The sequence below is a fragment of the Chaetodon trifascialis genome, chromosome 14, assembly GCF_039877785.1.
Source record: "Chaetodon trifascialis isolate fChaTrf1 chromosome 14, fChaTrf1.hap1, whole genome shotgun sequence".
NCBI lineage: Eukaryota > Metazoa > Chordata > Actinopteri > Chaetodontiformes > Chaetodontidae > Chaetodon > Chaetodon trifascialis.
In genome coordinates this window covers 10,297,343-10,368,521 of record NC_092069.1, presented here as the reverse complement: position 1 = coordinate 10,368,521, position 71,179 = coordinate 10,297,343, and the positions used below count along the sequence as shown (strand labels likewise).

The following is a 71,179-nucleotide window of genomic DNA, read 5'->3' as shown; positions in this document are numbered from 1 at the left end:
TGAGACTGCAAGGTATGAGGAGGGAATCAATTTAGACTCTTCTGACGTTCATTAAAAAGGAAATTAGATTCATAAGTTGCTTATTCTGCGTTCAAGGCTGTTTTTGAAATTAAACTCAGACACCTTGAGCTTTAGAAGACAGATTTCACTTCATTGATGACATTCGAAGGATCTGATGGCATACTTACAAGTGCTCGTCAGTGATCTGTTGTCAAAACCTCCCTTGTTCTGTTTCTATGTTGCCATGTTGCAATGGGTGAAAAATGGGGAGCTACTTAATACTCCCACTGTGATCAAACACTACGCTTTGAGTGGCAGGTTTGACTACAACAGCTCCAAACATTTGGTGGATTTCAGCTTTGGAGCTTAGACATCAAATTGAACAATATCTTGGATTACAACATGACAGTTGTATCATCTGCTGAGTGATTGCACTTAATCCACTTGCTTTGCTTTTATTCCCGCAGCAGTCTTTTACCCTCGTGGCCATATGTGACCAATTACAATAAATACTGTTTATTATTCTTAAGAGTGAGCACTCAAATTTGTTTGTCGCTATTGCAAAGCAGTTTTCATTATGTTTTATTTGCAATAAACAAGGTCGTCCCATGTCACTGTCCTCAGCTGCTACTAAAAAATAAAAGCTCCCACGGGTTTAGTGTGTGATAATATTCATTAAAACCACAACAATATGAACAATAACAATATGCTTTATTCCTGAAAGGCCTGCTAGCTGTGAGACGGCTATATATCTCACCATTGTGAAACAGTAATTGATTGTAATTGAATAGCATAAGACCTTGGAGGCACATGCCCCTGTTATTTACACAAAGAACCACCACCACCACCACCACAACATAGCTTATTTTCTATAGCAAGTTATAAATCCTCCTGCTAAAATATTTCTGGAGACCTTGAGAAACACTTTCCAGTAATGTGAAAACAATCTACACAGCAGTTACAGTGATGTCTGCTGGTATCCGCCACTACAATCATGACATTAATGAAATGCCTCATCATTTAAAGAAGGAAATGGAAAGCTGAAAGTCAGTAACTCATGAATCTTAAACATTTACATCTCGGTCCTGAATGATTAAAGGAACGTGGGGCACTCTGGGTGATTGTTGCTTGATTAACCGCACTTGAAGAGCAAATAGTATTGCCAGATTGTGTAGAAGAGAGATCCATGGAAGTGTAAAGCTTCCTGACATGAAAGCACTTGTTGATATAAAATGGTGCATCCAGACCATGTTTCCATACACACAAACTTCCAGGGAACTGAATTCTGGCATGAGAGAAAGTAATTTATTTTTAGTTGTGCGTTGTTTTTAACATCAGCAATATTGTAGAGCGAAGTAAAATCACATCCTTAGGCCTGTACCAACTGACATTTTGGCCACTTTGGGAAAGTGGGAACAAGCTGCAAATACAACTCTGGAATATCATGTTAGCCTTACTGAGCTAACATGTTAGCAAAAGTTAACCACACACACATTCAGCAGAAGATACAGGGCGACATTAGCATTCATTTGGAGTGTGTTTATGGTCACCTTGCTAATCTAAGTCCAATACACAGTCTCTCTTTATCTCTGTTTTGCTCTGACCATTTAAAATATGGCTTATTAGCAGCTAAGTGCTACACTGTGTTCATCAGCTAGGCTAGTTGCTAACATTTTCAGTTTGTTGCAGGGCAGGCAGCATACATAGGTTTAAAGCCTTTTTTGGCTGAAAACGGCTGCCTGCTGGAAACAATGTTGATGAGAGCGGTGAGCATTTGGTCCATTGTTAATATGACATTGATTATACCAACTTTAAAGATGCATGTTGATCCACAGATTTTTATCCATAGATTTAAAACATTAATTCTGGCTGTGATAGAAATAATCACTTTTGTTTAGATAATAGGTGCAACTGCAGCTATTATTCCATGAAACACCTAATTATCTTTAAATAGAGCTATGTACTAAATTTAGACCGTGAGGTTTGCCTTGGGATTTTAAAAGTATCCCAATTCAAACTTTTTATTGTGCCTGGTAAACTCCAGGGGTTGCGTAATTCTCTGAAAATGAGCTCAGCTTTTATGTGGGTGGGTGCTGCCTATATGAAGCAGTCAAAGGAGCAGCTGGACCTGCCGTGTCCAGAGGAACGGAAAATCTCTGTCGACAAGCCAAACCTCATGTATGGCCCCGGTCCCCTGGCTCCAGTGTGGAGCTGTCTTTGTCAGAGACCGAGCGTCAGCTTACATGCCCTCGATCCAAACCGCAATCCTGATGAATGAACATGCCAAAACTGATCCAAGACCAGGCTAAAAGAATCATTTCTTTCTATTCAGTAAATGCACACAACGTAAAGAATTTTGCTTTCATATCCGAGTGCCTGCAGGCCACATTAGAATCTGGACTGCTGCCCTTCTGCCCTTCAAGCATCTCCAACAGTTAAAATTGCTGGGTAGACAGGAACAAGGGAGGCATACATGGTGCAAATTTCAGGGTTTGTCTTCCCTCCATTGATGAAGGATCCACTAAAACCCTTTCCAGTGCCACAACTGAGAGCTGGATGGCCACAGATCTCTTTTGGTTTGATTGCTTGTATGGATAGACGTCCCATATAGAAGCCTGCAAAGAAGGAGTACACAGAGTATGGTTTTCCTTTTGCCCATCATTATAGAGTTTGGTAAATAGTGGGCGTTGAACAGAATGCCATAGCACTGGTGTTTGGTTACTGGTGTCATAACTCAACACTGAGAGGGTAGTGTGGCTGTATAATTGTTCCACGTGACTAGACAGTGACACACTGCCATGGGAAATGGTACACCACCAACATTACTCAGTGCATTGCTTTTTAAATTAAGTTTTGCTCATAGTTTGGGCAGATCATTAAATATGAATTTTTACCTATTTTTTACTCTCTGGGGGAAAACACACAAAAATAAAACTTCTCACTCTGAGTAGACTTCTGGAAAATGTTACAACTTCAAACATTTGATTGTTTAATTACATTTTAACAGGCTTGTTGCCCCTTTTATCAGCCTCAGCATTTGCTTAGCAGGAATTAATTAGACTATTTTCTTCTTGTTTACCACCCAAGAGGAGGGAACAGATTTGAAACGCACACACATCCATGCACAAAACACACACATCCATGCACAAAACACACACATCCATGCACAAACAGTTGTATTTCCATCACTTCTGTCGACATTACATAGATTTGCGATCTCTTCTTGGAGACTTACCCAAAGCATGACCACGACTTGCTTAACCCTAACCTTAACCCAAACTTAATACTAACAATAACCTAACCTAACATAGTCTTACCAACCTTAACCCAAGTCTTCACCCCAAAATTTAGTGATTTACTTTTTGGAGATGTGTTTTATCCCATTACAGAAGGTGAGTCCCAATAGCTGTGCAAACAGATTTATGTCCTCACAACATGAATAATACACATCCACACATGCTCACACACAGACACGTCACCAATTTCCATTTACGTTCAGTGCAACCTGATGACATGCTGGTCAGACCTCTGGCATGCCTCCTAGTCAAAGAGGTGAGCAATTAAGAGCCATTTAAGCTCATCACGTGACTATGTCAGGGCTTTATCCAAGCTTTAGTCACAATGAGCTTGTAGGTATGTTGGGAATCTGGAGTCAAGGATTCCACTCTCATCAGGGAGATTTAAAGAGGACTGCATACTGAGCTTTATATTTGAGTTTGAAAAGTATGAAAAGACACAGATGTCCTTTTAAGGAAAAAAGGATGACAAAATGGCCCAGAAACCTAGGACATTAAATTGGAATGTCCTCAGAAATATTAGTATAAATCACACACATTCATGAAAGCACACAAGTAGTAAATTAGGGGAAGTAAGGGGATATAAGGGAAGGCAAGACTGTGTGTGTATTCATGTACAAGCATCTGTAAATGTGGGTATGTACCACTTTCGGTACATGTGCCATATGTGTGAGTGTATCCTGTAACATCCAGATGCCCCAGATGTGTTTCAGGGGCACAGAGCTTCATGTGGCCTGTGGTTTTAGGCCTGCAAGGAAGAGAGAGACACACATCTTTACACAACACAGAGAGTGCCCAACAGCCCCCAGACAAGAGGATTAGGGAAATGGCTGATAGAAAACCCTGAATCACAGACAACAAATGATAAAAGGCTAATTATCCCAGAAGAGATTTGATATGTTCCATAGAAAACAATGAATGAGTGCAGCATGAGATCAAAAGATTGTGTGCGACTGGAGCTTTTTGCATATAAACACAGTCCAAAATTCTCCCCACCGGGGGTCCAAGTAATGATGAAAATGATTCATCCAAATTCCAGGTGATCACATCTGGAAGCAAGTCTGCTCCAGAACAACAGTCTTTCCGGATTAACCCGCAATCATCATTTAGGATCTAATGGTTTCACAATGCATAAAGAATCCATGAGCGTTTGTGTGAGCTTTGCGTCAGCAGTTAGTTATTAAGGAGGCATGCCCCGGTGTTTAAGTGATCGATCTTTTGGATAACCATCCCGACCCAGCTAGCAGACAGGGTCAGTGCCCAGTGGAAGAGAGTTTCATGAAAAACATCAGTGTCACGAGCAGAAAATGTTATTGTCTTTCACTGTCTGGATGCTGCTCTGTATAATTCTAAAGCATTCCTAAGTTTAACATGGACTGTAATGAAATTAACACTTAACATTGTCCATTGTTATCTCAAATGTGCCATTCACATGTATCACCTGACAAGAATTTAGTTGCATTTCATTGTAATTTTTATGAGGGAGGTTTAAAGCGGTGGTGCAACACAGCAGTTGGTACAGGAACCCTAAATGCACTTAATTTTATTGTGCGCAATAAAATGCACTCAAGTTAAATACAAATGAAACCAAATGACAGAACTGCCGCAAAAATGTTGGGAAGACTGAATCAGTTTCTGCTGAAGTGTTTACAGCCCAGCATTTCCAGGAATTCATGATATTAGCAGGGATAAATATGTTAAGACTTAAAGATGAAGAATGTAAAATAGCTGCTCACACTCATTAACTGATCACTGAATCACTGAATTTTCCAGTGAGTCATAACTTTAAAAACCATAACAAAACTATGGTTGCTCTTGCGTGATTGGAAAACATTATCAGTCATGTGATTACAGGGGGTCCAGACCAAAGTGTTGCTGCTCAGTCTCAGTCCTCGTCCCTTTCATCTCCAAAGACATTTTTAGCTCCATTTATGTGCATCTGCTTTTGAGAGGAAGTCTCGGCATCTCTGTGACCATGCCCCTTGTGTCTTCCACATGTGCCATCAGCTTGAAAATAATGTGGTATTCTTGCAACAAGGATGATTAATATTTAATCATCCCTCTTGCAGGTCTCACGAGAGGCAGATTTTCACAAAAGAACAGTCAGAATCGAAGCTACACCGGCCAAGGTATCATGACTTTTATGATATGGGTAAAGCTTCAAAAATGCTTGGACCTTACATTTCCCATAATGCAGCTTTTGATGAAAACATAGATTAGTTTTAGTCAACAAAATCTCTGTTAGCCTTTTTTTGGCAGTGAATTTTTTTTTTTTTGGTCATTTTATCATTTTGAGGCTACAGCTGTCACCATCTTTGTTGTGCGTAGTTACCATGGTGACAGGTGTATCTCTTGTGTCGACTGTCTGAGTTTAGCTTAAGAGGAGATCGCCTGGTGATATTTCTTCAGCGAACATCAAGAGGAGGATTTAGACGGTTGACGGGTGACATTTATCCTCTAACGTTCCTTCAGACAGCAGCACGAAAAATGACCCATCGTTACATCTACATCCACCTCACTTGATGAAGTCACATTAACCCTAACCCTTTTAATAAATATCACCGTGCTGCCTGCATGTTTTCATAGTTCGTTCCCTCTTATCTAAAGTCTTTTTCCAAGAACTGTGAACATAAAATTACTAACAGAGACATAACATTACTTTCACAATGTCTAGTGTTGGTGAAGCAGCTGAATTAAAACTTAATCCTAACCAGAACAAGAGATATTCTGGGTTATCTTGCCCAAGGACACTCTGGCATCAAACCACCTGCTCTACCTCCAACTCGCTGTTTTCAGGAGCTGTGATGATATCTGAGCATGGCCCTGAGCATCTTTTTCTCAGTGTCAGTCTGGGAGGAGGCGCTGCAGATGAACAGTGACACCTGCTGGCTAAGAAAAATGCTTCCCGCCCACCACCCTCAGACCCTCAATGAAAGTTTACCAGGTGATACAAACCACACTCATCGTGTGCTTGTGGAGATGAGCAGACTTCAGCTGTAACAAGAGGGTGTGCAGAAAGTTTAAAAACTAAAAGAGCTTTTCAAGTGCAGGGCGACAAACAGGTGGTAAACTACTGGGAGAGAAGTTTACACGTACAAAAATGCAAACAGAATTTGATGGAATGGCAACACAATAAGTGTCTTTTCATTTACAAACCAGGCCACAGGTTTTTTTCCTCCATGCCCACTAACTACTTGAATGAAGACACAGAATATACGTCACAGAGTGATGTCGGTACTCATACAAAAAAAATCATCCATGGTTAATTGAAATGAACCAGAGAGATAAAAATTTGATCGTTTTCAAAGTTGGTGTTGAGTCTATGATTCGTCCGCAGATTTGTCTCCTCATATATCCACCCACACGCTAACTCGCCTGGCCACCCGCTTGTCTCTGCTCATGACGTCATCCCTCACCACTCTGGATCCTATTACCACATCCCGAGCCTCTCCTCCTCCCCTGAGGAGTCTCCCCGTCTCTCTGCGCTCAGCTGACTGCCACCGTGGTGTTTACTTTGTCAACCGGCTACATCTCCCTCCAGGCAGTCACTTTGACCTATGCCCCCGTTAAAGGTTTAAGAAGCAAAGAATAACAAATAGAAGGCTTGTTAAGCGGTGCATTGGTATTAGTGTGACCCTACATATGGGACGCAGTCAGATGGAGTCACTGCTCTTTTTGGCGGGGTCCACTCTACAGATTGTGGCCCCTTTGGCCGTATAAATTTCTGCAGAGAGACTGAATGAGTTGCTAAGAACTTGCACTACTGCATTGACCCCAAGTGTGATACTGCAGATTCCATCTTCAGCTCCTGCTCTCCCTCCACCCTCGGCGTATACTCAACATCTGTGTGTTGAACTTACGAGATCCTCCATAAAATGCCTCTGAGCAGTTCCTCTGTCTGGCTTGACCAAAAGCTTCAGTAGTTTATTGACATCCTGCCTGAAGAGAGAATAAAGGGCCGAGCAGCTACAGTCTCTGCATGGAGGCAGGCAGACTGCAGACAGCCTCTGGTCACAGCTTACAAGTAATCCTCCACAGCTGAAATTATGGTGAACACGCATTCTCACTGAGTGATGCTGATTGCTTTTCTGTTTGCAAAACTGCAATAAATTGCTCTGACTTCAGAGTGTGGCTTTGTTGAACACTTTGTCTGACAAAGCACACAAGCTAAGAGTTCCAGGGCCTGAGATTCTTATCAGCTTTGGAGATATTGATAACTGGAAATTCATGGGCGGACAAGACATTACTCACACATGAAAACAAACCTGAAAGAAACATGGAAACCAAGGTGTTGGATCCAAGTTTCTTTTTCTCTTTTTTTAAGAAACCCTAAATCCAAATATGACGGCTAGAATGAAAAAGTCAGACTGCCTTTGTTTTTCTCCATCTGTTAAAACATCTCTGGCTCACGGGTGTCGACACTTTGCTGAATCCTAAACAGATGGTGAAAAAGTGCCTTATTTTAATCAGTAATGATAACATCCATCAAAGTTAGAGCAGAGTCGTCGGCCCAGCAGATACCTGATCAAAGTATTTGCCCAAATCAACGACCTTGTGAAGCTGTCCAACTGCTGCCATGTCATCCCCACATGGCTTCCATACTGTAATTAACATTGTGTAAATAAGCAACCAGCACTTTCTCCCACAATTTACATGACGTTGTGCCAAGCAGCTCTTTGTTTTTGTTTTGCATTGGTAATCCTGGAGGCCAGGAACACAGGAAAGAGGATCCCAAAGTGGACCGTGACAGTTTTCTCCTCCACAGCAGGTAAAGCCCAAACTTCCTGACGCACCACCAGATGGCCAGTACACCGCTGCCCACCACTGTGCAGCTAGCAGGCGATTTTTGCCCTCATTTTCATAAAGTCCAACATTTTCAGCTTTGAACCTCTGCCTTTGTTTCCACATTGCTGGTTAGACCTGCACCGCCTGGAATCCCACAATGCCTTGCTTTTCATTACACTGCCTGCAGACATGAATGTTACACACAAACTGGCATGATTAAACAATGGTAGTCTTTTCTTCAACCTGTGAGAAGTGGGGCAGTGGGTGAAGTGTCTGTGGGTCATGCATAACAGGCCAGCCTGGGACTTCTAGCACATTTTTTTTTACCAGCCTGCGGTGACCTGGTGCTTTAGGGCACAAAAGAAGACATTTATGAGCGTATAATGGCAGCCTCAGCTTTATTCCAGCAGGGCAGTTACACACAGCCTGGCCAGAGCCAAATGAGGTCATGTTTTTAAGTAACGATCAGACCCATTTCAGGTGACAACGGTTACCTGCTGGATGGTGATTATTTCCACACATGGAATCACGGGTGTGTGCACACTTCGCCTCACACCCCCATTACATCAACAGAGAGTTAAGCAGCAAGTTTTCAGTTTCATCAGCGCGATGAAGAATGCTGCAGCTGAGGAAAGAAACAGAAAAACCCAAAAGTTTAACATGATTAGAGGAGAAGTGCTGATGAGAGCAACACCAGGTAGCTCAACTCCACAGGTCAAAAGCACAAACTCCCAGACCGTGGTGATGTAATGTACATTTGAGTGTGTGTGTGTGTGTGTGTGTGTGTGTGTGTGTGTGTGTGTGCGCGTGTGTGTGTGTGCGTGTGTGTGTGTGAATCACCAAATGCAGCACCCACACTTCTGAACCTTCTCTCCAACAGTCCATAAAACGGCCCAGCCTGAGAGCCAGGCGTCCTCCCGCAACAAACGTGGGAAGAGGAAGTGCTGAATCGACACTCTTGTATTGTTTTAGTGGAGAAATGTGATGACCGGAGAGATTTGTCGTGCTCAACCGGAGTTTGAGGGCCTGTTTTTAATGAGCGGAAAATGAAGCCTGGGAGCTGAATTTGCATGAAAGGCTTGGAAACTAATCACGAAGCCCAGTGGGCGCTGGAAAAGACCAAATCCCTGTGCTGTCCATGTGCTCAAATTCCCATGATTAGCTCCTTTCAACACATGTATAAAGAGAGAAATGGTGACATGACTTCATGTGGTGGTGTTAATTCACTACTTTGCTTCGGAAAACACTTTGAGCAATTTTATAATCTATACTCTTGCTATCACCTTCCATTTAGGTTTGTTCGCCATGTGTTAAATTAAGCATGAGGTCACTCTTTAGGCAGACAGATTGTGTCAGAAGCAAAGACTGTTAATGGGGCAGTTCGAGCTGAACTGATGTCATGACTTTTTTTCCCTGCTGCTTTTTGCAAGAAACAGAAAATAAGAAAATGACATGCTGCTAATCTCATTATCACATTAGGATCATTAAGCCACATTTGGAGATAAGAAGCAGCTATTACTCAGAGCAACAGCAAATCCAAACCAGAAACTGTCTGACTCTGATATCAGAGCAACAGAATACCTTTGGCACAACTTTAAGGCGTGATGCATCTGCTGACTGGTCCAAATGGTGCCCGAATCATTTGAATGTGATGACAAGTCTGTAAATATGCACCATATCCACTTTTTTTTTACTGATTTATTTTATTTAGGATGCGTATTAACTTTAATGGGAAACAACACAGAGAATTTTTTAGCTTGTCTGGAGAGTGAAAGGTGGAAAATAAAGGGAAATTGCACAAGAAGGCTGGAAAATGCATCAAAGACAATGTTAACCTTCGCTGACATGCAGCACATGCAACATTTTATGTTGCTTTATATCTGCTGTCATTGAACGTAATTCAATATATCCTGTTGTGGAGAAGAATCTGGTTAGTTGACTGTAATACCACCTTACCAGTAAATATCTACATGCGGTACTGGACTGAAGGAGGTAGATCTTTAAAAGAGGATTTGGTTTAAGAGTCAGTTTGAAATGTAAAAATAGAGAATGTGTAGGAACACTGAACAGTCCTTTGCTGCAGCTTTACAGTTCTGAACCGCAGCAGTCGAGAGAAATGACTGTCTATTACACTACACATGTGAAAATTAAACCCAAAACATCAACACACTCAAATAATCATATAATAAGTTTAGTTGTGATACACATAACTAAAGACCAGTTAGACAGCATACTCCAGTAACTCTACAGAGCATCATCTATGTGGTAGCTACAGAATTAGCATGTTAGCATAGGTAACTGAAAGCAATCTGACCACCAGGTCCCGTTAGCATCTGCTCGGTTGCTTTTCCTGAGCAGTTTTCGGGAACAAATGGAAAGTTCAACATCTACAACACCATGACAAACTCCACGTGTGGATGAAGATTGTGTGCCATAATCAAAAGCTCCAGCTACTAAATGGACCTTGTGATCAGACTGTTTTCTCAAGTGCTGTTTCCAGTTTAACCATAGTTTCAAAACAATTTAACGAAGGTTAACTTTAAAATGATTACGATCGTTCATTAGAGTTTGCAGTTATCTTCTGGTTTAAATTTACTTGCTTTAGTTGTGTGCTCCAGAGAGCCGAATCAATGTCTGCATAGTGTGTTTATACAGGATGTTAAACAGGATGGAACAAGGAATGACCCCAGTGCGTAAAATGTGATCATAATGCTGGGAAATCACATTAGTTAGTGAACTATTCTGCATCATTTATCCTTTCAGTATATAGTTTGCTCCATCTATCTGTCCGCCCACCTATCACCCCATCAAAGTGACTCTGTGAGCACACTTCAGCTGTTTGTATCTCACATACACAAACACACACACACACACACACACACACACACACACACACACACACACACACACACACACACACACACACACACACACACTATGGTTAAAGCATCCTGTTTCTGTTTAGTCTGGCCTCAATGCTTAGAAAACTGTGACGACCACTCCAGAAGAGTGAATCGACACAACTCTGTTTTAAATATAGCTCGCATTTTTGTCCTATTAAAACTGTGATTCACATGCTTTTTATTTTGCCGATGATTTCATGCGGTGATTTTATTCCGCTGACTGGATGCTGAGAGCTTTGTCACCTTGCTTCTCAGAAGAGATGTTGATATGTCTGCAGTGAAAAAGAAACACATCATTCCACTCCATTCCTGGAAATGTTGGAAATGCACAGCGACACTTTTATACCAAGAGTAATGTTGTCTGGGCTCTTCTGAGGGAAAAGTTCTCCGTTTTACAATCTGCGGCATGATGACATTAAACGTGTCGTTACCTATTTGAAATCCAAAGCCTTATTATCACTGTGCTGTTGAGTGGCTTTGAGAGTAATTCTGATTTTATGGTTAAAGTTACTACTTCATCGAGCCCATCAAGGTTCATTCAGCAGTTACGCGCCCACTGCTATAAAGAAAAATGGTGACTTAATGTATTTTACCAGTACATATGTGGTGAAATATGTTAAAACGCATACAAATCTGAATAAAATATTGAGGTAAGGTTAGGCTGCGGTCAAGTCAAAACCACAGTGAAGGAGTACCAAAATATTTTTCTATGAAATTAAGTCATTTGTGCTCTGGAAGGGCCTGCTCTCTGTCTGCAGCAGGTATTTCAATCTGTCGTTCAAACCTCTACACAATAATGACATCAGCACCGACGTATGTCATAACTCTTGTGCACACTGACAGGGATGGCAGAAATTTAGGACGAGAGGAAGTCCTTTGACTTGGTATGCATCTGTTCAACAGCTCAGAGCCCGAGCTGAACGGATTAATGAGCGTGTTGCTGTGGTATCAGACAGGCAAGGACTTGTAACGGTCTCATGGGATTAAATGAGAGTCACAACAGGCGGATATTTATATAAAGGAATGAGAACTATATCATCAGTTAAAACCCTTCTTATGTTTGCTCTGCACCACTTTCTGTACATGCAAAGAAATCCATCATCCTTCAGACATGTGGACGTACGGAGAAGACTGATCTCAAAACCATCCCTCTTGGCAAGCCTTACTCCTTGAGAACAAGCCGTCTTATAGGATGAGATCTCATAGGACAGTAAATTTAAATATCCCCCCTTTCTGCTCTGCTTCTTTATTGTTTTTCTGTATTAGGGTGGCCCTAACCTCGGCCCTCTGGGGCCTCAGGGTCTATTGACTTTCATAACGCTTCAGTGCTCAAGTGGCATAATGATTTGGCCAGCACTGTTGCTCACCTGGGTGTTCCACCAGAACAGCAAGCGCTGATGTTAAGATTACTGCATATGCAGAAAAAGCGTGGCCCCTGAGAGCTGTGAATAACCCACGTTCTGTGGTGCAAAGCATATAGTGGGCTCTTATTGGGCCAGGCGTCTCTCTGTGGGTTTGTAAAAGCAAATGCAGGAAGTTTAAAAGTAATATGGTCCACTCTTAATGCTATTCTGGCACTGGACAAGCAATTATATCAAAGAGTAGTGAAGAATGATAATTTGACTGCTTTACAAGATGATATATGAAGAGTTTATTGCCCCTGACACTGATTAAGTCACAGCTAGTGAGGACAAATTGAAGTGAAACTGTTCCGATCAGTTTCTTTGCTCTGAAGAAGCCATGTTTCAATTTTACTGCTCGTCAGTGGGCGGAGAAGCTGACAGTCTGACTCACCAGAGACAAGACACAAATCACCCCTCCCCAAACACACATCCACACACATCCAGCCCCCTCCCAGCTGTATCCTCCACGACCAGCACACCGGCATGTGCGCCCTGTGGTTCGAAGTGGAAAAAATGGCTCTAAATCAGAGAACCACAAATCACAGACAGGCTATAGTTCAGTTCCAGCAATCGCTAGTAAGCACGTGCAGCCACACGTACGCATACACACCTCTCACACTCAGCTTTCTGGTTTATGTTCCCATCAATGCGTGCAGCTAGATTGGGAGAGAAAGACGGGAGAAATAGTTGAGGGAGTGAGGGTATCCAATTAAGCAATTACAAGCTTTGAGGCCCAGACTTTCCATGACTTTATCTCAGCAGCTTCTGGAGTTCACCATGGAGGCTCCGCAGCGTCTCCTGGAAAGAGGCCTCAGACAGGGAGATGGTGGTTTCTGATGCAGATGGATGTCCATTCCCCTGTTGCCCCAGGGTTTGGTGGTCTGTGCTTCCATCGTACATCAGAGAAAGTCTAGACAACATCAAAGCTCCTGCCATGCAGAGCAGAAACGGTGCTCGATCAATCTTCACTATCCTCTATCGTCTCTAACCTCACATTTCTCTCCCATACATCCCCAGCTGAACCTTTCTTTTTTCCGTTCTTTCTTTCCCTCTAGTTTTCTGTCAATGCAGCGATAATGTACTGTCTCTCTGTTAACTCTCGAAGAAATGTTGTCTGCTGAAGGTACCTGGGTGAACAAAGGGCAGGGCTTCAGGTTAGGGCTAGCTGGAATTCAGTCTGTCTGGGCAGGGTTATGTAAGACTTGGCATGACTGGCTCTCACAGCTCCTGCCACTGTGTGCAGGCTGCAGCCTGCATGGCATTGAGTTGAACCCAACTCTACTTCGTGCCAGACTCTGCAAAGAGGAAGACAATGTCTGCTGTTGCTCACCTCTGCTTGATGTTTTCTGCATATGCTGGCTCCCCCAGCATGGAAGGAGCGGCTGTAAAATCTATTTGGGTCAGAGCTATTACGTTTCAAGCCTTGTTCCCTCTCTCAGCAGTTTAGGGGCTTCAGAGCGCCTTCACTCCATCTATCTATATCCAGTGGATGTTTCTGCCTTATGTATGGTGCATAGCTTACAGGAAACAAGGAGGACAGTCCTCACAATGATCCAACACAGAAAAGAAAATGGAAACAGTTTTTTCTAACTTTGAAATATCCGAGGAGCTGAGCTAACCCAGCATGCGTGTTCTTTTTCAGTAACACTCTCCTGACATGTGTGTAGTTTCACACGTCCACGCTGCCTGTCAATGCTGAGCAGCTTGACTGGAGAAATCTGGGATGAAGCATGTTTTATAAGGGAACCTTTTAAGGATTGATGGGAGAGGCAAGCTTTAGGGGAACAGCTGTACATTTTGGGAAATATGCTCATTCATTTTCTTGCTCAGAGTTAGATTAAATTGTCGTATGATAAATATGAAGCTACTACCACCAGCCGGTTAGCTCAGCATAAGACTGGAAACAGCTAGCATGGCTCTGTTCAAAGTTACAAAAATATCCACCTGCCAGCACCTTTAAAGCTGACTGATTAACATGAGTGTCTTTGGTTAATGCACACAAAATCACAAGTGTAAAAACCTCAGCATGTAGTATTGAGGTTTTGTGCCAGACAGTTTCTTGGCTGAGAGTAGTAACTTCCTGAAATGTCTGCTAGTTGTTTGGCAGTCTCTCACAGTGTGGCACATACATTATGCTGCGATCATGTCAGATTGTTAAGGCCATAATTAAGAGCAGGGATTCGGAAGAACTTTCCCGACAGCCTCTGAGTTGTGATCCCCAGTTGGAGACATCTGACAATGATAATACAGATTGAGTTTATTTCAAAGGAGCTATGCACTGTTTGCACTTGATTTCACATGTTCACACACTGCTCCAAATGGGAAAAAAAAAAAAAAAAAGGAAAAGTAGCTGTCACTTCTATCTATCTATGTTAACAGGGGGAGGTTTTTCCCATTCTCTCAGCATTGCATGAATGCAGCAATAACACTCCACATAAATATCCAACTGTTGTTTAAATGTATGCAATATCTTCTTGGGCCATTAGTTATCCTTGTTTTGTTTTGTTTTTCAATTGTGAGGCTCAATTATAAGAAGTTGCATCATAAACATAACACAGCCCACCTCAACAAATGACATTTACATTTACAGCTAAGTATATAATGCGTCACATAACAAATCATCACTTATCGCAATTTGGCACGATACAAGAATGCTGTTATGGGTACCTTGTGCCCAAGCACTGGACTGTAAAGCTTTCCATCTCACTTATTCCAAAGGAAATATCCTTTCAATATGCTCTTGTGTGTGTGTTTATACAGTGTGCAGTGAATCAAATGTGTGAGCATGGGTGTGCTGGACTGGACGTGTTTCCAGGTACACAGGCAGCTACACAAAAGTGCTGGAGAAGATCCACAGCAGCAGACAACCAGCCTCATGTGGACCTCAGATGTTTGAAGTGAGCTCCTAGAAAAGGAAAATTCCACAGATTACAAACAATAATTCAACAGCAGCAGACACTGCAGCCACTTGCCAGTGGATGGTATAGTATGAACAGATCAGGCAGAGTCAATAAGGAACAAAAACAACATGGCTGACAGCTGTGTGAGTGAAGACTTCAGCAGACAGGTCGCTTCAGATGTGGAGGATGAGGGCACAAAGAGGTTACCGTTTAATCGTAAACCTGGGACCATCCATCCTGGGAACAGAGAGAGATAGATGGTCTTAATTTAAGAGCGGGGTCTCCCTGTCATCACAACAGTTTGAGAGTTTGAGCGCAGCATGAGACAGGCTAACAAGGATAGCCACAATGGCAATGATGGCGTTAAGGCCATGTCTTGATCTTTGCTAGCCTAAGCACTCCAAATCATCCCTTTATCTTAGTTTTATGCTTTGAAGGTGGCAACCGAAGACAAAACTGGTGATTGAATGATGACTCACTTACAGCGCGTCAGTTAAATTAACATGAGTCTACACAAATCCACATTCAAAGAAGATAATGTATCTGGTATGTCTCAATGTCTAAGAGGAGACAACATGTCAAGTTCAAATTCTGATAAATTGAGCAGGTTTCTTGTAGAGAGTGAAAAGAGGAGATCAATATCAATCTTATGTCTGTTTGTTAAATTTGAAAGCAATCAACTAGTTAGCTTAGCTTAGCATAAAGACAGGAAGTAAAGGGAAATGGTTCCATTGGCTCCGTCCAAAGGTAAAGAAATCCAAGTACCAGCACATCTAAAAGTCACTAATAAACACATTACTTTAACACAGAATCTCAGCTGGTTGCCTGGCAACCTCACAGTGACAACAGGACTGCAGGCGTCACTGCCCGTGGGCCAAGACTGGAAATTGCTGCATTCATGCAATGCTGAATAGAAATTGTCCAGATTGTAAAATGAAGGGTTTGGCCCCAATTTCAGCCTAATGATAAGCTAACCGTCTCCTGGCTTCAGCCTCATATTAGCAGACAGATATGAGAGGTGTATCAATCTTTGGATTAACTCAGGAAAAGAAACTGAATAAGTCTTTAAAGGACTAAACTAGTAGCCTTGCATGCTGTATCCCCCAGACCTGATGCAATGTAGACATTTCAAATCAATAGGACTTGTGCTCCTGTAACACAACTCAAGCATGTTTCAAGTGTTCACTAATTGAGTACAATTTCTTATTGCATAAATGGAAACCAATGGCTGCCTGAAATGGGAGGAAAATATATATGACACAACATGCATTAAAAAAAGCTCAATATTAATGTAAAGTCTAAGTCTAAGTCTATTTCTTATACTGTGCATCTGCATACTGTGTCTCCGGTGGTAACTGAACAGAGGCCTGTGGTGCAGCAGTACCGGCCAAAGAGAGGCTCAGAGCCTCTTGTTTTGGCTCTGCAGCTTACAGCCGTCCATTAGCCCCTGCTTGGTTTCCCTCCAGCCGTCACATATGTTGTCCTGACAGACATTCCTGTTCTGTCTGCCACGGCAAGAGCTCAGCTTGTCTCCAAACACCAGCAGATTGACAGGGGGGATTTACAGTTAAGTGTAAAAATCAGGAGCAAATTGGGTGTGTTTCCCTGAGGGGTTTGATGTGTCTGCAGACTCCACTTGGGTGGAGCGCTTGTTCACTCATTCGTACTGTACATGTACATACAGATGCTGTCTGGAGCTGATATAAAGGAACAGACGTAACATGGCAACTGAACACGTTGAAAGAGCAAAATAAGGACTGACTCAGATTTGGCCGTATCTTTATGACTCCATGGGTCTATGACTGTTTGCCATTGCACAGCTAGAGCTACATACAACATGCAGCCAGTGACAAAAAAAAAGTACAGTATTTAGTGTCCTCACATTGCCTTACCAGAGGAAAAACGGGAAATACATTATCATCAAAATAGCTATAGGACAATATATTTGGCATCTACGATCAGTCCGATTCTTCAACAGATCGAGTGTTTATGCTGCCAATAAATAAAATTTAATGGGACAGAAAAGCAGAGCTGAGTAAAAAGAATATGGAAAACATTACAAGCCCCATTAAGGCTGTAAAGAGAGAACTGGATGCACACTTTAGTTCACAGTGCCAAAGTCACATAATCTGTTTTCTAGAAATGTCCTCTTTTGCTGCTGTCACTGCTGGATGTCCACTCGACAAAAGGTGCAGTATGGCCTCACCGACAGGATCCAGGCTGTAAAGTTTACGATCCTGTGACTGTGAATGTGATTGTACAAGTTGAGTTTGTTTTGAGCAATGTGATCATCAAAGGTTACATCTTAACATGTACAAACATACCGGGGACCGTTCAAGGCAGCATGTCGTTTATGATCTGGATTTATGACCAAATATCACATGTCTGAACGCCACTGCTGAGTGAGTGGCACACATACAAATACATCCCTGCTCATTAATGGTAATGGAGTGGCAACATTTTGCACCTGAAAGAGTTTGCTTTGATTATCTGGCCTGTGTCTACACAGGGTGCCTCCCTATAAGTCTGTCACTCAATATATTGCAGTGGGCCTAAAGCGGCTTTCAGCTCAGTAGCAAAATGGAAATACTATGCCTCTGAGTTTTATACCATCTGCCCTCCTGCAAAACTCCTTAAACTGTGACAGGAAATATTTAGACAACAGGATCAGCTCTGTTGAAATCACAGGACAGATGGGACCTGACAGAGCTGTGGACAGAGAGGAAGAAAGAGAAACAGACCTTTGCCTGATGTATTGCCCGACTTCGTCTGCAAAAAATATGGTTGCTTTCTGAATAGCTGGATTCAATAGACATTATTGGAACTTTAAATCATTTTAAGCCTCTTGTGTTTGTGCTGCTCCTCACACAGGACATCCTTAAATGTTGCTTTCAACCTCCGTAGCCCAGCTTTCTGCTTGCAGTGTAACCTCTTTTAACTCCAACCTCAGTTAAAATCAGCCCTGATGACATCAATGGGGGTTATTGTTTCAGATTTTGGAAACTCCAGAGCTTCACAAGATGTGATACATCTGTTTTCGCAGGCTTAGTATTTGTCCCTATGAGTTAAATTGGTGGAACAAGTTTTCCACTGTGAGAATCAGTTGCACAGCTTGAAAGACAATCTTGTAATAAGTTTTTAAAATATGAAACGCGAGGTCATGAGAGGTCATGGGTCAGGCTCAAAAGACGAACACAAGCCTCAAAGGTGGAAGACACTATGTTTGTCCCAGTTCTGGACTAAATACTAGTTCTAATCAGGTTTTGAGTATATAATGTGTGACTTCTACAGATTGATCTTTGGGGGAAAAAATGAAAAATGAAGAAATAAAATGTAAGATATATAGCAGACGGACATTTCTTGCATCGATCGATGAAATCTAATTAACGATTTGCTGTGACGACAAGACAACAAAAGGTCATATTTCTTTCAGTGCACTTCATCTCAACTGTGACTCAAGCGCTACCAGCAGCACTCGGGTCCCCCATTTAAGTGTTCATTATCACTGAGCCATACGTCAGCGGAATAACAGAGCAGGAGCGTTTATTTTCTCAGCTCCTACCATTCATCAATCCTGGGATCCCTGCTACTGCACGAACCCTCACGTCACATGTGTTTAACTCAGCCTGTGTGTTTCCTTGCCCGCAGTAATCAAAGCAGTTGATCGCATAAATCCAGATGACTCAGTCTGTGTTTGGGTCCTAATCAGACTCCAGGAACTCCCACATAATAATCCTAATGTCAGTCAGATATGTCTGTGCAAACACACATGTGCTGGTTTCATACGTCTCCCACTGCCTGTCACACATAAACAATCCTTGATTTCCTCTCCTCTTTTTTGTCTGTCCAATTCTGTCTTATGTCTGCATGCAGTACAAATACACACAGTTGCACATACACATTCAGGAGCAGTGGGGTAGACCTATTTCCACCTGTTTCTGATTACTCTAATTGGGCAGTGAGATTGAGGAAATGTGTGACAGTTGAATCTGGGGTAGCAAAAAAAGACCCTGGTGAAAAATGAGTGGAAAACTAGGCGAGCACCTAAGAAAAGTCATACTCACACTTGGAGTCAGGGTTTGCTCTCTTTGTCTGTGTGCAAGACGTTTAAGTTTAGTCTGTCTGTCTTCTACTGTGAATCATTCATCCTCCATTCACTCTCTCACACACTGAGTCAGGCTGGATAAATGGAGCACAGTGGTGATGAGTCAAGAAACCATGTCGTGCCAGACAGGCTCAATCAATCACACTCCAGGAGATGGTGCTGGTGAAGCCTTTGCCAATGATGCCCATTCACCACAACGAAAGTGGAATCAAAGGGCCTGGAGAGGAGCTGAAGTGCTCATTCACTCGTCACACAAATGGAAACGTACACGGTGGCCTATGGAAGTAGCTGTGAATGTTGGAGAAAACCACAGACAGCAGCGTGGTATTCACACCTGATCTTGGACCGTCTGCTACGCTTCAGTCCTGCATGGCTGTATCCCTGAACTCACAAATCTCTTTCTACAAACATTTCATTTGGACTTTTTAGTCGAAAATTTGTTCATTTAGCAAAGACTGTGGAAAACAGAAACTCAGTGAATGGAGGGAAATCTTCTCAGTGATCTACGCAGGAAGCTGGGATGTTCACCACATTAGTTTAGTGCATTAGCAGGCTAATTTGCCATAAAGAGAAAGTACATCTGAAGCTGATGGAGATGTCATTATCTTTGCAAGTATGTAGTCTGACACTACAGTCAGAGGATCCTCACCATCCATCCATTTTCTATGCCGCTTATTTCTTTTGGGGTTGCGGGGGGGGCCGGAGCCTATCTCAACCATTCACACTCACACCAATTTAGAATCACCAATCAATGAGTATGCTTTTGGTCTGTACCCAGAGCATGCACGGGAAGAACATGCAAACTTCACACAGAAAGGCCTGACCCGGGAATCGAACCGGCGACCTTCTTGCTGTGAGGCACGCACACTACCTGCTGCGCCACCGTGCAGCCCCCTCTGGGCTGAATATCATTTCAATCTGGACCAATGAGGTGGCTGTCCATCTGACTGCCATCCCTCAAGCAATCCAGCTGGCATGCTGAATTTGTCTTTTCACTATTTTTTCAGTAACAGATAAATCTGACAGTTTTAGCAGATAGCCATGCAGAAACACCATAGGTGGAGGACATGTGCATTTGTCCCCTGCAAAAACACAAAAGCAGCAGGTATTTATTTACACAAACTGTGACTCAGACACAACAACGCGTCTGATAAAGTAATGTGCAACCTTAAAAGCCATGCTTGCCATCGGCCATAATGGAAAAAATAAGCAACTTCTCACGGGTGATGGAGGAGGCCGTGGGGAAAAGGAGGAGGATGTCCAATAATAGGACATTTTTTCTCAAAAAGTCATTTCCTGTACACAAAGACATTGTCCCCATAAACTAATGTAGGAAAGGCACAAATTGGCGCATAAACATTCACCAGAATTCAGGGAATTGAATATTTGATATTTGATTGAAAATCTAACGAGGGAGGACCCCCAGACTACCAACTGAAAGAGATGAAACAAAAACAATCGAGGAACATAATTTTCAGTATATGTCGGCGTGTGGTGACCTGGGAATGAGAGCGAGTCGATGATTCTGCTGTGTGGTATTCTGTCTCATTGGGCTTGTAGCAGCTCATGCTCGATGCAGACTTAAATACACGCAGCTGAATGACTGGAGCCACGCTTGGAGACAGTGACTCACTTAGGCGCACAACATTCACCTGCGCACAGACACAGACACTAATCACCCAAACATAATCTTTGGTGGTGACCACAAATGAACCTCCTCATGTTTGGCATCACCTCCACCTGAGTGGATCATACCATGGTGATAAGATCAGGCATGGCCTCTCTGCAGCAGGATGACTGCATGGACCTTCAGCACGCCATTGTTCCTCTATCCCCTCTGGATTTGTCTGTCTGGGCCGGCCTGTGCAGGGTCGCCTGGGGGTTGTGTAAATACACACTAACTCTGGGTGGGATGGGAGCTCAAAGGGATTTTCCATGACTCGCCTCGGTGAATGGAGCGTGCCTTGCCAAACGCATCATCCTCCTCCCAGTCGCAGTCGTCTAGGTAGAGCATCGCTGGGGAGTTGGGAGTTTTCCCTTCAATTCGTCTTCGCTGTTGCTGCAACCCCCAATTTCTGTCACGGCACCATCAGCATTGGGTTTCCATATGATGTGGTTGTTTGTTGTGATGGTGATTCTTTCCTTCTGATGTCATCCGGAGCAGGACCATAGGGAGCATTTCAGTACCTCTGTTTTTGGAGTGAATGTTTTACTGAAATGAAGCACCAAACCTGCCAGAAGCCCTACCTAACTAAATTATCTGACACTGAGTAACTGCGGTTGGAAATGCCAACTTTTAAGTCTTTTATTATGCAAGTTATCTTTGTAATATCATCATAGATCATATCATTGTCATAACTGAGGATTCAAAGCAACAAGGGTACTACGCTTAAACACATGCTGTCTGACTCCTTTTTGATGAGTGAGTTTGATAAAATCTATTCAACAGGAGGCAGATTTCTCTCAGTTACGCAACGCCCCCGCCTTTGAAGATTCATCGGCAAACCCCGGCCGTCACTGTGAACTGCTAAACTGAACAAAACACACAGACTCCGTCTTGCCTCCTGTCACAGCGAGGCCAACAACAATATTGCATGTTTCTCTAATAGCTCCCATCAGTAGATGAAACTCATAAATAACCATCTCCTTCACTTTGTTTACCCCGTCCGCATCTCCTTGGTGACAGGCGAGCTGCCAGCATTATTCCTCTAAGTGAATATTAATAAACGTCATCAGACTCAATGGAGCTGATTGATGAGTTTAGGGCTCAGTGTTGTTCTGGGCACAATATGACCCAACCACAAGCTCCAGAAACTTCTGCAGAAATGGAGAGGGATGACTTCTGCGAAAGCATCACTTTGGGAAACATTACATTTTGTCCTTTTTGATCTGCTGTTTCTCTTCACAACAAAAATGACAAAGTGGTGAAAGACAGGCTTTCTTTGACTCATCGTAATCCCTTAACGCTTTCACTGCCCTTGACCTAAAGTCTCTGTCATTTAAGGCCACTGCATTAGGAAGTTGTCTGACATAGTGAATGCATGACATCATGACCAGCATACGCCTTTGATTGATGTCTGTTTTTGTAGCCTGACCCACAACAAGGCCCCTGCTCAGTCAGGGTCATTTGTCATGACCTTTATGTGTGTGGTGTTATCCCACATGAATATAATCTATTTGCAGCAGAGCCGCAGCACAGCTTAATTAAACAACACTTTTATTTACAGCCAATAAAACACACAGGACGCAACTGACCATTTTTAATTATTCTGTACATCACAGAAACTCCACTACAATTCATTAAGTATTTAAAAAGTGGAAATAATCTCCGACATCACATCCTGGTTTCATAAGCTCTTGCTTTAGTTTAAGCAAAGTTATTATTCAATCACAGACATGCAAAGTGTGCAGGCCAAAAGTATTTCCTGTTTGTGATAGCATCGGTTATAAAGGCTTGAGAGCTTACCTAAGAGTTGCAAGTGTTGCTATTATGATACCAAGCCTGCCATCTAGTGTTCACAAGCTGGTTACTGCAGCTTTTCAGCTTTTTGGGAAACAAAGCACTCGCGAATTGCCAAGAGGCATTATAAACAGTGTACATTTTTATGGAATCTGTGTGGAATTGCTTTATTTATGCTTTGAGGTAACAGTGGCTGTGCAAATGCCAAATATTTTCCATCTATACATAATGTTTTGAGTGTGTGTTGTCCCCTTTTTCTGAAGTTGCTTAAACTCCTGGAAGCTCCTGGTCTGCAGGACCAGACAGAGCAATATGCTTATATAAGATTATGTCTTATACCAACAGCATGTGTGACTAGCAGAAGGGTGTCAGTGTGGTCACATATGGCCGAAATCTGCAGTATCACAACATGCCCACCATAACATCACTGTCAAGGTCCTAACTGTTGTTGCTGGAATTATGTAGCTTTGTTCATGTCACAGTACCTTTACTGATGGATGCGCTTAATTTTAAAGTAGGCCATAAGCCTAGAGAAGCGATTTTGGGAGACACTCTTGTAAGTTGTAACCGTTTATTAGATTCAAAATGTGTATAAATATGTCAGAGGTATGTATTTGTTCTGATGTTCTCAGCTTCATTCCATGTCTGTTTTTGCTTATGAACAAAAAAGCTTTATTGCCCCTTGAGGGAAATTGTTTTGCCAAATGAGCCTTATAAAATGCCTTAAACATAAAAACCAGACTTGCATTGCCATTAAAACACAAAACATCAAGACAGCATAAAAAAGGGGGCATAAGGCTGATCTCCAGAGAGGTCAAAGGTCAGGTTCAGATACAGAACAAACCATCTCATGCCGGTGGAGATTCAATAACCTGAGAGAAGCTTCAACAGGACAAATGTTTGCTGAACAGGCTTTATCACATTCAACTTTGGTAAAAACATCTGTAACCTTCCACTCACTGGTTTTCTTTATGCTTCTATGGATTATACGTGGAGACCAAACTTCCATATTGTTGCTACATCAAGTTAAATGAAATCATTGATTAGTAAAACGTAGTCATGTTCAGGTGAACGTGGTGCGAAATGTTTATGTGGTACAAAATGGAACATGGGGCTGAAATCTTAGAAATAACTCATATTTCATGATGCGTCAACAATCTCAAACCTTTTGTCTGCATTACTTCAGCTCAGTTTCATGACGTGGCAGAGGGGAAAGGCAGACTTGATCTCACTCCAAATGATCTTACAGGGCATCTTCCTCCTGGATGCCATATTTACACTCTAACTCAGCGAGGTCTGCTTCACACGAGTGGGATTGATATATAGCAACATGAGTAAGAACATATCGAGCCCAAAAGTCAGTCATTTGTTGAAGAGTACAGTAGGACTGGTGTTATTTTAGCTCAGACAGCTTCACACATCTGCATTTTCTGCCAAAACGGGGACAACAGGACACATGTGGAGAAATAAATCACTTGATTTGTTCAGTTTGCAACTGCACGAGCTCTTTATCCGACTTTCTATTGCAGTCATGTGGAATCGTGTGGAGAATGGCAGGTTTTATGGACCAAATAAGGAAAATGATTTTATTTGTTTTGTAGTCTATCAAACCAAAACAAATATGGCGAGTACACAAATGAAATTTGACAAAGAGGTTTCCAGAGACAAAGTCATTTCTCATTCACATTCTGTTCAGAAACATAACACATCGTAAACAGTAGAAGGCCTGTGCACTGAGCAAAAGAGCGGCATGCAAACAGGCCCGTAAACATTACAATCATTTGTCAAGAAATCATTAAAGTAGTGTAACATTTCATAAAAAAACATTTAAAATTGCATCCAGAGCGTATCAACTGGTTTAGGAATAGTCAGACTTCAATAAAAAAAGCAGTGACTCCGAGAAACAGGAATATCAAGCTGTAGGTGGTGCTGCTTACTGAGCGGGATGACAGCTGGGAGGACACCGTGAGTGTGATCCCTGGACGACAGCGATCGCAGCCCTCACCACAGAAGAAGCAGGAGTTCAGGTTGCGAAGAGCATCTGAGTTGTATCCTCTCACTGCTTTTCTCGCTGTGAGACAGGGAGAATGATCCTCAGTGCACGACCGGTCATTCAGTTCATCACAAGACGAAGCAGACTTTGATGGCATCGTTATAACAGCGCACTGGATTTCACTTTCAGGCTCGTGCTTTAAAAAACATTTCGCATACGTGCGTTTCGCACAAGGAAATTACAGCAACGTTAACTGACCGTTTCAAACTGTACTCACTAGGTTCATAGTAGTCAGAGACCTGCAGCACAGCATCCTGTACGTGGGCCACTTTGTAATCTCTGATGACTGGAAGTCCAATGCAAACCTCTGACTTGGTAAGCTGCAAGTGGGACCACATAAGTGAGTGATTGCATGCAGTAAAACACAATATACCTGACATTTTTCTATGAATTCAAGAAGCTAGAGGCGGGAGGAGAGAAGAGAAATGCAAACACATCTCCTTTAGCCTCCTCACAGAAGCTAATATTGTCTTACATACTGTAAAAGTGTCCACTGGATGATGTGTCTATCTACTATACTGTGCTGTACGTAATGGTAATAACTTATTTTCTCATTCATAACCATGACATTTATGAACTTTAAATGCTAGCAGTGAGCTAATTTACAACCACAGCTTAGATATCTACAGTGTTTTAGTCTCAGTTAGCAACAAGGACACCCATCCTCGTGTTTTTTTCCTCTGTTGCATCTTTTAAACTGTGGTTCTTTGCAGGTCCTTACAGTAGCTCCTATTGTGGACACAAAGGTCATGTTCTCATTCTTTTCTCAGGAAATGTGGCAATTTTAATGACCCGAGGAGGAGTCTGTATTCAGAAATGGCACGCAAATTGCATCATGATGGGTTTTGACCTCTACTTCTGATACTTTTGAGACTCAGCATAAACTGCTTTCATGCGATAAAGAAATAAAGATGATCTAAAATAAAAGTGTTTAGTAACCCCTCACCAGAATGATATTCTTGGCAGTGAGGCGAAGGCTTTGAAACACCCCTTAAATCATCATGTTGGGAAATAAAATTTATGGGGAAAAAAACCCATAAATGATCATTTGACTGAGTAAAAACAGGCTGAAAAACAGATTCTGTCTTCTGTATTTTCTGTATTCTAGTCTCTCGTGCCTGACCATGAAACGCTAACATGATGAAACACTTACTGAATCAAGGTAGAGGCTGACTTTCTCTGGCTGTACCTCCACCTTCCTGATAAGATCTGTTGGCGTGGCTCCAGGTGAGAGGCTGAAACCACTGAGCATGCCCACATCCAGTATAACCATGCCTGTATGAGGTATCACCTGATTGTCCTTTAATCTGGCCAGGACAAAAGCAGAGAGGTCATATGAACTGAGTCCCTTATTTTATAGAATGACACAGTATTTTACTCTAAAAATGACATTAGGTTGACACACAGGTCTGCCTGTGCTGCTGCTCTGTACCTGGTGCATATAGATAACAGCATGTGATTGTGGTCTTCATCCTCAGTGACATTCACATCCAATGAGAAGGCCTCCTCGTGCGTGGCGTGCTGGAGGTTCTGTGAAAATGCTTTTCTCTCCAAGTTGTAAAAGATATTCAGCTGGAAGGATTCATGCAGATGTTCGAAAATGTAAAAACTGGGATTTAAAGCTCAGCTTAAGAGCTAACGTTTACTTGTGCTGGATGTCTGTGACATGGATGATTAAGTGCAAATGCCTCAAGGTCACAAAAACAGTATCTGTTGGAGGCTTGAGAAAACGCTCGCCTCCAAGAAGCAAACACAAACAAAGGACTGAATCTCTGTATTTGTTTACATGTTTCAACATCAAAGCACTGACTCACAGAAGGTTAAAAACAGGATATGCAACAGACGGTGGTCTGGAGACGAAGACAACAGGTTACAATACTGAACACAGTGGAAAGATTAACCTTTCACCTCCTCTGAGTCATACTATCTGGACACACTGAACGTAGACAGGACCTCAAGCTGCAGTCCGGATGCTAATGATGGGTTTAGCTGCTTTGGTTTAGCTTTTACAATGCACCACATTTTGCCGGGTGAAGCCGTCGAGCACAGCTGCTGTGTTCAATTTATTCTGGTCATGCTCCAGTTGTTAAGCTATTCTTTATGTTGAGTTGAATATGTTGCAGGTATGAAAACATTCCTGCACTGTGTGGGAAAGTTTGGAGTTACATGGAGAAGTTTAGCAGAACGCAATAAATGCATGGCAGTACAGCACAAAGGAGAACAATAACACTGTATGACTGTACCTGAAATATTGCAAATCCTCTTCCCTCCATGTATATATGTAGGTCGACATCTTTGTCAGCATTGATCTAAGAAATAGAGAGTAAATGGAAAATAAAGAAAGTCCAGGACGACAGCAGCATCATCACACATAGCACAGAAAGTACAGCATCATCTTAAATATCTAATCAAATCATAAAGAAATTTGACAACGCGCTTCAGATTGGACCCACATCTCTTACCTCTTGGCTCTGATACATCCCATAGGTGGTTGAGTTGATGTGAAATATTGACTCAAACGAAGATGTCGGGTCAGATATTTTGAGCCTGAGGTCGATGGCGTTGGCACCACTGAAGGCAGCGTAGTAAGCCAGGGCCTGGAGGCCAATTATAGTGTCCTGAGGAAGAAGACAGAGAAGGAGAAAAGGTCAAAACACCTGCACCTGGAATACACGACGGCACATATCCTTTGGTGCAGACTCAGGGGATATTTTAATATATTTTAACACGAGGACACTACGGAAAAATCAGACAAAATCCCCAAAACCTCACAACTCCAGTCAGCCTCCACTCCATCAGTTGGTCAAAACTCAGTCAACACACTCATCAGCAGGCTAAACTTCACTCGTGAACGGCAGGTTTCATTTGTAAATGTCAGACGATGATGCAACATGAAGATGTTAAAATCTCTCAACTTGAATAAACAGGTCTTATTGTGCTTCCAGCTGCACAGTTCAATAGCACTTGTGTCACCTGTGTCGTCCCGAAGCCTCCCAGATGATTTCTCTGACTGCTTAACCATTTCATGAGCGTGATGCCCTCCACCAAGCTGCCACGCTGTCGAAGAGCCAGCAGCACGTAAGAGGTCATCTCGATCTGCGCCGAGCGTGGCTGCCAGCCGTGCGACTCCAGGCCTGCTGAAGAGCTCCACATCATGACTCCATCTTTAGAACAAAATGACAAACCATGTCATCAGTCATACAGATCTATCATGCAACACAGCTGACATTACACACTGAATTACCTCTGTAGTCTGCTCTCCTGCTGAGTTCAGTCAGGGCAGCGCCAGCCACAGGACTATTAGCCAGAGCTAAAGCATAGGCCGCCAGACACAGGCTGTAGTTACTGAGCCCACCACTGGACACTTTGTCCTCCAGGTACCTCTGGGTCAGGGACACATTACCTGAGTACATCTCCTTCACACAGAGGAAACAGACAGATCATTACAGTCAATGGACGTCTTTTACTCATATTCTTTATCCAGTGTAGAGCAGTTAAATATGATATACTCTGACTATGATTTCTCTCCTGGCTCACCGCGTAGCTGTCGTCCTCCAGCAGTGCCATTAGTACGTAGGCAGTGAGTGCCACTGGACCATTATCCAGTCCTCCCTGCATCTCTGTGTGGATCAACCTGCCCACCTCACTGAACTCCCCCTGTGGTCCCTGCTGTTTCAAGAGCCAAATCATGGCCCTGGTCAGGACACTCTGGTCTACCTGCATGTAGGGCTGAGCCTGGAGGAAGCACCTGAGCACGAAGGCCGTCAACCTGGGACCAGAGGAAGGAGAAGGAGCATTAGAGATGGAGAAACTAAAGCATTTTTTATCTGAACCAACATGAGGTGTCCTCTCATAAAAGATAGAAAGTACAGGACCTACCATGTGCTACCAGAGGAGCTGCTGCCAAGAAAAGCACTGAATGAACCATCAGGTCGTTGGAAGGACAGTTGTCTTCGATATCCTTAGAGCAGAAAATAGATCGCACCGCTCAAAAGATGGCCTGTTACATCTCAGGAGCAGGAAATAACCCTCGCCATAGATTCATCTGTATATATTCACTGTATGTGAGTGACTCTCATGTAAAGGCTGCTGACCTTCCTTCATGTAGCCCTGAGCTCTGCTCCGGATGTCCTTGCTGTCCTGGGCTGACTGGTCCAGGTACTGCAGAACATAAATACTCGGAGCAAAGTGGATCATGTTCTGCTCCCCACAGCCAAGAGGCATCTGAACCAGCGAATCCAAGTTACTGATGGACGGGGCCAAGATATCACCTGCGTCAAGCAATACAGGAAAGGAGGAAGGGTTTAACTGTTGCACCACATGTCCACTAACAGGGACACAAAGCGTCTGACTGACCTAGATGGTTTTGGTGAGTCTTATTTAGTTTCTGTTGAGTTTGGGTGTGCTTTACGATGGCTTATTAAACTGGTCATAGTTCAGTGAAAGACAGAGGCTTGGAGGAAGGTGGATGTTTGTATTTTTTTGTTTAACAAGATACAGAAAGAGTTTATGGAGACTATTTCCTTTGTTGACAGTTTGTGGGTTTATTTAGTAGATTAATAAATAAACATAGCGAACTCGCTGCTCACACATGTATCTCAGCTGAACGTGGGTGAATATATCACAGATTGTCGTGCTGACCTGCACGTAAAAGAAAATATCTTCAAAATGGCCACTTAAAAAGTCACAGCAGTGATTTTAATTACTGCATGGAAGGATGGAGGGGAAACTGTAAAACACCGATCACATCCAGGCTCCATCCAGCACGTTCGCTTGATGTGTAACAAAGCTCGCTACCACAAAAAGTGCAGAAACCACAAATTTGGTTCCGACTGAGGAAAATACTGATGCTTGCCTTTCTACCATGACAAATGGCCAACATCCCTCAACCTGAATGGAGCCAAGCCAAACAGCCTGACAGCTGTTCAGAATCTGTCCACCATAAACACTCCTGTTTGATGTCCAACGTTTCCATTTTTCAACATTCAGTACTAAATGTTTTCAGGACAGCGCTGAGCTCAGTGAGCATATACCCTGAGCTCATCACATGAACACAAAGGGAAAATGCGAGCACGTATTACACATGCCTAATTGACTAAAAGTAAACAAAGACAGCTCTCAGATGGAACTGCCACTGGCACAACAGGGAGGACAAATGGTAGACGTACCAACCAATGCCACATGGGCCCTCTGGCTGCCCGGTACCACATCTGGTGGAAAGGAGAAGGAGACGAATCTGGAATTGTTGTGTTTCATTGGTGCCAGCTCCAGGAACAGAGTCTCTGAGAAGGACTGCTCAACTCCCTCAGGCTTCGGAAACATGGAAGTTATTCACTGTTATCATAGGATTAACCATATGCCACGTAGCACCATGAATTTCACACTGCAACCTTAAGTCTAAATACACTTTATTACCAAGACATGCATGGACAGAAATAAAGGATTGGAGCCAGCAGCCGCTTCGCCACAACCCCGCTATCCTCAGCTTCACCAAGTTAGACTGAACGCTCTAAATTCAGAGTTATTTTCCAATGTTTCCATCATACCACACCTTCACAAGCACTCTCCAAACAAGGCTGTCTGAGGCCTCTGCAGATACAGCGTCCACGAATATTTCCACCATGCCCAGTGCCACAAGCCTTATAGGGAACAGCGCTGAAGCAGACGCATGACTCCCTAAGATCAGTTTTTGGGCATTTACCACAGAGACATCCCCGTTGTCTGCCAAAACAAACTCAAAGGCCTCACTCTGCGCTATCAGAAGGATGACCTGTGGAGAGAAACATATGGGAGCACAATCCTTGAAAACACAGGAAGTCACTGTCTGTGTGCCATAAATGACAGTGACAGGCTTTTATTATGGGAAGACACCAATCAATTGCCAGTGCGGGAGTTTCTTGTATCCAAAAAGAAAAGTAATACAGGTCAGGTAATTTACCAGACCGATATGATCCAGAATATTCCACAAACGCAACCCTTCATACCTCTATGTCGTGCTCTGAATGGTTGATGACGTTCACCTGCAGCACAATCTCCTCTCCTCTGATGAGGTGTGAGGGGAGAGAGGCATCCAGAGACAAGGAAAAATCTTTGGACACGCTCAGCTGTGAATGACAGGACATTAACTCATTCAAGCGTAGCTTTGGCTAACGTTGTTAGCAGCATACATCAAAGCAAGGGAACAGGGCTCCTACAAGGTCATAGCCTTAGTATGACTCTTCATATATTAATGTAAATGGGCTCTTTAGTTCTGTAAATTCCATTAGGCTAGATTTCTTTAAAATAGATGTGCAACATTTTCACACTGATATATAATGAGCACTTTTCTTATTTAGCCATGCTAGCAGTGCGGGTCCAGGGATGGGAGTATCAGCGTATGAAACATCTGGAGTAGCACAACATTTTCATGGTTCCCAGAGGATGAACCCTTATGACTTTGGCGATCTTCTGACTTTTCCTCGTGCCACCAAGAGGTTGAATCAGTTCCCCTGTCTTCTTTTCAGCACAGCAACAGAAGCGCAACATCCTCTTTGCAAAAAGAAACAAGATTTGCGAGAAAGACAAACCCCAAATTTGAGATCATGAGTATTTAGTTACTTTTTGTGGTGCAGGGGTGAAGCCCAAACCCAGATTGTCTGACATCACCAGTGCAACAGCTCTCAAAGACGTGAAGCCATCTGGCACTGTTATCTTCTCACTTGTCCATGTTTTATCACTGACAGAAATAACAAACAAAAGACTAACACTCAATTTATTACTCAGGCTTTGTCCTAAACGTGTGCATGCAATGAACTGTGCTCGTATGTTTGGTGATACTGGTCATTCACTGGAACCACTCACCCATTTCCACTCACCTAACATTAGCGTCTAACCACAGCAAAGATTCAGCAGCATCCAACCAGTGGCTCCAGTACCTCTCTACCATTGGGACATCATCTCCTGAAAACCCCAATGAAGAGAGAGATCAGAGGAAGCTCAGACTGTACAAATATCCGAGGAATGAGGATTTAATCCAGCGGTACTGAAATTGTGAGACCAATCCGATATGCTCAATGGCCACAAGAGGTACTCTAAATATAAAGCAGATGCTATGTTAAAGGTTATCTTTGCTATCATACCATTTTTAGGTCCATCAGGCTCATCTTTCTTATGTAGTCTGGCATTGGTCAGCATCTTAATATTACATTCCTGTGGTGTGAAAGACATTAAAAGATGATAACAATGTTAATTCTGTTACAGTAGCTGTGTTTTCAGATACAAACCAGCATCAAAGTCAGTGCTGAGAGGTCCACTTTCAGGTCAAGCATCATCAGTGTGACAGCCAGTGAAATATAGGTCAGGTCTTGGCAGGTGATGTAAGATGTAAACCAGTCCAAACTCTGCAAATGCTTGAGGAGGTCTCGCTTTTTAAAATGATCTATTCTACCGAACACAATGTACGCCGCCAGAGCTTTGGAGATGAGGAAAGGTCATCTTAAGACAGCCCACTGTGGAAAAGCTTTGTTCTCCATCTTGCATCCATTAATAAGCCTCAGGTCCTGCACCCAACACGCTAGAGTTACCAGCTCTAAGAAACAGCAGAGTCATCTCCTAACAAAAGCAGACAGATAGGTTACAGCCAGACTAACTGGTTTAGCTGTCACACACTGAATACCCATAGAATATCTGGAAAAGCAGTTTCCCGGAAGAATTAGCAGATTAGACTGGGAGGACTGGTGCTTTGAAATGACACTGTGGTGGACAAAAGAGAAATGACTTTCTGAAGGAGGTTCACAGAAGTTTCAGAGATGATAGTTTGCTCTTTTGTCTAAAGACGAACTTTTTAAGCTTTAGGCTAAAATAGAAGAGTTTTCATACCTGCTCCACTCTCAAGTCGAGGTCAGCATGTGGAGGGTCACCACGTGTCCCCATTACCATGATCCCTACCTGGGAGCTGGGTTCAAGAGCAGTCACTGTGAGCGACACCTCCTCACCTGGCTGGGCTCTGTTACTGCTCCAGTTTAGGGACACCTGAGGAAAGCAAACACACACCCAATCACAGGCACGTCCAGGAGAGTCAGGCACCAATGAGAATAATATGACCGAAAAAACAACAAAGTACATCATTGTGCCGGTTGATGGGGATGTGCGCTGTGTCACTGGTGACCTCTCCGTCAGAGTGGATGTAGTACACAGTGACACAGGCCTCAGGGGACCAGGACTGAGTTGGCGTCAGAGAAAAGGAGGAGGAAGTCTTTGTCCCAGCAGCTACCACCTGACCTCTAGAGCTCACCTGGAAGGACGACAGTAAAAGGAAAGGATTTGATGTTCAATTTAACCACAAACCTCTATGAGTAGTCTCTTTAATAAAGTAATAAGGTAGTGAGGTTCTCATAATGAGGTCATATTTTAGCATTGTGATACCTAAAGAAAACATCATCTCTGAACAATGGAAAACACTGCTGGCTGACTGGTGTGCTGATGTTGCTAATAAAAAAAAAGCAGGGGATCCATGAAAATTTTAGCTCTCCATGCGTCAAACAAAAATGAGAATCAGAGATAAGCGTAGATAAATCTGGGGAGGATCTGGGTAACGCAACACACATCTACAAATGCCAGGAAATGGCGTGAATTTGGTTGAAAGGCTTGAATCTGGTGTTTTATTATGCCTCACATTAAAAATAATCAAGTCCACACTCAATAGCTGTTTTGAAGGTTGTGAGGGCACATAAACGCTCATCACTCCCACATGTTCTGGCCATGTGAAAATGTGAACATGGATTGGGAAAGATGTTCTTAAGTTACGTGATTCCTAAAGGCAGCAGGATATTGTGTCTTGGGTTGATAACAGTAAGTCAAAACTGGTATAAAATGGATGGACAGAGTGACAGATATAAGGGATGTGATGGAAAACATGTTGTTCTGGAGGAATAAGGAGAACGATGACCTTCACTTTTCACTTTCACCCTGATGTAAACAGTCACGTCTTACTTTCTTTTTATCCAATAAACTGAGAAGGATTACAAATTGTACTTACGCGCCATCTTTTCTGTACACTAATTTAGTCGTTTTTACGTATAGCACTTACTGCTTGGGGTTTCTTTGTCGTAAAGCACTTTGAGCTGCAATTCTCACCTGAAAGGTGCTATATAAATCAAGTATTATTACTACAATTACAGCGCTCTATGAGGTTCTTCGTGTGGACATGCAACATGTTAATACTGCAGAAAAGAAAATGGCAAGTTATGTTACCTACAGATGGCATAACAGCATTTGATATATTTGACCAAACATACCACAAAGTGAAGATTAGCTGGTTGAAAGGTGCTGTCCACGTCTAGCTGGAGAGGCAATCCAACCTGGAAGTTAAAACTTTACTGTGACTGCTGTCTTGGTGGCATAAATGAATTAATTTTCCAATGTACCACAATGGTAAAAAACACACGTTTAGGGTTACCTGTGCAGGTAAGGTGTTGATTGGGGAGATCTGAATATATGAGCCACTAGGAGAGGAGTAGTTGTTGTAGACCTTCAGAGTCTCCTCAGTGGACTGGAACGTTGCCTGAATATAAACACAAGACACAGAAAAATGAGCCTGTGGGCTAAAATGATTGCTGGTGACACATGAACGATATCCTCAGTCTTTGTGTGTTCTTTGTGCGGATGTTTTTCACCTCGCACGGTCAAATCTGTGTCACAAACTGTAACACAAACTAAACATGTTTACTTAAGTTTACACGTCCTGGGATCATTTTCTTAATGGTGAACATGTGTCTCATCCCACAGTACTGAAACTACTCCTCTTACATACAGCGAAACTGCTTTTCCCAGAGGACCAACATTCCAGCTACTGTAAATCAAATCACTCACCCTTATAAAAAGCATCTCTACTTGATCCTGTAATTTAAACCGAACGTGGATGTTCCCGTCCTCAGGCACTGGAAGTGTCAGAGTTGTAGGCTCAGCAGTCGTTGTGGATGTTCTCTGAGTGACTTCAATCACAGCAGAGTACATTAGATCCACTGAGCTGAGGGGCTTTCTGTCATATCTAGAGATCCTTAGCTGTGGAATATAAACCGAGAAGTTAGTATCTTGTGGAAATAATGGCTTAAAATAGATGTCAAATCAACAGAATAACAGTAATATTTCGCTCACTTTTGAAGAGAAGTGTAAAGATGGCTTTAGTGCAGGTGGAAAATCATGGAACGCAAGCTGGAATGTGTTCTTCATAAGCTGGACCTCACTCGTCTGGTTCACTTTAACTCCTTGGGTGACAAGGGAGGGTGTAACGGTGATTGAACGGCGCAAGGCTGCAGCTGAGATGCAGACTATGCTTCAATCAACATTGCTTCCAAACATATCTCACCTGTGGAGCTATCAGTGACACTGGCAGCAACATGTAATCGGCCGTCACTGCTGAGTCCCGAAGTGTGAAGGGCTTGAAGCAGATCTTTGCTGAAGAAAAACCCAGTTGACCCATAGATCTGAAAAACAATGGCCAAATGTGAGCCAATTCCATTTAGCATGGAGAGTCTTCAACCATAAACACTGGCTAAAAGCACAGGGAGCTCACTTGTAGTGTCCACTCTTTCAAAAATGAGCTACAGGGACCATAAAACCTCACCTCTTTAGTTTGTGTGTGGATGACTGAAGAGGCCGCAGATGCAAGAGTGACTGAGACGTCGAGCGTTCCCTGTACAGGTTGTCCACTGGGGTAACTAGAGGGAAAAAAACAAAGTAATGCTTGCTTAACATGTGTGCAAATGTGATATCATTGCTTTGCATGAGCTAACTGAACTCACAGCGCTCTCACTGATCCTGACATGTCATCTCCAACAAGGATGTGTGAAGCCGTCTTGAACAGCACTTCAAAAGGAGGATGCTCTGCAACAGAAAGTCGGTAAAATTATGGGAATGACAGGTACTGTCTTCCTCGCTATGGGTTTGATTTCGAGCTCAGAGGGAACAAAGCGGCAGTGATGGATGGGGGTTGGCTGATGATCTAAAGGTCATCGCCCCAACAACTCGATAGCCAATTACATCTCATTAGCGAGACACATGGCGCCTCACATGGAGCTTCACACCCTTCAACTGATGCGGACTGATCTCAAATGAGGAATTTCTTTTTTTTAGCTGGTCGTCCTCCAGCTGAGCTCCACAGTAATACAGTTATTAAGTTTACCCACAGACTACAGCCATGCTAGCAGCTCTGTGAGGCTGCACTTACTTGAAGTCATGTTTACTGTGTTAGTTTAGTGTGTTAGCATGCTAATATTTGCAAATTACCACTAAACACAAAGCACTGCTGAGGGTGATGGTAATGCCATTAGTTTTGTAGGTATTTGCTCATAAACTGAAGTATTCAACACACACAATACTTTGAATCTATCATCTAGGGACCCTGAATATCTACCCAATACCAATCCACCAAATTTCATGGAAATCTGTCCAGTAGTTGAGATATTTCAGTAGAAATCTACGTTAGCCTCATGGTGGCTAGAGGAAAAGTGAGGGGATCCCCAGAGTTTCAGAAAACAATCATGCAGTGCGCCTTGGTATTTGTTGGTTATGACTTGCATTGATAACAAAGAAAAGTACAAGTAAATAATTGAAGTATATCTGGTCTCACTCCATCGATAGCTGTTGGGATTTTTCAGTTTTGACCAAAGTAGTGGACTGGCCAACTGACCAATCAACAGTGCCTTCCTTTAGGGCTGCTGACGTGAGAAATAGCATTTCAACGAACTGATTTATTACCGTTATGCTCCACAGTGAATGCTCTCTCATCAGTCACGCCCTGTAAGGAAAGAGGATGGGAGGTAAAATGTCAGTCACGTCAGTCTATTCATCAGCATGTTACCCAAAGGTGAAGATTTCAACCTCACATTCACTGCTGTTGTGATTGCCCACTGTCCAAGAAGAGCTGTCTGGGATAGACTGAATTCCCGCAACACAATCCCCAGATTCCCTGTGGACGTCCACCTGTCCACAACGTTCCCACTGGGATCCTGTGTGCGACAAAAGAACGTTAGTCAATCTTCCCACCATCGCACAATGCCCAGCTGAACATCTATTCAACTCCGCTGGCTTTGTTCAGATGACAGAGACCTACCTGTATAGAGATATCCACCCTGCCTTTGTATGGACGGTTATCCAACTGAACAGACACAATTCTGACTCTGACCGTATCACCTGGTGGGTAATGTGATTTGTCGGTTTGAATGAAGGTGGAGACATTTCTGGGGCTGAAGCTGAGGCTGGTGGTGCTGGTGAAAATGAGACTGTCCTCCCTGTAGCCGCTCACCGTCAAGTTTAAGAGGGTATTTTTCGTTAGAAATCCAAGAATCTGGAGCGATTGTAGAAGCATTTTCAGAAATGTGTACATGCGCTTTCAGGCTTAACAGGACATATTTTCTCATCTGTGAGGAAGAAAACTGAATTTTGAGAGAAGAAAAACAAAGAGAAGGAAATTCATACTCACAGGAGGGAGTGTGAGGACTCTGGTCAAACCTTAAGAAGCAGAATGATGCTTTAGCCCTCTAAAAGCCAAAAAGTAATTATGCAAATCAAGCCTAAACCTCTATGCAATTGCAGTGTCACCTCCTGGGAAGTCCTCTGTTTGGGTTACTTTGGTGCTGCCGTGTGCCACTTCTGCCCTCACCCAGCCAGGGAAGTCAGCAAGGACGGTGACAGCCAGCGGCGTGGGTGTCCCAGCATGCAACACCTCTGGACCCGACACCAGAAACAACACCCTGGCAGAATGAGGAGGAATGGCTTGTTACTGACTAGTAAACATGAATTTAGGTATTCAAGAAAATAACAAACCACGTCTCTTACCTGGACGAATCCTGAGTCGAGCCAGGTACAGCAGAACACACAACTCCCAAACACACAAGCAGGGTCCAGATCCCAGCCATGCTTCTGTCCCCGGCTTCGACACACGTTCAGCCAAAACACCAAACTGACAGCGGCCGCTTCGTGAAGCACAGGTGACCTGAACCTACGCTTTACAAAACCCCACCTCCTGTCCTCACACCAGCGTCCCATGAGGCCGCACTCACATGCTCATACACACTGGGATGCATACACATATTATCACACACGAATTCTTTGTCACACACAAAGGAGGAAGTAGAGTGGGCTCACACACTCTTTAACGCCTTTGCCCAGGGGGATGCGTCTCGTCTGTCTATTCAGGGTTTGACAATTCCCAGTGCTGTCCAAAGCACAGAGAGACGCTCTGGCGTTACTTCATCCATACTGAGAAGAAAATACGTCTTGAATGTCAGAAGGAGCACAACTCTGCATGCAATATGTGACACAAAACCACCCGGGAGTTTAATTCTTGGCATGTTATCTGAAAATAGAGGCTGCTATTTCAATCTGCAGTGTTTTCGGAAACATTTCAATACTTCATACCGCCTCCTTGAAAAACAAGTCCATATTATCGCAATGCAGCTATGTGGTAAACAGGTTTGACATTTTAATTAGCTTGTGACAACACATGGCAACAGAACCGCAGGGTGTCAGCGGGGCTTTGTCTTGGGAGAAAATGAAGATTACTTTGTTCAAACAGCCCCTATCCAAAATAGCCACCGCCACTCTATGTAGTTTGATTTAACTTGAAAAAGGGATGTCGCCATTGTTACAACTGTGTTTTGTACTTGACGCAAGCATGACAGAAAAATACATTTTACACAAAGAACAAAAAATAGCAGCATGGAGGAGACGAGCTGACATCATAGGAGCATATTTTAACCCCTAAGCAGTAATTTAAACTGTCACTGAGGGACATCCAGGCAAAATAAAAACCTGTATTAATGCTTCTTTACCAGCAGAGGGTAGTAGAGTCCAAGCTAACTTAGCACTTAAAACTTGCTTGTTCCTGTCTAATCGAGAACCTGGACTATATCAGAAGAGAAGGGAATACTTTACAGGCCTTGAAGCCCATAAATGGACACTAGTTTCCTTTGAAAGTCACTGCTATATCCAATATCCACACAACATCATTTGCTTCATATTAACATTTTATTTATTTGGTATGTTTTTTTTTCACACTAGTTACATATAGACATGTTTTACAATGGTCTACTTCCACAAAAAAAAGGATTATTTTTCCAACATTTGGCACGTATGACTTTGGCAACAGACTTGTCCAAACAGAGCCAGTTTGTTAGTTTCTCAGCACTGGTGCAATATGAGGATGCGTTCATGGGCCTGTGAGGATGCAGGTGTGACATGAGATGATGTTGCAACCAGACACGCAAGCCTGTGTCGACGTCACTCCTGCGAGGCACATCCCTGATCACCTAAACAGCACTGGCACACGTGTGATAACATGGAAGCACGTCTTAGATTTTGACCTTTGCCACACACTCGATGCGTTTTCGGTTTTTCAAAAACAGACATCTGAGCTTGACAAATCTTCTCACAGGTCTGCAGCCTTGATACTGAATGCCTACCGAGCCCTTCAAAGGCTTCAGCAGCTGTGTGACATCTGTACTGTACATTATTACATCTTTACACCAAAAAAGTGCTGACAAAAGTGCATATTTACAGAGTGCTAAAAGGGCCAGGAAAAAGTAGAACCTTTGCAGAGCATCACAGACGAGTTTAAAAGGCAAAACATGTTGGCAGATAAAACAATGTGCAGTTCAAGGCCTGCCTTCAGATCTGATGAAGGACATGATGTAATACAGTACTTTTGGCTTGTGAAGTACCAGTGTGGAGACATTTACAGCAACTCTACCTGTACAGACAGCTTCTTCAAAGGGATGCTATAAAAAGATCCAGATACTCTGATGGTCTATGGCGGTCATGGTGGCTTATGTTTTTGGAAAGCTTCATTTCCATGGAGAGCTATTTCTTTTTTACAAAGCTACTAACTTTTTGTATTAAACGGTGGTGTTCCCCTACTCCTCAGTTGGTTAGATTCTCACCTCTTTCTACTTTAAATTCTTCACATGACATACGGATGCATGTTAAATGTCATCTGATTAAACATATGAAAGACAACAAGGGAATGAAATACTGACTGTGAAGCCGATGGTAACAAACCAAACTGAATACTGCGCTGTGTCACTTCCACCTGGTATCACTCCTTCACCATTTCATGATAAAATATGTCTTTAGCATAAAGGCTAGACAGGAAAGATTTTTGTCCAGTGTTGTTTTGTTCATAACACATTCTCTTCATTCTTTGTACTGGATTGTATGCAGTAACAGTACTTATTACTCAGTAAATAAGTATGTGAAGTGCGCTAATAATCAACACACTCTATTTCTCGCCTGAACCAGCATCTGCAAAGTCACACTGAAAATACACGGAAAAGTTTTTGCCACCGTTACTGTTGATTCTAAGATATCCTGCATTTTAACGCAAGCAAAAACAAACATGTTGATGTCAAGAAGTTGTGAACTGCAGCTTTAAATGCCTTTTTTTTTTTTTTTTTTTCAGAAAACAGAAGATCATTGGTTTCTCCAGTTTCCAGACACCCAACAAAGGTATAGTAAAGTAGCCATCATTTCAACAACATATGTAGTTTCCTTTGAGGGCTCCTTAAGGATCCGCTATGGAGGGATTGTCTGTCAGTACCTCCAACAGTCACATCTCAAAGTGACGATAGATGCTCTCCATGTAGCTCAGGACCCTTTGCCAGTCAGGACCGCCTGCTCTCAGCATCTCATCTACCGTCTGTGGAGCGAAGATTTCACATAAGATTATAAGCTCAAAATCAACCTGGAATCTGTCATAGTCAGATCAGACTTTGCTATAAAATGATGTGTGTTTTCTATGAAAGACACCAAGGCTTACCAGAGTTTGTGCGATCCCGACAGTTTCTCCAGTTTTGAATGCCAGGCTGAGATTCTCTCTCTACAAAGACGAATACGAACCCGTAAGTTGAACACCATAAATCACTTGGTCCGATTCGTTTAACAGGCAACGGGCACAGTTTCTACCTTGTTCTCTGGAGTAAGAGTGCTGTAAGGGATGTGCGAGGGGAGGTAGGTATGGTAGACAGCACAAAAGGCGAGACCATCAGCCCAGCTGCTGCTGAAGTTGGTGATGTCGATATTCTGCACAGCGAGAAAAGACAGAAAAGATTACAGTGCCACGAGGGAACCAGTCGGTTAAGCTGCAAAAGTCGATTGAAACTCCAGCGGGAGAACTACTTGGAGCAGGCATTTTTCACAGAATGGCTGAATTCCATTTAGCTGTTTCAGTTTAAGGGTCCTGCTATTGTACAGTGTATGCTGGCTTACTGTCACGGCTTACTGGGACACCTGAATAGAGCACAGCCATTGAAAATTGCATTAGCAACGCCTGTGCTTTTTCTGCAGTGACAAGTCTGTGCTGTGAAAAAGGGTCTACTGAGGTATGTAATCCAAAAATCACAACTCATTCGAGAGATGCTCGAAAACCAGAAATCTGACTTCATAGTGAGAATATAAAGAGCAATGAGACACCTCTTTAAGTCAGGGGGAAAGTCTGGCAGCGAGAGCAGACAAAATAATCCTGATCACGCTTAAACACTTTTATGTGTACAGTATGTATATAATCCACAGTGCATGATACAAAATGAAGCTTACAAACAGGTAATCATGGAGGACAGTAATGAACTTTCACTGTTTAGGTTTTTCCAATCAGCTGACTAAAGACCAGCCCCTCATTCACATTAACCAATCAGAGTTTGGCACAACCTCTGTGAGCCAATCGTCTTGTTGCTGTGAAAATTTTGAAATCTGTTCCCTTTGTTGCAGCTGTCAGTTGTCATTTCATCCTCAGACAGCCTTTGTCATCATTCAGACGATGCCAAAAGATGTGAAGCAGAACCGTAACGACAGTCTGAATATTCCTGATGACACGAACAAATGTAAAGAAAACAATGCTAAAGAGGAAGCTGCTTTTAAATGTTAACTCAAGACAAATGCATCAGTAGATCTGTTGTAATGGAGATGCAAATCCCTGCCATGCTAGGCTGATGCACCGAACTCAAACTGAGCGAAGTCAAGCCAGCACGTGTATGGAAAAGGGCTATCAGTGTCCACATGACATGACACAGATCCAGATCACATCAATCCAGACCATCCGGCCAGGCTAGATGTTCTAAGTTCTTCACCACAATCAGTGCAGGGACTCCACTGGGGGAACATTCTCGCACAACTCTCTAATCACCAAACACTCATCCCTCACAATACTTCCTCTTGTGTACACTACATCAACTAAATTCATTATTCAATAACTCTTTCAGTCCTTCTTCCAATTAGTCCATCCTGACTGAACCACACAAACGCAAGTTGTCAAGTATTATCTTCAATACAACATTAGCTGTTGCTTGGGAAAATGCTATTCAATTACTTGTATTAAATTATGGTTTAGCCTTTTAAGACCAGTGTAAAATTCTATGAAATATCACATAGTGCAGCCTTAACAAAGACAACAAAACCTTATAGCCTTGCGTTCGGCTCTGACACCAGCGCAGCAGCGAGTTTCTCTTCGAGCCTCCGTGGCGCCGCAGCAGCAGGTTGAAACCATCCTGGGACCTGACAACAACAACATGCAAACTGCTGAGGGCTTCAGATCTTTTCATTTAAACACTGCAAGAATTGCTGTTATCAGCTGTGGTGTTACATAAAAAAAAATCTTGTCACACAGCTGAAACATTAATTAACCCATTGATTCAAGTAAGAGAGGTGTTTTGGCTCCAATCCCATCCAGCTTTATGAGGTTGCCAGATAAATGTACTCGGGTCAAAATGGGTAATTAGATTTACACAGGATGTACTGTAGCAATCGAGCTGGTCTCTTGGACACAATGCTTTGTCTTGTGTGTGTGTGTGTGTGTGTGTGTGTGTGTGTGTGTGTGTGTGTGTGTGTGTGTGTGTGTGTGTGTGTGTGTGTGTGTGTGTGTGTAGACTCACTTAATGGGAGGCAGCTCAGTGAGAGCAGAGTTGTACTTGTTTAGAGACTCCTCACGTTTTCCTGTAAAGAGAAGCAATCATACTTCATAACTCAACAGCATGCTGTCATTCTGAAGGCTCATGCTAACATGAACTACTGCATGTTTAAAGAAGCATTAACTGATTTTTGACCACTTGGGGACAGCAGAGCAAGCTGTAACATGGATGTTCACTGTATGAAGGAGTGCATTAGTTAGCAAACAACTCCCCGTGTATCGTATTCTGCAGGTGCAGAGAAACACTGGCATTCATTTGGACTCGAGTTTCCAGGATTCATTCGTCTTCAAGCTCTGTTTTGGTCTCCAACAAGGGTCAAAACAGTGAGTTGAAAGACACTAAAAGGCTCTGTAGACCTGAGGGGAACTGCAGACAGAGGCAAGATTACAGTATGGACAGTAGGGACATGTCCCAATCAATGACAAGGTACTGCTAAATAACCATCATCATTCAACTGATGATATTTTAAAACAGAAGGTATTTGCTCATTTCTGATCATTGCTCAGACAACTTACATACTGTAACTTTAACCAAGTTACATAAGCAAATACATACTGAATGAAGCCAACATGTTGCCAAGCGAAGCTATTTGTGTGTTAAGATTTGTGCATGTGTGCATGTGGAAGAAAAAAGAGGTAGTACACACAAACACAACTGCGCTTATTAACCATTTGATAAAACATGTCTCCACCAAATTTCCAACCAAACCTACGCCCTTGACTGCAGAGTTGGGTAACAACTACCTGTGAGCTGTGATTATGCATAACCATGTGAGTCATTGTTTATAAGAAAATGCTGATTAGTGCAGCTTTAAAGGCGCCCTGTGAAGTTTTCTTGCAAACAAACAAAGGCTAGGTTAACATTCAGTCTTTCTTACCTAAATGCATTGTGTGGATACTTGAGGTCTAACAAACATGTTGAATACATTTCCTCCCTCGTGCAACATTTGTAAGCCTGATTTCAATATTTTCAAACCCACATTGTCTTTGGTGGCACACTGGTAAATTTCCTGCCACGTAACCGCCCTCGATTATCTTGTGTGTCCTTGTGCACATGTGCAATACAAACAAAACGGGGATCCACTTGTAAGCGTAGCTGGTGGTCAAAAACTCCACAAGGGACCTTTAACATTTTTAGGATAAAAGTGGTAAAATGAAGAAACAGCCGTACCACAAACACAAGCATACTGTGACACATTGTACACAAGCATTTTGTACACACATACACACACCTGTGTCAGTGCTTGGCCTGCTGTCCTGCCAATCCAGAGTTCTTTGGCCTCTTAGTTGCCCCAAGTTCTTTAAAACAAAGACAGTTCATTCAGATTAAGTCAAAATCATTACGTGAACAGCAAACCATGGATTAAGTGCGTAAGCATTCCTGTGGCTAACAACCAAACCCTGACAAAGGACCTTCAACAAGATAACGTATCTCACCTTGTTTGTAGGGCCAAGTGTTAAGGCAGTATTGGACTGGGAAGTTCCATTCTGCATGGCGGGGGAGTCTGAGGAAGCAGGTAATCTGGACAGGCTCCTGCAACATTACAGCACACAGTGAGGAGAGCAGACCCGTTAAAGCAAACCATGCCTTTCATGCCATTTTTTCTGCAGCAGCTGTTTCACTTTGTAACAGCTATAGATGAAGTGCTTCAAGCTGTCCTCAAGTGGCCCTGTGAAGGCCTGTGGTTTGAGTGCAAGACAAAAAAGAAAAAAACAGAAACCACAATCACAGTCCTGACCAAATTTGGTGATTGGTATCCATTGGTGACTGCTACGTCACAGGCAAAAAATGTGAGAGACAAAAAAGAGGCTTTGTTGTGAAATATCTGACTGAACGCATGATTCGTTAATGTGCTGGAGAAATGCTATTTGTTTTCGTATATTCACCCAAAAAGCACAGGGTCGAACAGTTTATCTCACCTTGACCTCTCTGTGGTTACCGTCCGTCGCGTCTCGCCGGATCGCACCTCCTCTCCACTCCTGACCTCCTCATTGGTCACGTTTCTCAGGTAACGCTTGGTCACACCTTTGCAGCCTGTTCTGGCCTCCTCGCTTGCGACATTCTTCGTGAATTCATTGTGACTCCTGCTTTCCCTTGCTTCCCGCCCCGCCCTGTACACGCCCCTCTCCCTGCCCCTCTGGGTTCCTTCTTTGCCTTCGGGGCTGTTGTTTGGTTCTCCATGTGGCCTCTCTGGTTCCTGACATGGAGCCTGTGTGAAGGCAGCCAGTCTCTGCCTGCTCTCCTTTAACTCCCCTCTCAGGGTAACCAGTTGCATATCAGCCTCCTTCTGCCTCTGCTGGGCAGCAACCAACTCCCTTTCGACATCCTTGTGCGCCGTCCGGAGTGCAGTCAGCTCTTCTTCTGCCTCAGCTCTCAGGCGGTCTGCCACCGACACTGCCACCTGCAGGTCAGCCTGGAACTGCAGCCATTCTCCACGCTCCGTCTGAAGGGGAAACAGTAGTTGTTATGTGAAGAATATCAGCCTTGACACATCAACTCATACAGTCTTGCGGAAAGCTGGCTGGTGGGATTGCCATTCGTTTTGTGGGCATTTGGTCACAAACCGATGTGGGTGCGAGGTGAAAAATTAAAGAAGAAGAAGAAGAAATGTACTTTATCACACACAGGTTAGTTGCACACATGCTTCCGTGAAATTATTTTCTCCACCTTTAACCCATCCTTGGTCTGTCCTTCCCCCGCGGCAGACCAGGAGCGGTGGGCTGCCAGCTGCCAGCCGACAGCGGCGCCCGGGGACCCAACTCTGTATGTCACCATTGGTCAGGCAGTGATCTTCTTGCATGTTTTTAGTGAGGGTTATTTAAGGAGGATACCCTGGGTGAACACAAACTCCTGGGTGAATGTAAACTCCACACAGAAAGGCCCCCATTTTCCTCGAGCAGCAGGCACTGAAGGCATGGTGGAGGACACGCCACCAGCGCCCACAGCGGAATTCGAACCGGGGACCTTCTAGCTGTGAGGCAACAGTGTTACCACCTGTGCCACCGTGCTACCAAGGATCACCAACATTATTACAGTTCATCCTGAGCTGCTGGTGTAACTGACAAAATTTACTGTTACAAACCCTCTGAAAGACATTTCTTCCTATTCAAATTTACCTCCGGCTCCAGATCAATAATACAAGCAGCTTCAGTTTTCATCACTCTACAAACAGAAAAGTCACGCTGCTACACTTTGATAAACATTATTCTACTGCAAATCATTTTCTACAATAACTGAATGCAAAACATACAAAAGATTAAAACTGGCATTTTTGAACCCAAACCGGTATGACCGCCAAAAACACAATGAACCCTCAGCAGACAATGACTATAATCAAGTGAACAATCAAATATCCATTTGAGCTTCATTAGGAGGGTTGAACTGAACTGAGCAGCAAGCCTCAGCAAGCAGAGGGGAGTGGAGTCAACTCTAATGGGGCAGAACTGAATTGTGAGCCAAAAGGTTTTGCTCAAAGTGTTTTACTGATGTCAACATCGACTAAATGGGAATATGAGTTCAATTATATGAAAAAAAAGGCAGCAAACAAGTCTGGACACATACAGAAAAAACAGATTGAAGCAACATTTTGGGAGCATTGTGAAACTGCCTCCTGTGTCACTGATGACTCCGTTTCACATCTTTGAGGATGAGTGACGCAGAAAAAGTTTTCAGGTTTCATTCTTTAAGAGCGATGTCACCTCAGACATGCACAAACACTGCCCCACACGTCAAAAGACGCACTCGGAACCAATGCAGCGAGACGGTAAACGATACCAGATCATTAAAAAGAAAAAATGTTGAGCAACCAATATCATAAAAGGATAAAGGGAATGAGTAAGGAGGAAAAGGAGAGAGGTAGGACAATGAAAGTGGTTGAAATCAGGCACGAACTTAGAAACTGCCTGTGGAGCAATGAGGCAGAGAGATGTGAGGGAGCGCTAAGGGGCGGAGGGGCCTGGAAGCTTGGTAATTATAGAAGATGAAGAATGGATGAAGATGTGGAGGAGGAGTGGATATCTGAGCCAAGTCACCCCCTCTTATGACCAGTGACTCAAGACCACAGCTGGACCCGATTACACTGAATACACACACACACCCACCCACATATTCCCCTCTTCTCTCACACACGTACACCTCATTTATTCTTCTACCTCACCACCAAACCACACACATCTACACGTTCAGGGTAAGCTGCACACTCTGCCTGGCGACATGGGTCAAATGTATGATAGGACAGATCTCTGTTGGGAAAAGTTTAGACTGAGTAACACTGAAAAGCCGACTTGGGTCTGGTCTTCAGAGAGCCTTAGTTATCTGGACGTGGACACTCCAACTGGAGCGTGTCTGTATAAGGAAACAGGAAGGGGCACTCCTCAGTCACACTGAGATAAGGGTGTGCACTGTCAGTCTTAAGACACACACACGCATACACATGTTTGTACTCCCTCAAGAGTTGACCTAGTGCCCCACTGCAAGACCAGATGTGGTATCCAGCATTCATAGGCGCACACACAGCTACACTGTTGGTGCACATGTGAGTTCCTGACAATACGTGGAAGGCTCAAGCACACTTGGAAATTGTATCTGTGTGTGTATGTGTGTGTGTGTCCAACCACCCGTCCTTAGTTCACCTCCACACCCAGTCTTACTAATACATACTTGGGGAAACATCCCAGCTCCGTAATGGTTCTTCTCACCAGCTTTCCACAGCCTGTGGTGTGTTTTCAAAAAAGTGGCTGAATACACCGTTACACCTATTAAGGGACATTTCATTCCCTCTTCAGCAGTCAGACACACACAAAATGGCCAAATACCCCCCAGCTGGCACGTGAAAATGACTTGGTAGAGCTGACAAGTTGCATATCTAAAAGTCCTCAGGCATCAAAGGAAAGGGTCCCGAGTCACTGTCATTTACTCTGCACTGCAAATTCGACACAGCATGCACACAGTCCCCTCCTCCAACCCTCCCATACACAATAAATCTTCATTTTATTTTCATATTTTTTATGTGAACAGCCTCGGTGGCCTCCACATACAGGGCCTTTTTTGAGTCTGGCTTGGTGGAGCAGCCTCGCGAGGAGACAATAGAGCAGAAGGAACCTGGAGATCATTCCTGGAAATCTCCGGCAGCATTCACCTGGAACTGATTCCAAAGCAGTGCTTTGAGATCCACTAAATCTCTGGGAGAGAGGGAACACAAATCTGACCAGCCACCCCCACACACACACACACACACACACACACACACACACACACACACACACACACACACACACACACACACACACACACACACACACACTACCCAGCAATGAATGGAGTGTTTTCATTTTTGTTGGTTAAGACAATTGAACACTGGTGGTGCACATAAGCACAGACAGATGGTACACTGGATAACATGCTTTTTAGTTTACTGCACATTTGGTAATCATGAGTTTTCTTTTCAGAATTGACTTTAAGAAACAGATTATGACTGTGAATAAAGAGAGACAGAGAGGAGAATTTGCAAAGTCAAGGATGAAGACATCTGAAGAGGCGTGTAGGAAAGGCTTAGCTGACAGAATGTGCATGGAAGAATAATGGCTACTTAAAGTACATGGAGAAAAAGGTCAAAAAACAAGGAGGTTAGGGGCTAAAGAAAAAAGGATTAAGCAACTTGGGGTCAGATGAAAAGATGCATGAAAGTGAAAGAGCAGACCAGGAGGTGAGGAAGCGAGGAAAAGGAGGGGTGGGGAGAAGACAGAGAGGAAGGGAGGGATGGGAGAGAGAGGAGCATTGCAGCAAAAGCTGGAGGGTAATTGTTTTGAGTTCTTGTGCTCAGGGAGGAGCGGTCAGCCCTCTGATGGAGAAAGAATGAAGAAAAAGGAGAGAGGCACAGCGAGGGAAGAGGAAGGAGGTTTCCCTCTGAAGCTAAAAACCTACTGCACCAGCCAAGGCTTTCAATGCATCTGTATGCGTTTGTGAGCCTTCTGTCTCACGTGCAGCACACACACAGAAACACATGGCCAGTCAGTCACTGGCCACCCCACCACACCGCACAGCACAAAACAAAACAAGTTCTGTCTCCTGAACAGCCGAATGTGAACCCCCTCCTCTGCACTGCACTCCCCTTCCCCGGCTCTCCACAAAAAGGCTCCCAGGACAGCAGAGCAGACTGAGAGGGTTCATAAAGTCGAGCTTTGCTAGCTTATATCGCCCTATCGAGGGCCCATGTAAACACAGTGTTGGATTGCCCCTGACTTCTAATACACGGCTACCCCTCAGTGCTATACCACAGTCTCTCTGAGGTTTAGCTGGCCTGTGCAAGGCTTGTGCAAGACCTTAACGCTATATTTCCAGGTCCCTGGGAAAGTAGAGGAGAGAGGAAGGAAAGGCAGGAGGGAGCAGGGATTGAATATCAAGTAGAGAAAGAGCTGACACCAAGGAAGTGTGGAGTAGAAGAGCTGGGGTAGACTTGTTTGCAATGGAATGAAATACACTGAAAAATAATTCTGATTCTCACAGAAGGTAAAATAAAAGAATGATAGAAGCAAGGATAGCCACGGGGGGAAGAAAAGAGATGGGTCGAGGGAGGCGCACTGGAGGTCATACTCCAGCTGTTGTAATCTGTGGCAGATCTCAAGGAAGCTGGGAGCCTCTGGCTACAATCCTCATAAGGGAGGGTCAGGAATTGGAACCAACGACTGACAGGAAATTACCGCAGCATATCACCATCCTCATAAGAGCATGGAACGCCTGAGCAATAGGACTGAAGAACGCTTGGAGAATTTCTATTATTGTGTGTCGTTTATTCAACTTTGGGTTTGGAGCCTAATAATGGGTCGGTCCAAAACAGCTGGTGGGTCCCTTCTGGACAAGCATCCTTTGCTGGAGTCCAAGGAAGAGAAGGAAATGTGTGTGAAGGAAGCCTAACTTTTTATCTCGTTTTAAATAATATCTGGAACAATGAAGGCAAAAGGTGTCCCGCTAACGGTTAAGACAACCATTAGCAATTACCTCTGTTCAACTGTCGGACAGAAGATGATCTCAATGGTTTCCTTCTTTTGGGCCTCTCAAGAGAAGCAGAGGACAGGAAGAGCATAATTAGCAGAGCTGCAGCTCCCAGCGGGACCTGTTCCAAGGTCTATTGTGACAGGAGGGGACGGTGGAGGGTGACAGGGTGTGTTATGGTGTATGGTGTTATCTCCTGGACGAAAGGTCACAAGAACTACTCTTGACTGATGTATAATTGAACTTCCTGTTTACTTTGTTATGCTTATCCACATCAGTCTATGCTGGCAAAAAAACCCTGAGTTTTTTCATGTGTGAAAAAAGGGACCAAAGATATCATTTTAGAGGGAAATGAAAGACAAATTTAGAAATGAGTGCTCCAAATCTACAAGCTAAAGAAGGCCGAAGCACTTCCTCTGTCAGTGTGGTCCCTAACTGACCACTCACAAAGCCCCACTCCTCTTGGTTACCATTAGCATGTCCGTCGGCACAGCATGTATGCAGTTACCACTCACATCCAAGTCATTTTTAAAACAACATCCTTCGTTTCAGACAGGAATTTCCAGCTGACTCCTTTTAAAACGAGAACCTCCTGAATGAAGCCTTAATTATGTTCTCAATGGGCACATATATGATACTGTGCTAAAAGTCTAAGGTTAAAGCTACAAGTCAGAGCATTTAGCTATCAAGCTCCTCTCCTGTGGAACCATCTTCCAGTCTTTGTCCGGGAGGCAGACACTGTCTCTACATTTAAGAGTAGGCTTAAAACTTTCCTTTTTGATAAAGCTTATAGTTAGGGCTGGCTCAGGCTTGTCCTGGACCAGCCCCTAGTTATGCTGCTATAGGATTAGACTGTCGGGGGACATCCAAAGATACACCGAGCTCCTCCGTCCTTCTGTCCCTCTCCATCCGCACGCTCTCATGTCCTACCACGGCGTGTTACTAACTTAGCTCCTTCCCCGGAGTCTCTGTGCTTTGTCGTCTTGCAGGTTCCCATGGACAGTGGCTGAATCTGGATTGTGGATTTCAGCTGCATCTCCTGCCTTGGCCCTGCCTGACATCCACTGCAACTGCTACTGCTATTATTACATCCACTGTCACTGTTACTGTGACTGCATGTCTGTCTCTCTGTCTCTGTCTCTGTCTCTGTCTCTCTCTCTGACTGCTTTTCTGTCTGTCTGTCTGTCTGTCTGTCTGTCTGTCTGTCTGTCTGTCTGTCTGTCTGTCTGTCTGTCTGTCTGTCTGTCTGTCTGTCTGTCTGTCTCACTCTCCCTCTCTTGCTCTTCCTCTCTCACCCAACCGGTCGAGGCAGATGGCCGCCCACCCAGAGTCTGGTTCTGCTCGAGGTTTCTGCCTGTTAAAAGGAAGTTTTTCCTCGCCACTGTCGCCAAGTGCTTGCTCATGGGGGAATTGTTGGTTTCTTTGTAGATAAAAGAGCTTGGTCTGTACCAACTCTATATGGAAAGTGTCCTGAGACAACTTCTGTTGTGATTTGGCGCTATACAAATAAAATTGAATTGAATTGAATTGAATGTCTTGTATTTATGCTTTTGGAATTGCTCTGTACGCAGAGAAATCCCAAACTGGACAAGGATACGGGGTCTACTTACAAGTGCTAAGCTAAGACTGGACAATCACTGCTCAGGGTTTAGCAGACGCTCCTACATCATTAGTATCACACTGTGCATGCAGCCGAACACTGGCGAAGAAGAAACCGGCCAGAATATATTAAAAAGCAAACAACCTTTGTGGCACATCTCACCTGCAGAGTACTCTTCAAACTCTCCACTTCTGTCAGTAGATGCTTCAGTATCTCTGAGGGAAGGATACAGAAATGTCAGAAGACATCAGATGCATATCAAATACGAAAAAATGTCGCAGAAATAGATTTGCCCTTCTCAAAACAGGAAACGTTAGGCGCACAACGAAATGAAAAGGTTTAGTGATCAAAGAAAAATTCTGCCAGCATGAATACTATTTATCAGCAGTATATGAAGTATATTTAAGAAAAAAAAAAAGAATACTTGCCTGCTGTGTTCGTGGTCCCGTCCTGACTGGCAGTGATACCCAGTGTTGTCCTACACTCCTCCAGCAGCTTCTCCAGCTCCTCGTCCTGGCTGTCCCCAGGTTCATGACTGGGTAGTAAAGACTGACTCAGACCACTGTCCCTTTCGCTCCAGGTCTGTCCCAAAGAGCTGCCCACCACAGGTGAGGCGCCACTCAGGGAAGAGGGGCTCTTTGTAGGGCTGCTGGCCACAGTCTTTCCCTGGGAGACCAGAGTCCGATGGACGGAGGTAGGAGGACCCCCATTCCTCCCCAAAGCTGCTTGTCCTTTAACCACAGTACTTCCTGGCTTGTTGTGCACCAGGCTAACTCCAGGGCTGACGGTGGAGCTATTTGAGCTGCCCGGTGGATGAGGCCTCCAGTTAGGAGGGGGACTGGAAGCAGTAGGAGTGGTGCTGGACTGTGCCTTTTTCCCACTGGATGTGAGGAGTGGGACAGGAGGCGGAGATGAAGCTGGGGCTGCAGAGGAAGGTAGAGGTGAGGTAGGGGGAAGGAGCTGGGGGACACCGGACATGAACGCAGGCCCATCACTCTGCGGAGATGCAGGAGGAGTGTGGAAACTGTCCCCATGGACCCCTAGAGGAAAAAAAAAAACACAGATGTCACTGAGGTGTATGTGTAAGCTGCATAATGGACTGCTATCAGCCGGTTCACAAAGTCCTTCATGTCTTAAACTTCTATTAAAACAGACAAATGTGAAAACAGACTTCTAGGGTTAAAACTATGCATGTATGTCATTCTGCAAAATGAAGGTCAAACATCTGAGTGAAGCAACCATAAAGCCGTTTTGAGCGGAGAGGGGCTTTAAAGTTATGAACAAGTGTGACAAGTCACAGCAGAACAGATCACAAGAACTGACATAGCAGCTCAGGCATGGACAGAATGAAGGAAAAAAACAGATTAGCAGTCATGCTGGCAGAGAAAACAACATTCACTGAGGTGACCGAAGCAGCGAGGCCCTCATTAGCCAGCAGACATCCAGACCATGCCCCTGAAGATGAATGCTTTCATAGACATTCCTCTTGGACTGCTCATTCACAATGTTGCTGCGACACTCATTCTCCAAATTCAGGAACTCGCACAGAACACAGAAGACAAATGTTCACCACACACAGACCAATTCTGCAGCAGTCGGCCACAAATCTTTCCAAACTCCTCCCAATAACAAAAACACGAGTGACTTTTACTTTTTGGCTCAGCACTCCTCGCCCGAAACAGCACGCCACCAATAATAACTGAAGAAACGACGGGAACGGCTGGACATCATGTCTTCCTTCTTTTCTTTCTTCCTTTGCCTTGTTTGGACAAAAGCCTTGCGGCTAGCATCACGACTGGGTTTTTTTCTCAAATGATGTAAGAGCGGCAGTCGAACATTTGCAGCTATACACCACCTGCTGTAAGGCCAAATCACTGAGAAAGAATGACGGGATTGTCTAATAACTTTCTCACGCCACCCCTGCTTTTTATTTCTTCATTCCAAACCTTAATGTGCTCGTCCAACCATGGGCACGGGTGGCAGATTGACTGAATGGGACGGAGTGTGTGTGTGAGTGTGTGTGCGTCCATTGACGTCTCTATGTGTGTCAGATAGCATTAGGCTTCCTATGATTAATCCGCTGCCCTTGTGCTGAGCTGAGGAATTCTGCCGATTCATCACAGCTGGCCCGGCGGGGCCAGAACGAATCACATAGGGACGAGAGGAGAATGACCACTCACTGAGCAACACGCAGGAGGGCTGCCAAGATTCCTGCTGCCGCTCAGCGCACACACACACACACACACACACACACACACACACACACACACACACACACACACACACACACACACACACACACACACACACATAAATATGCACAGACTTTCTGTTTGCCTCTCCTTTTGCTGGCTTTCATACAGTCTCTAGCATCCCTCCTTGTACCACATGTATCAGAGCCTGAAGGTGGCTTGGCTCTGAAAACATGGAGGCCAACAAACCCCCCCCCCCATCACACACACATACTGCTAGGCGTCTCTGTGTAGTACCAAATATTTAAAATCCCATTTCTGATCGCAGAGCCCGAACAAAGGCGATTCAAGAGAGGTTATCTGACCAGAGCTAGTTTGAAAATAACAAGGAATTGCAGGCTCATAAGTGTGTGTGTGTGTGTGTGTTTGTGTTTTGACCTACCTGTGGGTGCATGGCCGTCCTTGCTGGAAAAGTTGCCCATACTGCAGTAATGGGGTTTGGGCCACTGATGGGGCCCTGCAGGTGCTTGCTGCTCTTTCACTCAACTCAGAAAAGTGGCACTGTGGAGGTGACCTACGCGCACGCACGCACGCACACACACACACACACACACACACACACACACACACACACACACACCACGGCATCCAGTAAGATGATGGATGAAGTCATGCACTGTTATCCAGCTGAAAAGTTTTTCAGTGCCTGCGCCCCTGTGCAAGAAACCTTGAGTGCCTTAAAGTTCATGGCAGGCTGAGGGAGGTTGAATGCTGTTGAATGTTGGGAGAAAATCCGCCTGTTTGCACAATCAGGTTTGATCACAGGGAAGAGAAACGGGACGCTTCACCGTGACCACATGTGACAAAGCTGTCAGGCTTACAGTAAACGCGTCTGATGAGAATCAACTGTAACATGAGATATTAGAAATCCAGCACAAACGATCCAGCTTGATTAAAACATCGCCGCAGACTTTAACGCGCAATGCAAACTTTTACACACAAACCCGAATCAAGCGCGCGCCCAAGAGTTCGAAAACGTGCCGAGAAAAGTCGCTTAACTTGTCGCTCAGTACGTTGAAACCCACGCATTTGACTTGAAGAGCAGTGAAAAGTGGATACAAACCCTTGAAAGCGGACAAATAGATCCCCGGTCCTTTTGTTCGGACTTTGCTGAACTCTCCCTCTCCACGCTGCTCAGCCGAGCGCGCAGCTCCGCCGTGCCTTCACCGCGCGGGGGGACTGACACACTGACAAATGCAGCGGCGTTTCTTCAGAGCAAAGTTTAATCCGTGCAAAAAAAAAGTTTGCAGAACAAAACATCTCGGTAAGAAGATAAAAGCTGATTTTAAACCGTATTGAAAAGATTTAAAAAAATAAAAACAAAAAACAAAACAAAACAAAAAAACCTGTGGACATCGATGACCGATAGCGCCGATAACCGCTGCTACGTCCACTGGAGGGCACAGTTAGGCTGCGTTAGAGGAACCTGTTGCCCCTGAAAAGTGTGGTGGCCCCTCTTCTCTCGACTTATTATGAAGCTAGCTCACAGGCCGATGACCCACTGACCTACTGTGCGAGACACCCCCAGGCTGGAAAGTCTAATTTAACTTTATATCTGCATTCAGCAGCCAAGATAAAATATATTCCAACTTTGGCACTGACAGTTTTGGTCTGTGCAGCCAACAGATTATATGAATTTTAAAGATGCTTGTGAGTGCTTTAAACTGAAGTGGCATGTTTTTGCTCATAAATTGAATTGCTTGTCTGATTACTCTTTGGCATTCATTTTTATTATTTGTATTTCATTGTGTCTTAAGCAACATGCACATAACACACTCGTCCAATTACTGGCAAAATAAAATAACACTTAAACAAAAAGTTAATGGAACTTATTTCCATTTTAGTGGTCTGCTGTGCCTCTGCTACCTTACAGATTTAAATGGGCTGTGACTTGCAGACTTAATTAGATATTACTCATACAAATAGCACATACACAAAAAGGCTAAGTACATTTGCCCAACTCTCTTTCCTCCATTTCATTTATTAAAAAAAGTTTTTACTCCTGTTTTTAAAATTCTGAGTATCACAGGTCATCTGCAAACTGTTCCACAGCTAAGCTTCACTCAAGGATAGTTTGACTGTTCGTATTAGACCTATGCAGGTCTTTAGTATGCTGAAACACATTTAAGTGTTGAGTTCACTGGCGCTTAATGTTATTTTTGGTCTTGAGACTTAAAATATTTATTGGTGATTGCAGCATGTGCAGAGTGTGAACAGGTACTACAGCACTAACCCTGTTTAACCAGATTTCACAATTGAAGATCGTGATTTTCTTTATAATTACTGTTTCCAAGTGCAGCTGAGAAATGATTTACACTAATACAAAGATGACCCATGGCGTGAAACCTTTGCCCAATACTGAAGGTTTGAAATCGAAAATCTACATGACTCAGTGATTCAAGTGTGCCTAATCTCTTCAAGCCTACTTACAGCAAAACAGCATGAATTGCACTTTGACTAAAAACATATTTATTTCTCGGTACAAAAAGCACAACTTCATCGCACAACGCTGTACAAAAACAATCTGACCCACAGGTGTGACTAAGTGCAAAAATAGAGCAGCATGTTTGCTAAATGCTTTTATTTCATAGATCTCATCCAACATCTTTTCATTGAATTATACTGCTAACAGAACAAATCTCTCCTTCAATGGGCAGCGCTGAACTGGAGTTTGCAGACATTTACAGAATGGAATGAATGAGCAGTGTGCAATGTGACGGCCACAACAAGCAAACAGATGAAGACTGCTTTATTCCAATGGCAAACATGTATTCAGATATTCTTTTTTGGCAGTGGACTGTCTCGGCAGTTCTCTCTCATAAACTCTACAGTGCTGAGTGAAACAGGAAGTTTGCTGCAGTGAGGAGGCAAGCTCTCCCTCACTCTCTGATTTAGATCAATAGGTTTCCACAGTGCTCTGTGCTCACTGTGCACCACTGCAGTGTAGAGAGAATCCATCAAAACCAGCCAGGTGCGTTACACAACCTGCAGCCTCCACCCACATTGAATCACACTGATGGAAGTGAAATGAGTGTGACGATAAAATGCAGTACGGCGCCAGCATGATAGGTGCTTCCAGGTTGGATTTTGAAACAGATGAAGAGTATATTAAATACATATCTGATTCAGCTGTTTGCAAAAAGAAAAAGTTTTATAACGCAGGTTTACTGTGTATTTTTCCATCAGACATATCCTGTTGTTTTGAGGCCATCACAACCCCATTATGGAACTGTTAACGCTGTCAGTCTCTGTCTAGAGTAAGGTGACCAATTGCTCAGTGTCTGGTGCCAGTTGGAACCATTAGCCCCCTCTGCTGAGTGGATCATGGCCATTTTGTCGGTGACCTACTGTGCTAGTGTTTGAGAGGGCCACTATTAGGGCTCTAAAAACTCCCAACCTGCAACAACTAGCTGCTGATCCAGTTTGGCAGACAGACAGGGATGGCTGTTCAACAATGAAAAACTGGATTGCAAGGTCCAGCTGACCTCTAAGGGATGAAACACTTCATCCTCCTTTATTAAAACTTTCCAGAATACAGGTGAAGTTTCTCCTCCGCCTGTCCCCTGTTTGTGGAGAAATAAAATCGCTCACTCACAATATGTGAAACTGAAAACTCCACATTAAGTAGAAATTCATCAAACTAAGAGGCAGTAATGATAAAGACAGTGTGACCCTGTGTTATCCATAAGGCACAGCACGCACTCTCAACCACACTCAGTGTCTCGCCAAAGTCCCTCCTCACTGCTACATTTTTGGTGTAAACACAAATGGAAACACCAGTCCCATGATCTATAAATTCATGGATCACAGTGGGACAAATGGTGGACCCTGCAGGGGGAATGGTACAAAGTTAAGATGTACAGGGACTGTCTGCCTCTCATGAGCCCTTGTCTCTAATACCAGATTAGGTGAATGACTGTGTGTGCCAGGGATGATTTTCCACCTGGAGTAATCCCCACAGAGGACACAGGCTTATCCAGGAGAAATCACCCGTCTACCTTGCCCGCCTGCCACCCGCAGCGTCTCAGGTAAATTAGGATTCATAATCCAGCAAGGTGTTTGTGTTGTTTGCACGACTTAACTTTCTCCTGTTAGAAGTTTTCGATCAACAAATTAGCCCTACCACTCTGCTCCGCTTTCAGCACTCTGACCAAACGCTTAGAGAATTAAACTTTTCCGAACACAGGAAGCACCAGTCACTGAGCCAGCCCTCGTCTTCCGCCGCTGTCACTTGATTGACAGCCGATGCCAGACCTTGGCAGCAAACGCCAAGGCTTGTTGATGGACGGCACCTGCTCCTCCTCAGAGGAAATCAATTGAAGTCATGGGCAGATATAGGCTGCTCAAGCACTTACACGTGGCCGTCTGCCTGGGGAGGGAAGGGGCGGCGGTGGGGCCGCAGAGAAGAGGGTTGCCAACCATCTGTGTACTGTGGGCACTGCCAAGCGTCAGTCCCTTTTTAGGCCGTGCCTCAAAAAGATTCACAATGTCTCCAAATTAAACATGTTTGTTCCTTCAAGCTACATTCAGCGACAGTCTTTGGGAAGTTCCAGCATCATTACGTATTCATCCAATCATTCATATTGCTTAGTGCCCTCTCACTGAATTAAAGCCTCTAATATTAGTGACTAATTGATTCAATCCAAGAGCGTTTAAACTATTTTCATATGTCTTGCGCTAGTTACAGAATTCATTAGGAGACATCCAACTTCCTGCCAACATAAAGGTTGAGGTCAGTCAAATATCCACACTTGCACATGATCAGAGAGCACATGGGCCGCATTGGTGCAATGGGCCGGCATAGCTACAATCTTAGATGTGCATAAGTGTAGTGACTGGAAGTCAACCTGTGATGTTGACCAATCTATATCCAACCTAGCATCACAGGTCATTTCAAGTGAACTTTCTGGCCCACAAAGGAGGGAGGTGGGAACTCCTGGGTGGTCCCGGCCCGGCGACTAACATCCAGGATGGGGGTCCGGTGGGCTGCTGCCACCATGCTGGCGTCAGTGTGTGTGCCAATCAACTGCAGCACACGTGCAGAGGGCCTGTGGTGGAGGGCCAACTGCCTGGAGCTGTAGCCACACATCCCGATCCCCAAGGCCCCCAGCAGCATAGCCATGCCGGGCACGGTCTTCTCAGCTGGAGGCGTCACAGACACATTATGGTAGGCCTGGGTCTGAAAGGGGAGACAACAGGGAGTGGAATGTGATCAGAGGAATGTTGGATTTCTATGGTATCATGTGAGACGAATAAACTGCATCAGCTGCGATCAAAGCAGTCCAGAAATAATACAAGTTTCTGTCAAACAGTGATCAAATAGTCATGATATGTTAATGTCCAAATTCAATGCATGGATGCAGACCAATTTTAGGCCTATAAAGCATGAGAGGACAGCGCGCCTTGCAGCCCTTTTTCCAAACATTTGTCTGCATCACATGAGTGAGCTACAATATGCTCACCTCAGCCCCCGCCCCATCTAGGCCTCCCACCAGTCCCAGAGAGATTAAAAACTCATCTTCTCTCATTTACCAAATCGCAATCTGTCTCTTTTGACAAACAAAAAGCTCGTCTGTTTTGCGACATGGGCAATTTCCTCAGTGGGCCCTTGACAATCATAAAGAGTATAGAGGAGCAAATAATAGAAACTTCATAGATTCTAATGGAGCTGTGTCACAGACAGTTAAGAAGCTATTCCTGTATTTCACTCACCCAATTCCCATTTCCATTTACAATGCAATGGACTGTCACAGCCTCGGATTTCTCCATTGTTTGTGGTAAATGTCACCAAAAAGGTGATTGTGTTTTGTGAGCTAAAACAAAAAGCCTCCTATAGTGACTGGAACAAACTCATATCCATAGATGGTGTGTATATAATATAAAGTATAATGTGATAGTTCTGTATTTCACCATTTTGAGACAGTTTGACTGAAAAACTGACTGCAAAATGGCAGCATAAGGCTCAGTGAAAGCAATCTGCTGCATGCGCTGTCTCTGTCTATAAACTTTTGTACGTACCCATAAAACCAGTGTCTCGCAAACACTTCATTACATCATTGGCTGCTCTCAGAACTGTCAACATTATTTCATCTGCCACTTTCTTCCCCTCCTTAAAGGCCAATAGAAACAGAGCATGCCAAGCACGGAGTAATCCCAACTTCAAATTCAGGACATTGAGAGGGCTTTCGGCCTTGCTGCTTTTAAAATTTTTAATCAAAACATTTTGCAATAAAGTGCAATCCGCTAATACAAACATCATAGCAAGCACCTTCCAATGACTCAGCACTTTGTGTTCCTGCAACCCAGACAGCTTTAGTGGCACGATATATCTGAGAGTAAAAATTACAAATCCAAACTAGTCTCACTTTACTGAGTGAATGTTCACATTTACATAAAAAATGAAATATTCAAAACTGCTCAAACTCACCTGCAGCAGCCTGATGTAGCCTGGAGTCAGTCTCGGGAGTCTGAAAAACATTTTGCTTTCCTGTTAAATCAGCAATGAGTGAAATGCCAGCTAACACTTGGCTCTCTCTCTCTCTCTCTCTCTCTCTCAAGCTCCTGGCTTCCCAGGAAGGGAAACGAAGGGTGTGTCCCGGTGTGTGCTTGGACTCTTCAACCTGTTCTCAGCTATCTGATGCAGGACAGTCTTGCCTGTCCTTATATCATCTCCTCCCGTCTTTACATAACAGACAGTCTGCAGGTGGTGTGTCTAAGGGGATTACAGGAGCTGGCACACAGGAACAAAGAAGCCGGTCTAAACAGAAGGAAGGCTGAGTGGAGGCTGGGTCATGCTTAAATATGACAGTATACTGACATTTAGCTGAATCATATTGAAATCAAACATGCTGTGCATATTGTTTTATAACTGTTGTGTACAGTAATAAAAAAAATGTATTGAGATTATCTTTTGGTTTATATGTATTGCATAAAAGTGGGATGTAGTTCATTATATTCATACATTTTGATATATACTATACTTGCAACATCAGTAAATACAACAATCTAAGATATTCTTATTATTTCTATGATTCCCTAAAAAATAATATCTCATCATATATGGTGAATGTGTGTTTGAAGGGAATTTGACATCAATTTACCTTATTCAGGTAAAGTACATTAACATCAGGTGTGAGTGATTTCTTACTTCAGCAGTTCCTCTAATGGCTATATACATAAGGCGCAAGTCATTTGAAGTCAGAACCACTTGAATCCATTTGAATCTGCCAGGTGGGATGATTTGGATGTTTTTGTGTTGATGTTGAGAATGGCCTCTCCTGCCATGTCAGCAAATTCCTTTAAGCTTTAATATCCTTCCTGGCCTGGGGGTCCTCGACTCAGAGTGAGGTCTTATAATGAGGTAGCTGTGCTGATAACGTCTCTCTCGCTGGAGAGGAATTCTCTCGAGTGAGCAGCCAACAATGACCTTTTTCTCATCTCTGGTAATAGGACCCAATTCTGCCTCTCAACTCATGCGTCCACGAATAATCTCAGACTCTGGCATTAAGGTGGCAAAGGCATGAAGCTGCTCAAACTCGTGATGCCTGCTGGGTTTTATGCACGAAAAGGAACCGCGCGGCATTTGTAGCACCAGAGCAGTAAAACTATAACTATTGATGACTTAATTTTGGGAAAATATAAAACAAGGAAAGTGAAACAAAATATAAAAAAGGCCGAGTCTACATACTAGCAGCTCTGTGAGGCTGTTGAGCTCAGAACATAAGTGTGGACCTCGTGGTGGCGCCACAGGAAACATCAGCAGGTAGGATGCATTATCAAGTAACCAAGGAACATTTTGTGCCAATCCATCAACATTAAAAACATTTACCTGCTGCTTTACCTCACCAAAGTCATGAGAATTCATCTTCTGGGCATTTTGGATATCTGTAACAAATTTCATGGCGATCTATAAAACCGACATTACATGCTGCTAGCATGGCTAAAAGCGCTCCGAAAGCACTAATGATCGCCTTCATGTTATGTTACATAAGCATGTCAGGCAATGTGCTCTCTGCCCTTATTCTCTCCTCTGGCTAATGTCTGCAGAATGAGCCCACGAGCTTCCATCAGACACAACACCTGCTGTGTCAGACCGTGAATAGAGGCCACAGATGGCGCCTCTCATGCTAATTGTGCACCACCATAATACCACACACAGACACAAACGCGCTCGGAGCTGTGTGTTACAGTGTACAGTATAACGTGATGGCATCCACTGGTGCATCCCAGGTCTGCAAAGACAACAGTTCCCGTAGGGCCTGAGCTCCCTTTCAGGTCATTACAATGGCACTGTCCAGCCGAGATAATCTCTGCCCTTTGCCTGAACTCATCTTCTGGCATTGAGCTGCGGGTAAATGTATTAGAATAGATTATCTCAGGTGTAGACATGTATGGCGATACGGAAAGTTAAGCCACTGACGCCTTGGGTGGTACTGGTTCCACAACACACTGTGTTGCTATATTGAGTGGACAATTGGATAAGGGCAACAAGTCGGGATCATGTAAAGAGACGAGCTATAGTTCTTTCATCATCATTCAGGCTCATGATGAAGATCTGCTGAGACATCATTAGCATCATCAGTATAACCTCCCTGAAGACTTATTAATTAGTCCAGTGCAGTTAGGTGAAACAGCAAATTTGAGAAGGCACGTGGAACAGCAGCTTAGCGAAAGATTGATTTGGGGGAGTGTACTGTAGATAATTGAGGAGATGTTGGGTTAACTGGCTGGGTTTAAATGTCATAACATCTGCAAACAGCACTGAGGCTGCGGCAGAGTTGACATTTGCTTCTCGAGCAATTAGGAGGTCAGATAGGAGGAAGAGTGTTAATACCAGTTACATGTTTGATGTATCTGAGCTAAATAAAAGTCTAACAAAGAGGTGAGGTAGGCAACAGCTCAGTCGTGGTGGGGAGAAGGATTTGCCCTGATCAGGATTAACTGCCTCCTTTCTTCTTGTATGATATACTGTAAGGCATGAAAATAGATTAGACAAAGGCACAGATCAGAAGGAAAACAATTTAATCATAAAATATAATATATGGCATCCTGTGAAGTCCAACATTGTAAAAACCAGGAAATGAGTTGAAAATCTCAAAGTTTCTTTTCTAAAGTGATGGAGAACGCTGGAAATAATACTTGGGTAGAGTCTCTGTGTCAGTGTGACTGACAGTCTCGTGGGTGCATTGTGGGAAGCCTTGTCTCCTTGGTTCCCTCCATGGGAAGAATGTCTGTTATCCAGTATTGGAACAGTGAAACGACTGTAGCGGTTTCCTCTGAAATACAAAAAGACAGAGAGCAATATTTCAGTTACAGCTGAGACTGCTGCTGACAACACAATACCAGAGGAACAGTGTTTTCACCAAAGAGACTTTATTTGCTGTTGGATTTTCAGCATAATAAATCAAAATCTCCAGCTAGTATTCAAACTTACTCCCGACCTGGGACCTCCCTATCTGCATGCTGACAATAAACCCAACTGTCTGTCTTCAGTCTATGACAGAATCTTTTGTTTACCTGCTATTGAAAAGTTAGAATTCATTTCAGTGAATCTACAACCCCGATTCCTACAAAGCTGGGACGCTGGAACGTAAATACAAACAGAATGTAATCATTTCTAAACAAACTGAAGTGCTCCCGAGCTCATGTAGTAATATCCTTTATACAATCATGTGTTCACAAAGTGGTGAACCTCACTCCATCCTCGCTTGTGAACGACTGAGCCTTTCCAGGATGCCCCTTTAATACCCAATCATGATACTATCACCTGTTTACCAAAAATCAATGAAGCTGATGAGGTAAAACATTAAATATATCCTCTTTGTACTGTTTTCAATTGAGCATCTTGTCACGTTCTGTTTTAATTATATTTTACAGAGCATCCTTTTTTTTTGGAATCAGGGTTGTATGCAGGACGTAAAATGTACAGTATAAAGGCGAGCAGTCAAACCGATGTCATTCATGAAAGGAACTCCAGGGTGTAGTAAAATATGCTCAAAGGAAACCTGCTTCAGACCTGCTCCTGCATTCAGTTGATTGCCACTGCAAGGGCAGAGTGACAGAGCGAGGAGAGCTTGAGTGAACTCACTTGAACAACTTTAAAAGCGCACCTCTCCACATGCACATGAATTAGCTCCTGCACGGCAGCGGATGTTACAATAAAATACAGAATGCAGCTTTCACAAGGTGGATGTCAATCAAAAATATGACATCATTTCAAATTGATTTATTGATGTATTAAAATACAGCAAGAATACCTCTGCCTAAAATGCTATCACAGCAGTCAAATGAAGTAAACGTGAACAAGTTCTGCTCTGGTGCAACCTGCTGGCGGAGTTGCATTCAAAAAACAGCAAAACAGAGAATAAAAGCATGACTCATACAGTATGAGGTGGGTGGGTGGGTGGGGGGGGGGGTTGGAAAACCTTTCAGGCAGCTGTGGAGCAGGTGCACGGAGAGGATCGGCACAACGGAAGCTGGCTCTATTGTGGGCTCTGCTCGCAACATGGCAAACTGGTTCTAACACGGTGTTGTCTTGACGACACGGACAGAGACAAGCGGCACTTTGTGGCCACTGATATGGCGGTGGCCTGAATCTCCTGGCTGCTCTCTCTCACTCTCCCTCTCTTTCTCTCGCACATACACTTGCGTGCGTGACAGCAGCAAAGTCCCCGCTGATCCTATTATGCAGCCGGCTCTCCAACCATGCAAATGCACAAACCCAAACATGCACAGGTGAAAACGTGTCTGGGGACTGGTGAAACGTTTTGGCTGAACGCAAGATTGAACGAGTTGAAACATGTTAGTTAACTCATAGTGGCATCACCTGAGTGTGAGATGTAGTAAAGGCCAGCTCTGGTGTTGCATATTAAGGGCAGGTGCATGCAGGCAAAGGCTCACAAAGGCAAGTAAGGGCAGGTATACTCAGGCGACCAATAACAATCAATGTAAGGGTGCATAGTATAGAAGGCAAGCAGGGACAGCCAGAGGCATGTATGAACCTGCAGGGACAGGTCAATGAAGTGCCTGGGGCAGATCCCAGCAAGAGGAGGCCAGTATGCACAGGGATGACAATGAATGCATTCAGGGAAAACAACTCGTTTTCGTCTGATGTGACTGACCTGCGGACATAAGAGACGTGCTGTCGAGCTCCTCCAGCGCCTTTTCCAGTTTGTCTTTGTCCTTCTGCTGAACGAAGACCTTGAGACTGTAGAGCTGCTGGAGGACAGAGGTGGGCTTGTGTCCACTGGTTATGCACCTCAGAAGGTCGTCCAGTGTCCCAGGCAGGAGAGGAAGCTTGTCTACACGCAAGGAGGAGCAAAGAACAAGTGGGGGGGGGGGGTCTGTTAATTAAAGGTATTAACGTCATAATTTAGCAGCCAAAATTAGAGTGAAACTGCATCAAACATGCAGCAACAGTTGTTTAAAAAACTGTTTTCTATTTTTTTTTTCATACCCCTTGCCTCTGCTTTGTGTAACTGTCTAGACTCTGCGTCATCACAAAAGAGAAAACATCACCGGTTTTATTTTTTTTGTCCATTTACAAAGCCAGACTGAGTGCATCTCATATCTGTGGAGCCTCACCAATTATTATTAGTCTCGCTCATTTACACGGCTGCTCTACCAGGTACCGACGAGCTTTCCTCTTATTTTCCACGCTGGTCAGAGCTTTGTCTTCAGCGCGCTCTGCAGCTTAATGAACTCGATTCTCCGGGTGAGTTCAAAGCCTTGATTAAAAACTCGGTGACTGTACAATTGCTTTATGTGAAATGGATTTTGTATTGTCAGCGTGCTACAAATAATCCTAATAACAAACATGGTTTAATAACTTTTGGAATAATTGAAACATTGAAAGTCCCAGCTTGATTTCCTTTCAAATAATTATTAAATAATAAATCAGTTAGCAGTCAGCACTCAGATATAGACATGTTTGGAAACAAAAAATACTCCTTCTAGTACATTCTAAGGGTGCTGAAACTTAAGCTACTACACTTTCATCCACTTACTGATGCTATGTTTTTCAGTGCTTGTTTAGTTCGTGCTGGCACCGTCACATCATGTCTCAAGAAAAGCACAGATGTGCGATGAATTCTGTTCAACAGTTTTCATTAACATGCTTTCAGCTTTCAGCACAATTATGTGTTTGCAAACATCATCTCTTTGTGCATCACAGCAACCAAAATGAATCAAAATCAAACTGTTTCTTGGGAGTGTGTTTCATTTCCAAATATTAGCACTAAATGAGTGAAAGCTTTAGAAATGGATTCAGCACAGGGAACAGCTGAGACAGCTGATCCTGCTCTGCTCAGTACTTACTATCTGACATATAGATTTCCATTGTTGCCCTGAGGAAGTCTGACACCTCAGCAGCTCTCCTCTCATTATCCTCCTCCTCCTCTTCCTCCCCATCGTTTTTGTATGTGAACTCCAGGGCAGCAGCCCGGGGCATCAAGCCCATGGCGAGCAGCTTCTCTTTGTGCCGTTTCTTCTTCAGCTTCCTCCTCTTGTTCCTGCTAATGTGCTCTCCTCCCTCATCCACAGGCGTCTGACTCTGGCCTGTGCCTGAATCTTGATGGAGGGGTACTTTCCTTTTCCTCCTTCTCCTTTTTCTTTTCTCTTCTTCCTCTTTATCTTGGGCGAGTTCTTCATTACTGTCATGGACACTCTCCTCTGTAAACAACAAGATTGTGAGCTCTTGATAAGTTCCCAAACACTGTTAATCATTACAGTTTCCATATGCGGCCTGACTCACATGGAAATTGTCAGATTCTTGTGTTCACACTGTTTAAAGAATCGATTCTATTTGACATATTGGAGGTGGGTGGGATTCACCTGCACTCTGGATGAGGAAGAAATGCCTACAGACCAGTAGGGGGTTTGAGTCCCAGTCATGTCCAATAATGTGCCAATGAGGACTCAGAGATTGCAGGTTTCCTTCCAGCCAATCACTCCACCAGCTGATTCCACTAATTAGATATGCCGTATTTTAGGCTGATTGCATTCTAATCAGTAAAATCAGCTGGTGTATTTACTGATTGAAAAGAAACTCCCTTACATGCAACAAACCTGAGACCACAGGTGATTAATCAAAGCACAGCCGAATCAGTATACTTCCCAAGTGATGTTCTGTGGTGCCTCTTGACAATACAGTAGACAAAATCCTCTCATCAAATACAGTCACTGTAATGACCGTGCACAATGAAATCTACATCTCCCATGCTGTTTGTAACAATATCCAGCTCTCTGATGAAAGACGAAGGGGGAGCCAACGCTCAGGTTACGCATTAGCCTTTGATACATGCACACAAAATGAACACATTCCTCCTACTTTATGGAAATCATCATTAGAGCTCCTGCAGTTCTGTTTTAGCTTTGCAGCTTGATTTCTTTTTCTGTTATTTATCAGTCTGTTTCTTGGAATAAAAAAGTGTGTAATCTCTCTCTATGTGTTTACTGTGAGCCCATACAGAAACGGGCCTCTCACTAGCTGAGCAGCCTCTTCTCCACCTTGTCACACCTCCCGTCTCCCCAGGAGGCGTGAGGAGGTCAAAGAAAACCAGCTCCAGTCGAATTCTTAGTGACCCGTTCACACTGGTGAGCAGAGAACTGGCTAGCAGCCAGAGCATAATGCTGTTGAGAGAGTGCCAGAGCAACAATGGGCCATGCTGAAGAACAATTCGAGAGGAGCCGCCGCTCCATTTCGTCGAACACAAACTGAAGTACAGTATAGTTACAGTACAGTTACAGGACTTGTCTATGTGAACACAAGCGAAGCAAAGGGTGAAAAAATGAACTTAATTGCTGTCATCACTGCTGATTTTTTCTTACTCATCTGAAAGACCGTCACGGCAGCACTGAGCCTTTTCCAGAGCATGTACAAACATGCAAAATTTATGGACTTTTTAATTCTATCCTTTTGTGGTAGATGTGATAGAAAGTATCTTACGTCAATGTGCTGCTCGGCATAGAGGAAAAGAGCCTTATATTAAGCACACAAAACACACTTCTACTTCAATAGCCACAGCTGTTGTATAGTAACTGAGGAAAACACTAAAAACAGGGAGTAAATATTATGTGTTGGCATGATGACTTAGAAATACTGATGCTCACATAGTTAATCAAGAAAAGGTGTTTTCCATGGTAACCGAAGGATACAAGCTACAGCAGGTACGTTACAAAGAAACAGCCCCAAAAAACAAGCCAATCCTTCAAAACGACTGAACCCTACATCAGCACATAAGTACAGAAGGAGCTTTTAGATGACTTTCCAACTCTCACTATTGTTGTACTGTTTCTCTAATATCATACTGATAGACTTATTATCATAGACCCATCCAAAGCTGACATTAAACAGGACTTTGGTTTGCAGTTTGCATCAATCCTCACTGCCCACTAAATCAAAAATGAGAGTCAATTACTGCACTATTAGGCTGACAAGTGCAATTAATCAAATTTAACGCCATCACTCATTATAGTGGGCACCTTCAGACACTGCACTGTCTCAGCCAACAAATCTATTACACTGATGTAAAGCAGAAGCCTGTCAGGTGGCTGGAAGTCTGCATTAAGGAAGATGATGAGAACAGAGGCACGTGTATGAGCCAGGGCTCTTATTTCAGTGTCACCACTGGTTTACGACAGGAGGAAGGAGAAGGCAAAATAAACAGTCTTTATATGATGCATATCGACTGCAGCGTGTGTGACTTATCTTTGAATAGAACTGCCAGCCACCTCCACTCATCACAGGTCAAGAATATTTCAGCTTGGCATTAACGTCAGCTTACAATTCAGCCTCACAAGATGGCATCAACGCGGGGTAAATATTTCCTAGATGAGTAATAAAGGTTTACTCTGACAAACAACACATTAAATAGACAGATCAAAGTGAAAATCACCCATGTTCAAACACTGTCTGCGCTGCATTCAAGCTGTCCTCAGTGTGGAAAGTCACTATTTGTTTCCCTTAGCTAGTGCTGTGGAAGAGACAATCCCGAAGAGTGACTTTACTAATAGAGAGCGCCAACCTAGACAAACCTCATGCCATAAATCTCCCCCAGCTTTATGGTGCACATCGCAAGTGCATAAATGTAAGATTATGATCGTCTTACCAGCTGGGTCCTCGGCACTATTTATGCTTTCTAGCTGGGGGAGTGTGACGGATCTCTCTGAATCTGTCTTGTAGTCTGCAGGAGGAGGGAGGACCGTGTACACCCGCCTGCTGGGATTGGCTGCACTGTGTGTCTTTCTTGCATCTCCTGTGGTAAATTAGTGAAGGTAACAAACGGCAATGTTAACAGTAACAGGGTGGCAGCAGCTCTGCATGTATGGTGTGTTGGCATGTTCATGCATTTTGAAAAAAAAAAAGGAAGGAGGATCAAAGGGAGAAGGCTTTTTCCAAATAAAAATTGTACTTTTCTAAGAATAAAGTATGATGAACTGAATGTAATCTTACCAGTTGCGCTGTCCTCTAGAGAGGCTTTTCTCTTCACACTGATTTTTTTGGCAGGAGCCTCTGCAATGTGTGGTGGGCCGGGCACCTTCTCCAATTTGGGAACTGCAGGATAAAGCTTCTGGAGTACTTTTGACTGAAATACTAAGTGACAAAGAATAAAAATAAATAAATAAATACATAAGAACACAACATCACCAGGTGCATTGGTACTGTAAGGCTTAGTATTTCAGGGAGTATAATCTTCATGCTAAAATCTGTCAGTCTAACAATACAGTTCAATCAGAGAGTGGAGTGGGCTTAAATTGCACAGCAAGATACAAACCCCATGTGTTTCCAGTGTAGAACAAAGGATGAAGTCAAAGTAGCAACAATCTTAACCAGCCACTTTGAAAGAGGTGCTGGTTTATGGATCATGTGCATGTTGTGAGCACTATGTAACTATAATAATGATAACAACAGCACCCCACCCCACCCAAAATACTCTTCTACTAATTTAATGTATAAAGTAGGCGTAACCTGGCAAAGACAAGTTACAATTTCTTTCTATTAGACATGGGTTCAGAAAAAACACAGACCATGCCTAATGTTTGACAGAGGAACACGTGCGTTTGTTTACGGCTTGACTCGAAACTTAACGCGAGACTTAGCCCGCTAGCTACGTTAGCTAGCTAGGAACCGTTTTGAGTTTTTGGAACTGTTATGACATTTATAGCATTCTTCACTACACCGTTGAGTCTCACCTTCTTTCCTGCGTGCCATATCGACATATATGCGTATCTCAGTGGAAGCGAAGAGTGCGGAAACTTAGCTGTAACATGTGGCTTTAGCTAATATGCTAGCAAGCTAGCTGTGTTAGCTACCTAGCTTGCTAGCGTTTAAAAATTAGCTCGCTTCACAACAGATTGTACCTCACATAGCAGCGAAATAACGGGCTCAAGTTAGCATAGCTAAAGGAATCGCTGGCATTATCGCCACTTAAAAAATCTAGTCTCCTGTATTTTTCAAAGTGCAGTAATGCTCGGACTCCTGTAGCTGTCCTCTCTCCACCAGGCAGATATCGGCTCAGTGCCCAGACACTGCTCAAACTGACTGCACGGAGGGAACTCGCTAACTTCAGTCGCGCCGGTTACCATTCAAACTAATGGGAATTTAATGAATCCTTCGTTGTCAGAAAAGACGTTTGCTCTGTATATCATAAATCGATTAAGTATTTTGATCAATCGGATCCACTCTTCAAATCGGCATATAAAGCAGCCTTGTTAAACATAATATGTAGGATATAAGAGCTTTCTTTGGAACTGTATGACCACTGTGTATTTTTCGAAAAAGACAGTACAAGTTGACATTTTACTGAAGCAAACTGCTTCTGTGATATTGAATGTGAGACGAACTAAAATGAGACTCCTGCTGGTTCGATTTTAAGTCACTTTCCTGTGCGTGTCTTCCTGCCAAAATCATCGAGCCCAATTTATTGTTGTGGCTAGTTTCAATTGCCAACTTTCTTTCATCAAGCGTGATGAGTGCGATGGATCAGACTAGAGCTCCCCATGTGTTTGAATCCCGTAATAACAGCGGTTTTGGGCGTGCGCACAGCGAGCCAGCTGTAGGACGGGGTGGAAGCGAGATGAGAATACTAAGCAGGCACCTCATGGCTCAGCATCAGCACCGGGCTGAGTTAGGATTTGCGCACCCTCCAAACTTGGCTTGGGACCTCAGCATGTGAACAGGCTTTGCAGGAGGAGGATCCACCTAGAATGTCAGCTCTGAAGAAGGTAAATCCCCCTCTCTGTCTTATCAATCTTTAAGCACATATTTAACTCCTCAAATATGACGTGCAGGATTGAAACATTGTATTTGATCAGTTTACAGTAAATGGGAAGATGCATGCAATAGTGAGGAATGGGTGTGTGCCATCACATTATGGTTGCAGGATTTTCTCAGTTGTGGAAGGTAACCAGACTTTTTTTGACTATTGGCTTTTTCAAAATGAGAAAATTGTATTAAAAGTATTTAACTATATTAGCTGTCAAAATTGAATGTTGTTT

General features: G+C 43.5%; 4 protein-coding genes across 5 annotated transcripts; all 4 read right to left on the bottom strand.

The window, feature by feature from the left end:
• Positions 1–24,720: 24,720 nt before the first annotated feature.
• On the bottom strand, positions 24,721–37,801 carry LOC139342673 (CD109 antigen-like). Its single transcript, XM_070979900.1, has 32 exons — positions 37,722–37,801; positions 37,485–37,636; positions 37,366–37,394; positions 36,997–37,230; positions 36,770–36,892; positions 36,642–36,681; positions 35,687–35,768; positions 35,509–35,602; positions 35,251–35,368; positions 35,040–35,149; positions 34,755–34,946; positions 34,342–34,446; positions 34,181–34,243; positions 33,007–33,177; positions 32,763–32,915; positions 32,024–32,093; positions 31,760–31,844; positions 31,503–31,620; positions 30,890–31,009; positions 30,457–30,675; positions 30,074–30,215; positions 29,000–29,176; positions 28,785–28,866; positions 28,443–28,674; positions 28,150–28,321; positions 27,879–28,069; positions 27,368–27,523; positions 27,149–27,214; positions 26,338–26,477; positions 26,059–26,212; positions 25,123–25,225; positions 24,721–24,923 (listed from the first exon to the last, which is right to left on the bottom strand). The coding sequence occupies exons 1-32, from the start codon at positions 37,799–37,801 to the stop codon at positions 24,721–24,723; spliced, it is 4,176 nt and encodes a 1,391-aa protein (XP_070836001.1).
• A 1,969-nt stretch (positions 37,802–39,770) lies between these two features.
• On the bottom strand, positions 39,771–54,933 carry LOC139342313 (cytospin-B). Its single transcript, XM_070979366.1, has 12 exons — positions 54,747–54,933; positions 54,066–54,197; positions 51,860–52,471; positions 51,594–51,646; positions 44,761–45,284; positions 44,278–44,374; positions 44,073–44,139; positions 42,806–42,866; positions 42,332–42,428; positions 40,845–40,961; positions 40,699–40,758; positions 39,771–40,578 (listed from the first exon to the last, which is right to left on the bottom strand). The coding sequence occupies exons 2-12, from the start codon at positions 54,103–54,105 to the stop codon at positions 40,489–40,491; spliced, it is 1,818 nt and encodes a 605-aa protein (XP_070835467.1). The 5' UTR covers positions 54,106–54,197; positions 54,747–54,933; the 3' UTR covers positions 39,771–40,488.
• Positions 54,934–56,135: 1,202 nt separating this feature from the next.
• Positions 56,136–60,225, bottom strand: LOC139342318 (uncharacterized). Its single transcript, XM_070979374.1, has 2 exons — positions 60,111–60,225; positions 56,136–58,862 (listed from the first exon to the last, which is right to left on the bottom strand). Exons 1-2 carry the CDS (start codon positions 60,159–60,161, stop codon positions 58,572–58,574), a joined length of 342 nt encoding a protein of 113 aa, XP_070835475.1. The 5' UTR covers positions 60,162–60,225; the 3' UTR covers positions 56,136–58,571.
• Positions 60,226–62,688: 2,463 nt separating this feature from the next.
• On the bottom strand, positions 62,689–70,274 carry erich1 (glutamate rich 1). 2 transcript variants are annotated; one of them, XM_070979371.1, is made up of 6 exons: positions 69,875–70,274; positions 69,135–69,275; positions 68,791–68,937; positions 65,999–66,352; positions 64,804–64,983; positions 62,689–62,958 (listed from the first exon to the last, which is right to left on the bottom strand). In XM_070979371.1, exons 1-6 carry the CDS (start codon positions 69,891–69,893, stop codon positions 62,840–62,842), a joined length of 960 nt encoding a protein of 319 aa, XP_070835472.1. In that variant the 5' UTR covers positions 69,894–70,274; the 3' UTR covers positions 62,689–62,839. The 2 variants fall into 2 exon arrangements, with proteins under 2 accessions (XP_070835472.1, XP_070835473.1); XM_070979372.1 differs by lacking the exon at positions 68,791–68,937 and having other exon boundaries at positions 69,875–69,983.
• Positions 70,275–71,179: the final 905 nt, after the last annotated feature.

What these genes read in the sequence shown, in the direction of transcription:
- LOC139342673 (XM_070979900.1), bottom strand. Translation starts at nt 37,801, where the DNA reads ATGGCTGGGATCTGGACCCTGCTTGTGTGTTTGGGAGTTGTGTGTTCT. An exon ending in CTGTTATCTATATGCACCAG is followed by an intron (nt 26,213 to 26,337) that starts GTACAGAGCAGC and finishes TGTCCTGGCCAG; the next exon opens with ATTAAAGGACAATCAGGTGA. An exon ending in TCAGCCTCTACCTTGATTCA is followed by an intron (nt 25,226 to 26,058) that starts GTAAGTGTTTCA and finishes TCCCACTTGCAG; the next exon opens with CTTACCAAGTCAGAGGTTTG.
- LOC139342313 (XM_070979366.1), bottom strand. Translation starts at nt 54,105, where the DNA reads ATGGGCAACTTTTCCAGCAAGGACGGCCATGCACCCACAG. An exon ending in CACTTGGCCCTACAAACAAG is followed by an intron (nt 44,140 to 44,277) that starts GTGAGATACGTT and finishes TTTGTTTTAAAG; the next exon opens with AACTTGGGGCAACTAAGAGG. An exon ending in CAGGCCAAGCACTGACACAG is followed by an intron (nt 42,867 to 44,072) that starts GTGTGTGTATGT and finishes TTCTCTTTACAG; the next exon opens with GAAAACGTGAGGAGTCTCTA.
- LOC139342318 (XM_070979374.1), bottom strand. Translation starts at nt 60,161, where the DNA reads ATGTTTTTCAGACTCCCGAGACTGACTCCAGGCTACATCAGGCTGCTG. An exon ending in GCTACATCAGGCTGCTGCAG is followed by an intron (nt 58,863 to 60,110) that starts GTGAGTTTGAGC and finishes CTCCCCTTTCAG; the next exon opens with ACCCAGGCCTACCATAATGT.
- erich1 (XM_070979371.1), bottom strand. An exon ending in TCTAGAGGACAGCGCAACTG is followed by an intron (nt 68,938 to 69,134) that starts GTAAGATTACAT and finishes AATTTACCACAG; the next exon opens with GAGATGCAAGAAAGACACAC. An exon ending in TAGTGCCGAGGACCCAGCTG is followed by an intron (nt 66,353 to 68,790) that starts GTAAGACGATCA and finishes TGTTGTTTACAG; the next exon opens with AGGAGAGTGTCCATGACAGT.